The 71,928-nt window shown below is 46.8% G+C and overlaps 1 protein-coding gene across 1 annotated transcript; it reads right to left on the bottom strand.

Annotated features, from left to right (window-relative positions):
* Window positions 1-18,380: 18,380 nt before the first annotated feature.
* Window positions 18,381-64,132, bottom strand: C1QL1 (complement C1q like 1). Its single transcript, XM_081838239.1, has 2 exons — window positions 63,412-64,132; window positions 18,381-19,337 (listed from the first exon to the last, which is right to left on the bottom strand). Exons 1-2 carry the CDS (start codon window positions 64,018-64,020, stop codon window positions 19,158-19,160), a joined length of 789 nt encoding a protein of 262 aa, XP_081694365.1. The 5' UTR covers window positions 64,021-64,132; the 3' UTR covers window positions 18,381-19,157.
* Window positions 64,133-71,928: the final 7,796 nt, after the last annotated feature.

Below are 71,928 nucleotides of genomic sequence, written 5' to 3'. Positions count from 1 at the left end.
AACGACGCCGCTTGCCCAGAGGAGGAGGGCAGAGAGGCGAGGAAAATGCAACATGGCCCAGCCGCTGCAGCAGCATCGGCGGCAGCGGGGCTGTGAGGAGGGGCTGCCTGGCGTGCCCTCCGCGGCCCTGATGCGCGGGGACCACGGCGAGCGCTGAGAGCCGCTGCCTGCCGGACACCTTCAGCCCGGACGCGCGCACAGCTCGTCGGTTCCGCGAGACATGGGGCTCTGCTACAGCCTGCGCCTGAGGCTCTTCGGCGACTCCAGAGGCGGCGAGCGCGCCCCCCCCAGATGTTGCGCCTGGTGCGGCCGGCCCCCCCTGCACCCCCCATGCTACGCCACTGTAGAAACCTACTGGGCAAAGGTGACATTTGCTCCACCCACACTGAGTGTTAGAGAGAGATCGTGTGTATAGATAAGGTTGCTGCTAAGAGCAGATGCAGATACTCAGTGGAGTTCAGCATTTTCGTTTAGACCTCATTTAGCTCTGTATATAGTTGTATATTATAGTTGTAGATAGAATAAAGAAGATATTCTACAGAGCTGCTCTCCGAGTCGTTTATGCTCTGCCGTACTCTGCTATACTCTGCTGTGCGACTCACAACTCTAAGCTGTCAGTCCACAGCACTTTGACCTGTTCCTGTGCAGAAGGTGGTCTCTGGAAGTGCTACCCCAGCTCGCCTAGCCCAGTTGGGGCTGAAATGGATGAGTCCAGTTGGTGGCACTGGCTCAAGGGCGATGCTGACAGCATGTGGGCCTCAGAAAGTTGCTCAGAAAAGAATATGGCCCACAGGCGAAAAATGTGCCCCAACTCGGCTAACGGAGTGCTTTTATTTTCTATACAAAGAGGGGTTTGGACTGGTTGTCTGCCCTACCAGGAATAGATCCCACCCACGCTTGGTGGATCGAAGACACTCGCTGTGGCCCTGCCAACTCTATTAGTGCTAAATTGTGCGTGTGTGAGAGAGTAAGCGAGCGAGAGGGAGAGAGATGAGAAACCCACTCGCTGTGGCACCCGCTTCCTTCGCTAATCAGCCCTTATGCCATCCGAGGCAAAAGTGAGTGGCGCAGGGAGCCGTCGGTGACAGAAGCAGGCGGATGCGGAGGAGGAAAGGAGAAAAACTCGGCGTGCTTTTCCATGAGGGCTCCATCGCAGGCAGACGGTGTCAATTTGACAGGCCTCAGCACTTCGTAAGCGCCGCAGAGAGAGAAAAGGAGTGGACACACAAGGCGAAGTTCCAGCCAGGAGGTGTCCACACAATTGTTGGTCATGCACAAGGGGGAAGAGGGCAGAGAGATTGCTTCCCATTCTCGGGAATGCGGCTGCATATGCACCTTGCATTTAAAGCACTCCCCCAAAGAATCCTGGGTAATGGAGTTTAAGGCAAACCCCCCTCAAGTGTCCCTGTTTAGGGAAGCTTTTAATATTTGATGAATTATTGTATTTTAATGTTTTGCTGGAAGCTGCCCAGAGTGGCTAGGGAAACCCAGCCAGATGGGTGGGGTATAAAATGTTGTTGTTGTTGTTGTTTTCCAGGGACAGTCCCAAGGACTCTGACACTCTCTCTCTCTCTCTCTCTCTCTCTCTCTCTCTCTCTCTCCTTTAAATGCATGGTGTCAGCACAACTTGTATTTAACCCCAGGCACAGCAAGAATTATTCCCAGAATATGTTTCCATTGGAACCTGTGAAGTAATTACAGTGGTACCTCAGGTTACATATGCTTCAGTTTACGTACGCTTCAGGTTACAGACTCCGCTAACCCAGAAAGAGTACCTCAGGTTAAGATCGTTGCTTCAGGATGAGAACAGAAATCGTGCTCCAGCGGTGCGGTGGCAGCAGAAGGCCCCATTAGCTAAAGTGTTGCTTCAGGTTAAGAACAGTTTCAGGTTAAGAACGGACCTCCAGAACAAATTAAGTACTTAACCCGAGGTATCACTGTATATAAAAGAAGGGAATTCTGAACATAGCCTGCCCTGTGCTTTCTACACCCCCCACCCACAACAACTCTTAAACCTCACACATGCCACACACTGCTGGAACATTGAAAGGTTTCTACGAAACTTATTGACCAAAGGTTGAAATGGAAAATTTCTGTGATATGTGAATGCATCCCCAAGCCTTCTGCTTCTTCCTCATTCCTCAGCCCCCTGGGCACTTATTTCTGCTATTCTTCTCAGTGCCACAGCTCCTAGGCCGCTCTTGTGGACTACAATTCCCATCTGCCCCAAGCCCAGCATCTGCACCGTTTGCTGATATTATATTGCTAACACTTCTCACTTGTTGGAATGTTTGTGAACATTCTGCAGCATCAGAGCAGATGGCTAAGCGGTAGCAATGATTTCATTCTCAGAACTAGGTGGAGAGAGGGTAATTGCTTCCTTGCCCTTTAAGCTTTCTGCACCTGGGCCAAGATATGCTTTCTTCCTTGCACATACCCTCATTTCTCTCTCAAACAACCCCGGGATCCAGCTTCATTCAGAGGTTAAAACTGCAGAAAATCTGGCTGGATAAAAGCCAGGAATTAATTGACAGCTTCTCATCAAATTTTTTCAGCTGATGTTGCAATTTTTGCTGCAGTGCTTTTCGTCCTGCCATCCCTGCTAACAAGTCCTACTTTAAAAATGCACTTATCTCTTTCTCGCTCACACACGACTTCATTCCACTGAAGACCAAAGAGTAAAATAAAGAATGGATATGCATTCCTAGGCAGCTTCCACACCTGGGGATTTACTTTGGAATAGCCATGCTTTGGTCACTCACTTTTTACAGGACATCTGCAGTACAACATGAGCAAAAACAAACACACAGAGCCCTCTCATGTATCCTCTGCTCAGCTTCCACTTTTTTTTAGAGCTTAGAAAATATGACTTTTTACAATTCAGTGGAACAGCTGGGCAAGTTCTCTTGGTACAGAGGTATGGCTATTTCATCCGATTAAATGGCTTTAGCCATTTTCTAGATTCTGTTTTCACCATTTGCTTCTCTGTGGTCTGCCTCTTCTCTCCTGGAGAATGGGACACAGGTGGCGCTGTGGTCTAAACCACTGAGCCTCTTGGGCTTGCCGATCGGAAGGTCGGCAGTTTGAATCCATATGACGGGGTGAGCTCCCGTTGCTCTGTCCCAGCTCCTGCCAACCTAGCAGTTGAAAAACACACCAGTGTAAGTAGATAAATAGATACCACTGTGGCGGAAAGGTAAACAGCGTTTCCATGTGCTCTGGTTTCTGTCACGGTGCTCTGTTGCACTAGAAGCGGTTTAGTCATGCTGGCCACATGACCCAGAAAGCTGTCTGTGGACAAACCTCAACCTGAAAGCAAAATGAGCGCCACAACCCCATAGTCGCCTTTGACTGGACTTAACCATCCAGGGGTCCTTTACCTTTGTCGCAGGAAACCCTCCCCCCCAATCATTCAGTTTGTACAAACTTCACACACACACACACACACACACACACACTTACACAACATACGCTACGCTTCTGTTATAAATTCATAGAAAATCAACCATACATCGGATCTGCACTGTTCCACTTTTATTTTACTCCATGAAGGAAGGACTACAAAATGGGAAAGGTTTGATACAGGCCAGCCATAATCCCTTGAGCATACCAGCACATACACAGGAGGCCCTGCCCAGTTGCTATGCCAACCCTGATGTTCCTAGACAGAAGACCATCAAGATCACAAAGAACTTGCATATGGGAGTGGATTCAACACGGACTGGAACAAAGGACAATGGTCACCTCTTCCCTCTGGGGGCAGGAAACTGCAGGCTCCCCTTTGTCACCTGGAAAGTACTCATGGGGAGGGGGGAAAGGAGGGACCAGCCAGGTGACAGGACACTCAGGTTACCACCACAACTCCTCCCTCAACCCCTCCTTTTTGTGATGTAGTTGTGATGTAGTCTTACGGGTTTAGTTTGGGGGATTAGTAACTAATAAAAGTTGGGGTCGTCTTTTGTTCTGGGCTTCCATTTTGCTTCATCTTGTTGCGGGTGGGAGTCCTGTCGCGACAGTATTCAATAAATGCCAAGCCTACAGGCTGCTGTTTCGCTCCAAGTTATCCTGGTTGGTGTCTTTGTTTTTGTCCAAGGGAGCCCTTGGATTTTCCGTTAACACCTTTTCCCTTTTCCCTCCTGGAATTATTTCAAACCTTCGCTTTCCAAAAAAACTTGCCTTAAATCTGTTTCACCTCACCCCCCATTGCAGCAGGGGAAGGGGGGGGGGGAATCATGAGAGTGTGTGTGCAACAAGGCAAATGGACTTAAACTGTTTCCCCACCAACACCATTATCCCAAAGAAAACCTTCCTCCCCAAAATATTTGGGGTTGGGTCAAGAGGGACTGCCCACTTAGCTGCAGAGTGTTCTTAAGTGTGGAGATAAGATTTGCTATTCCATACCCGGCTCAAGGCAGAGCAACCATTGATTGCGTGCTGCTAAATCACCCATGTTTGAAAGCACCCCTGAGCATATGGTGTCATGTGTGAAACTTGTTCCGAATGACAGCAGAGCGCAGGATGGAGGCAATCTCCCTGCCCACCCAGTTCGTGGAGAGGTTGGCTCGCACTCCAGGCTTGATCTGAATAAAATTGTGTTCATTAGCAGTGCTGGCAATGGGCTCCGGGCAACCAAATCAGAGAGTTGAGCTTGCTGGAGTGTATTTGCAGATTCAGGGTGTGGCTCTGGCTCAAGAGACTTAGGTTCAAGGCTTCGGTAGGGCTGCCAATGCAATATACAAGATAATAATAAAATAAATGTGGTTCTCGGACAAGGCATAGCAACAGAGCCCAGGGCAGACGCATACCCTCCAACATTTCTCTGATGGAAATAGGGACGTCCTAAGAAAAAGCGGGACGTTCTGGGATCAACTCAGAAACCAGGACAGCTTCTGTAAAGATGGAAAATAGGGATACTTGGAGGTTCTGCAGATGCGGAGCTGGAGACAGGATGAGCCCCAAGTGACTGCAAACCAGCAAGTTTGTGAAGTGATCTGAATGGTCGCCTCACAATTGTGGGGATGCCATTCTCTAGAAAGGCCGAGCCCAACCACCTTCTAGAACACTTGGATGGATTTTCCTGTCTGTGTTGACTTCAAATACCCGGGCACATTTAAATACTCAGATTTCCATAACATTTGCACATGCTACTTTTCATGTGTGGGACGCGGGTGGTGGTTGGCGCTTGCCGATCGCATGGTCGGCGTTTCGAATCCCCGCGGCAGGGTGAGCTCCCGTCATTCGGTCCCAGCTCCTGCCCACCTAGCAGTTCGAAAGCACCCTTAAGTGCAAGTAGATAAATAGGTACCACTCCAGCGGGAAGGTAAACGGCGTCTCCGTGTGCTGCGCTGGTGCTGGCTCGCCAGAGCAGCTTCGTCACGCTGGCCACGTGACCTGGAAGTGTCTCCGGACAGCGCTGGCCCCCAGCCTCTTAAGTGAGATGGGCGCACAACCCTAGAGTCGGACACGACTGGCCCGTACGGGCAGGGGTACCTTTACCTTTACTTTTCATGTGTAGATGCGAATTTAAAAATAAGTGCTGTAATTTAAATAGAAATGCAGCCCAGCTCACCTCAGTGTGGGGCGACTGCTTCAGATGCTCAGAGTAGATGGGCACCTTCAAAGTCCTTGATCTCCCTTCTTTTGGTCCTTTATTTTTAAACTAGATTTTGGCTTTTAAATAACGGGTTGCTCTCTGCAAAGTCAGCCGCGTGGCTTCCTTATAAGCAGGTGGGGGGAAATAGTAATTTGCATCTAACATGAAATTTTCTGCTTTCCTTATTTAATTCAGTAGTCGTCAGAGCCACCACACACTCTTATGAGAGGGTGGAAATATGCAAACACAAAGGAATATTATACATTAAAGGTAAAGGGTAAAGGGACCCCTGCCCGTTAGGTCCAGTTGCAGACGAGTCTGGGGTTGTGGCGCTCATCTCGCTTTATTGGCCGAGGGAGCCGGCGTACAGCTTCCGGGTCATGTGGCCAGCATGACTAAGCTGCGTCTGGAGAACCAGAGCAGCGCACGGAAACGCCGTTTACCTTCCCGCCGGAGCAGTACCTATTTATCTACTTGCACTTTGACGTGCTTTTGAACTGCTAGGTTGGCAGGAGCAGGGACCGAGCAACGGGAGCTCACCCCGTCATGGGGATTCAAACCGCCAACCTGATCGGCAAGCCCTAGGCTCTGTGGTTTGGACCACAGTGCCACCCACGTTATGCAAACACAAAGGAATATTATACATTACGAGCTGTTATTTTTTTTAAAAAAAAAATCCATTTAATGGTGTGTCTTTGATGTATGGCCAGTAAGTCTAACCCTTGTTAACGCCTGGAGGTTGCTGTAATCCTGATACTTCCCCCCCCCCCGCTCTTGCACCTAGCAACAGTAGAATGACAGGTGGAAATCCAACAGATGCAGTTCCCCCCTGTATTCATCACGGTGGCTTCCTTGGTGCTTCCTGAAGCATCCACTCTTTCCCAGTGGCACTTTTCCAGGTTCTCCATCGTCGCACCCCTGAATCTCTGTGCAAGCCGAGGCCTCGACCTCCTACCCAGAATCCTCTGCTCCTGTCCTCTCTCGCTTTGCCATCCCTGAAGAGTTCTTGAAACCTTGTGTCCAAACACAGCTGGTCCGGTCCCCACTCGGGGAGAGTGGCTGGCAGCTGTGAACAACGCCTGACAGATGGCAAAAGGCAGCCTGTCCGGTCAGTTTAAAATCGGACAGTTGCTCCTGTCAGATGAATTGCTGCCCATTCCCTCGGCCATGTCAGCCAATGTGACTTCACCTCAGAGGAGACTATTTGCAGTCTCTTCCCTTCCCAACAATGCTCTTTTTCCTTTTCCTTTTAGTATATTCGCAGAGGTGTTTCTGAGGGAGCAATAAAATGGAAGGTCTGCAGCCCAAAATATGGCTGGTTCGTTTAAATCGGGGTTGGGGAATCTGTGACCCTCCAAACGGACTCCACCTCACATCAGTCCCAGCTAGCATTGCCAATGGTCAAGCAGGATGGGAAGATGGGAACTGCAGTCCTGTAAACTGTAGGGAGGGCCACAGGTCCTCCGCCTGTGATTTAAATCAATTTGAAATTCAGAAAATCCCAGTTGTGAGGTATTTGCCTCCTCTCACCAGCTTGAAACCTCCTGTGCTCTGCTCCTGCCCCTAGTCAAGAAGGTTTTCACAGACAGACTCTCTCAGGAACATACCATATTTTTTGCTCTATAAGACTCATTTTTTCCCTCCTAAAAAGTAAGGGGAAATGTGTGTGCATCTTATGGAGCAAATGCAGGCTGCACAGCTATCCCAGAAGCCAGAACAGCAAGAGGGATCGCTGCTTTCACTGTGCAGCGATCCCTCTTGCTGTTCTGGCTTCTGAGATTCAATTTTTTTTTTCTTGTTTTCCTCCTCCAAAAACTAGGTGTGTCTTGTGGTCTGGTGCATCTTACAGAGTGAAAAATACCGTATATTTGCACACCTGTAGTTCTGCACAAGTCCAGTCAAGAGAAATTCAGATTCAGCTTCTGCTGTGGTACAACCACCGGACCCCATCATAAGAGACTGGGAATCTGTGGCCCTCCAGACAGGGTCGGACTTTGGTAATATGGCGCCCTAGGTAAGGGCGGAATTTGGCGCCCCCTCTAAATATTTCTTATTTTCACAATAGTTCTTGTTGGTACAGTTGCTTTTTAGTGGATCTTCTCAGTAGGAAATGATGATGAATATGATGATTTTGTGCCCCCCTCAGCTTGGAGCCCTGTGTAGAGGAACAGTCTGCATGGCACAAATTCAGCGCTGCTCCAGGTGTTGTGGGACTTCAACTCCCATCCGTCTCAGTCAGCACGGACAATGGTCAGAACTGTTGGGAGCGGGAGTCTAGCATCATCTCGGAAGCCACAGCTTCCCCACCTCTGAAATACAGTGAAAGAATGTCCTCCTTTCTTGTCAAGATGGAGGCCATCAGTTATGAGCTGCACTTGGAAGGGACCTGAAAACAACATTGCCCCTTTCTGCCCCCTAATAATAATAATAATTATAATTATACCCCACCCATCTGGCTGGTAAGGGTTCTATGCCCTTTATTCAACAGGCAGAAGAAGTCTTGCCCATCTCCAAGCTGACTGGACAATCCTTTTTCTATGTCCTTACAAAATCCTATAAAAAACAATTTAAGCGAGTAGCTATCAACAATCCTGCACCGTTGAGTTCCACAGGTTATTTATATATTTCTGGGTATGAACAGTTGGTCTCGTCTTCAGTTTCTGCCTACCAAATTGTCAGTGGCAGACGACGAGTTCTTCTTCTTGTTATTCTTTAATAATGAAAATGAAATAAATTCATTTCCCCCCTCCTCACTCTGCGATTTATATATTACCGTTGGGAAGGTTAACATTGGTTCCTTCTCCATAAGCAATTTCGCCTGGAATTACTTGACTCCCTTTTTGTGGAGGAGCCCAATGACACTGTCCAGGGGTACGCCTGCTCTAATCGTTGCTTCCCTCTCGCTCTTTTATTCTTTTTAATAGTAAAACGGCACTCTCCGCGATAAAAGAAAATAAAAAAATAATAATAAGAGGAGGCCAGCAATTAGAATCCACTCCCCTAGGCAATGGAAACTGGCTAATTGCTGGATAATGAATGGGCAATTCATCAGTAATGCTGGGACAGGAAGCAATTAGACAAGGCAGAAGCAGCAAGGAGAAAGGCTCTAATTAATGTTGCAGGAGATCTTTGCTGATCCAAACTGCAGAGTAAAGTTTGCAAGAAGGATCTTGACCACTGGGATGACCGGCATTGCTGGATCATAATCAAATTATTTCGTGCCTGTTAGACCCACTCTTTCAATATTGCATCCAATGGATTGCAGAAATGCAATGCCTACACAGCCAAAGTATAGAAGCAACTGTCATTCATCTGATTATTTTCTAGTACGGCAATTTTCCATGGTAAACATTTAGTATGAAGACACCACTACGTAATGATGGCTGACGTTCTTTCCTTTTTTGCCATGTCAGCAGGGCCAGCCCTACCATGAGGTAGAGTGAGACAGCTGCCTCAGACGGCAAATTCTGAGGGGTCAAAACAGCTAGAATTGTTTGCCATGTGGTCTGTCCTGTGACCCTAAGCTAGCTTGCTGCCCTATGTGAGAGAATGTATGTCACAGCAGGGAATGCAGGCCACACCACAGAGTTCATTTTGTGTGACTGGCTATGCTCTCCATGTATACTGGTTTTATACTCATGCCACTGAATTAGAGTTCCTTGAGCTGAAGGAACGCCTTTTAACCAAGCTCCGTCAGTAGTGAAATTCAGACATATGCATGTCATCACTTTTGCCTCTCTTCTGGTACTAATCTGCATGTGTTTCCTCACCTCACTCATTTCCTTGTCACAGAATTGCAGGGTTGTTGTTTTCTGCGTTGCTTCCAGGCCATTGCCATTTTGCAGATGGGATTCAACAGCGAGGGCAGGTTGCACAATTGGACCGGATTTGTCTAGCTCAACAAATACACACAACACACACACAAAAAATAGGACAAAATAGCACAAAATAGGGGGTTGGACTCGATGGCCCTTGTGGTCTCTTCCGACTCTATGATTCTATGAGGGTAGAGAAAATGATGGTAAAATATGCAAGAAAGTGTGATACAACATTTGCTTGATATGACACTGTATATTTCCCTCACAAATTTTGGGCCGACAAATCAGGATGAATAAACAACCTTTGAGTGATGAAGCAGTGACTGTCATGTGTCCGACTCTGTGTCTCTCAGGTGCTGTGGAGCATGTTTCCTATCCCGTCACCAGAGTTGGTGTGAAAGGCAACTGTCAATCCACAGGCCCTACCGTTAGGTAGAGATACCTGAGCATAGCTGTCAACCGTCCCTTATTTGGTGGGAAAGTCCCTTATCCCAGCGACGTGTCCCGCTGCTGTCCCTTACTGATGATGTCCCTTAAATTTCCCGGGTTTCAAAGGAAGCAGCTCCTCTCCCTCCCTGCCTGCCGGCCAGGGAGGAGGGAGGCTCCAACTGCATTGCCCACCTAATAAGGAGTCTAAGAACGACTGGGGGGGTGGAGCTTGCATGCCTTGTGCCGATCAAATTGGCTGCGTTGCCTGGGGACTCGCCTTTGCTCAGCGCTTCCCAGCGGAGAGGTGACGGTGGTTTTCCTTACTGCATCCCCTTTGCCGGGTTGCTGCGCTGTGGGAACCACCGCTTGAGGCATCGTTGGGCTGCTGGCTGGGCTTTCTGCCTTTGGCTCAGAGGGGCTCAGAAGTTGAACATACCTGTGTGCGGAAAATCCCTTATTTTGGCTGCTTATCCCTTATTTTTGAGGCTGCTGGCCCCTTATTTTCAAATCTGTAAGTTGACAGCTATGTACCTGAGGCAACAGGTGCCATGTGATGGGGAGCAATGGGGAGGTATATCGGATGAATATACCACGTAAAGCAGCCTGCTGCCCTTGGGTGCAGCAGATGAAGACCTGAAATAATATTTAGGCCTATTCTGCACAACACATTTAAAGCAGCATCATACCCCCACACCAAATGTGGAAACTGTAGTTTGTTAAGAGTGCTGACAGTTGTTAAGGGACCCCTTTTCCCCTCACAGAGCTACAATTCCCAGAGTGGTTTAATAATCCGTCTTCCCAGGGAACTCTGCAAATTGTAGCTCTGTGAGGGGTAACAGGGGTCTCTTAAAAGCTCTCGGCACCCATAACAAACTACAGTTCCCAGGATTCTTTGGGGCAGGGGGAGAGAAAGGACTGTTCTGCTGGCACAGGCCCTGATGTTTTCTTCACTTCCCTCTCTTTCTCTCCTGTTTCTTCCCACACAAATCTGAAGGGCATATATACATTTCCTGTTTCTAGAAGTGACCAGCCACTCAATATATACTCTCCTTACATTCAGATAAATAACTTGCTGATAAATAGTAGCTGCAGTAACTTACAAGAATCCATCTTTAGTTTAATGAAAGCCTATACTCAAAGGCACTAAAAACACTGGATATTGAAATAAATATCCATTTAGAGCCTCTATAAATTCTCTCTCTTTCTGTTGGTTTTATAAAGATGTGTAGTGACCAGAATGAATAGATTCACATCCTATTCCAATGCATTGTTTATTTTCAACCATTGCGATTCACAGAATTTTAGCACTGAAAGAGATGGTGGATACTGAGAGCATCTTCCAATGCAGGATCTGCCAACTGAACCACACAAAGCCTTTTAGATTTTCAGATTTACCACAGGTATACAAGTGGGAGTTAAACAGTACAAACTGAAAGCATTTGCTGATGACTTAGTGTTGACTTTACAGGAGCCAGAATCCAGCACTAAAAGGGTATTGGAACGGATTCAAGAATTTGGACAGGTAGCAGGTTTTAAGTTGAACAAGATGAAAACTAAGGTTTTAGAGAAAAATTTAACTGTGAATGAGAGAGAAAAGTTTCAGGAGGAGACAGGATTAACATTGGTTAAGAAAGTGAAATATTTAGGGGTAAATATGACTGCCAAAAATGTGAATTTATTTAAGGATAACTATGAAAAATGTTGGACTGAAGTGAAAAAGGATTTAGAAATATGGACAAATTTGAAGTTATCATTGTTAGGCCGAATTGCTGTGATAAAAATGAATGTGCTGCTAAGGATGTTGTTTTTGTTTCAAACATTGCAAATTTTGGATAAGATAGATTGTTTCAAGAAGTGGCAGAAAGATATTTCTAGATTTGTTTGGCAGGGCAAGAAGCCTCGAATAAAATTTAAGATATTAACTGATGCTAAAGAAAGAGGTGGATTTGCCCTGCCAGACCTTAAACTATATTATGAATCAGCTGCTTTTTGCTGGCTGAGAGAATGGCTACTTCTTGAAAACACGGACGTGTTGGATTTAGAAGGTTTTAATAATGTATTTGGTTGGCATGCATATTTGTGGTATGATAAGGTAAAAGCACATAAAGCGTTTAAAAATCACATTGTTAGAAAAGCATTGTTTAATGTTTAGATAAGATATAAGGATTTGTTAGAAAAGAAAACCCCAAGATGGTTGTCACCAATGGAAGCGAAGGCACAGAAAAAACTCAGTATGGAGGCCAAATGGCCGAAATGTTGGGAAATTTTGGAACAAGATGGAGACAGAATAAAATTGCAGAGCTTTGAAAAATTGAAAAATAAAGTGCGAGATTGGCTTCATTATTACCAAATAATGGAGGCATATAATTCAGACAAAAAAGTTGGCTTCCAGGTGGAAAAATCAAAATTGGAAACAGAATTGTTTGATCCAAAAACTAAGCATTTGTCAAGAATGTATAACTTGTTGCTGAGATGGAACACTCAGGATGAAATGATGAAATCAGTTATGATTAAATGGGCACAAGATGTTGGACATAACATAATGATGGCTGACTGGGAACAGTTATGGATCACAGGTATGAAATTTACGGCATGTAATGCCTTAAGAGAAAACTTAATGAAAATGATTTATAGGTGGTACATGACACCAGTCAAGCTTGCAAAAATTTACCATTTGCCCGATAATAAATGTTGGAAATGTAATGAGATTGAAGGTACATTCTTTCACCTTTGGTGGACATGCCCAAGGATTAAGACATTCTGGGAGATGATTTATAATGAAATGAAAAAAGTATTTAAATATACCTTCCTGAAGAAACCAGAGGCCTTTCTCCTGGGCATGGTCGGCCAATTGGTGCCAAAGAAGGATAGAACATTTTTTATGTATGCAACAACAGCAGCAAGAATACTCATCGCAAAATATTGGAAGACACAAGATTTACCCACCCGGGAAGAATGGCAGATGAAGTTGATGGACTACATGGAATTGGCGGAAATGACTGGCAGAATCCGAGACCAGGGAGAAGAGTCGGTGGAAGAAGACTGGAAAAAGTTTAAAGACTGTTTATGGAAATACTGTAAAATTAATGAATGTTAGGAAAATGTTGGAATGAAGTTGTATGGCTTTAGTAGAAATGTTATAAGGAATTAAGGATAAATAGATTAATAGAGTATTAAAGGGAAAATAAGGTTAGAATGTGTTAAGATAATTATAGGATTAAAAATAGAGGAAGATGGAAAGGAATTGCTGGAAAATTAATAGAAGTGGAATACAAAAAGGGAGGTGTGAGGAGGTCGCGGAAATAAGTGAATGAAAGATAAGATATTGAAATTATTTGATGTGTTTTAAACTGTGTTTGTTTTGTTTTGTTAGTTTAATGTTAGTGTTTTGTTAGTGTAATGTAGTGTTGTTGTTTTTTTGTATTGTATTGTATTGTTTTTATTTTTTGTAGTGTTTAAATTGTTGAAAAAGGTAATAAATATTATTTTTTTTTAAAAAATTAGATTTTCAGATTTAACAAACCCATAGTCTCAATGAAAGACTTGACTTCAGTGTTTTTCTTTAAGGATGTTGTTTCTCCATCTCGACGAACAAGGATTATCCAAAACGGGGCCAACAGAACACCTTTCCATCAGGATTTATATGTAATATTGAAGATATTACAGGCATTTGTGGACTTGTGAACACCTTAGCACCATGTTTACTGGGTTTTTTTGTACTTTTGACATTCCATTAGATACGAGTAATTTGTTGTTTATTTAATCATTATGGGTGATACTCATCTTTAGTTATACAAAGTGTGTGCCTGCTGATATTATTTGATTTAAGTTACCTGTTCATTAATGTAAATGGGTCTACTCTGAATATTACTAACTTTGGATAATCAGTGTCCACATTGTACATTTAATGTGATTCCTATTCGTTTCTGTTACTCAGTTTTGTGTTATTGGCCATAATAAGCAGCTCCCAAGTGGTGTGTGGTCTGGTGGGCCACATGTTGTGCAGGATTGGACCAGACCAATGCTCTTCAACCTTGGGTTTCCAAAGTTGCACTATAACTCGGACCATCCGTGGACATTTGCTAACCCAGCTGGGGATGATGGGAGTTGTAGTTCAGCAGCATCTGGGGACCAAAAGTTGAAGAACCCTGGCCTGGAGTTATCATGAGGTACAAGCTTGCTCATTAGAAATAAACCCTGTAGGAAGAAAAAGTGGTGATAAGCACGTAAGTGGAATGGGTCAGAGATACCTCGGAGTGCTTAATTTTCTGGGGCTGGCGAGGGATGAAGGGAGATTTTGGTCTCAAGTCTGTTTGGTAGACGCATCCTCTGCATGCTCTTCCATTTCCTGCTGTGTGTGGAAAGTCTCTTTACATCCTCTGTGGCGAGGAGAAATATAGTTTGCTCATGTCCAGGGGCAGCTTCCATCTTTTCTTCTTATGTAGTGTGGTTTAGCATGAAAAAACATTCTGAGCTGAGCCCCGCTGAGTCACTGCACCAATTACACATTTGTCAGCTGTCAGTTCTACAAAAAAACCCCACCAATCTGGATGTACATTGTGAAGTCTCTCCCCACCGCGAACGCCATCAATGACCTTGTAGAGGCACACTAACAAGAAACATTTGTCAGTAGGGTGGAAAGAGCTGAAAAGGAAACAGAAACTGCTGCAGTTTATCTGTGGTCAGGAAAGGAAATCAGCCAAGCTAATATGATCAGTATTTGTTCACATTAGGGATTTTTTAAGTCCACAAGCAATATACAATCCATGAATTATTTTTTGATGTTCGCTTTACATTGAAATGAATGTAAGTTGAATAGCGGGCGTGGTGAAAAAAGCATAGTATTTGGTGGAAAGTGAACTGCAGTGAGACGGAAGCAGCGCTGGTTGTGATGAATACAGTCCTGAACGGAAATCGCAGCCTAGTTAAATCCTTATTTTTCACAAAATCCTTCCATGCCCTGAACTAGGTAAAGGTAAAGGCACCCCTGACCATTAGGTCCAGTCGTGGCCGACTCTGGGGTTGCGGCGCTCATCTCCCTTTATAGGCCGAGGGAGCCGGCATACAGCTTCCGGGTCATGTGGCCAGCATGACCAAGCTGCTTCTGGCGAACCAGAGCAGCGCACGGAAACGCTGTTTACCTTCCCGCCGGAGCGGTGCCTATTTATCTCCTTGCACTTTGACGTGCTTTCGAACTGCTAAGTTGGCAGGAGCAGGGACTGAGCAACGGGAGCTCACCCTGTCGTGGGGATTCGAACCGCCGACCTTCTGATCGGCAAGCCCTAGGCTCTGTGGTTTAACCCACAGCGCCACCCGCGTCCCTGGATGCCCTGAACTACCTTGCAATAAATCCTACAGAGCAGGTACATTTTAACGTATGGTGAATGTGTGCGGTGTCAGGATTGTGCTCGTTTGTGTCCTTTGTACATGATTGCTTTTGCCATATGAAAATAAATTATTTTTTGAATTTAGCATTAAATCATCATTGCCTTCTTTTTCTAACAGACCACTACTGCACATGACCACGCAGATGCATGCCCTGCTGAGTTTACTCCCAAGTAAAGCTCCACCTGCATTGTTGCTGTTTAGTCGTGTCCGACTCTTCGTGACCCCATGGACCAGAGCACACCAGGCACTCCTGTCTTCCATTGCCTCCTGCAGTTTGGTCAAACTCATGTTAGCAGCTTCAAGACACCTGCATTACTCTATACAGTGGTGCCTCGCAAGACGAAAAGAATCCGTTCCGCGAGTCTCTTCGTCTAGCGGTTTTTTCGTCTTGCGAAGCAAGCCCATTGACGGCTTAGCGGATTAGCGCTATTAGCGGTTTAGCAGCGTTTAGCGGCTTAGCGGCTTAGTGGATAAGCGGCTTAGAAAAAGGGGGGGAAAGGGGGAAAAACCCGCTGGAACTCGCAAGACATTTTCGGCTTGCGAAGCAAGCCCATAGGGAAATTCGTTTTACGAAGCACCTCCAAAACGGAAAACTCTTTCGTCTAGTGAGTTTTCTGTCTTGCGAGGCATTCGTCTTGCGGGGCACCACTGTATATCTATTACAATATGAGAGCACTTTAAACAGCCGCAGCTTCCTGCAAGAATTCTGGGAACTGTAGTTTGTTACAGGTGCCGAGAATTGCTAGGAGATCCCAATTCCCCACAAAGAGATACAGTTCAGAGTTCCCTGGGAAGGAGGGATTGTTAAACTGCTCGGGGAATTGTGGCTCTGTGAGGGGAAAGGGGGTCTCCTAACAACTCTCAACCTCCTCAATAAACTACAGTTCGCAGGGTTTGTTTTTTTTGTGTGTGTGAAGCCGCATCTGTTTAAAGTTATATGATGCTGCTTTAAACATGGAATGTGGATATGGCCCAGTCTGGAGAGTTCCTGCAAGAGCAATTCAACATCTGCTTAGAATCAACAGGGATGTGAAGAATCCGGGTCATGTGGCTAGCATGACTAAAACCCCACAATATTTTATTCAAGTTGGTACTCCTGGTGCCCACTGTTTTGGCAGGGAGCTTGCCATGAGTTGATGTTCAGTCGTTTAGTCGTGTCCGACTCTTTGTGACCCCATGGACCAGAGCATGCCAGGCACTCCTGTCTTCCACTGCCTCCCACAGCTTGGTCAAACTCATGTTAGTACCTTCGAGAACACTGTCCAACCACCTCGCCCTCTGTCCCCTTCTCCTTGTGCCCTCCATCTTTCCCAACATCAGGGTCTTTTCCTGGGAGTCTTCTCTTCTCATGAGGTGGCCAAAGTATTGGAGCCTCAGCTTCAGGATCCGTCCTTCCAGTGAGCACTCAGGGCTGATTTCCTTAAGAATGGATAGATTTGATCTTCTTGCAGTCCATGGGACTCTCAAGAGTCTCCTCCAGCACCATAATTCATAATTGCCATGAGTAGTGAATGTTAAATTGTGCGGGGGGCGCTGTTATTCTGATTATTTTATTATTATGCTGTGTATTCTTATGCTGTATGGGGGTGTTAGAGGAGGAGGAGTGTCTCTGGTAGAAAATATGTCGTGCTCCTTCTGGGGTAGTTTGTCCACCTCTGGACCCCACCCTGAACTCAGCTCTCACCTGTGGCTTCTATAAGCTGACAGCATGCGACAGCGGCCACTCCCCAGGTACAGCTTCGACTGGCTGGCTAAACCAGGTGAGGGAAGCCAATGAGTCTCAAACCTCTGTGAGTTAGGAACTTCCCTGCATGTTCTGGCAGATGGAGCACTTGAGACCAATCGTGGGTCCAGCACTTGAGCACTTGAGACCAATCGTGGGTCAAGAAGATAGTTTCTGCACATGCTGTAGAGGGAATTGAGGGGCAGATGCGGCTTGCCAACCTGGGAAGGTAGCTCACCTAGGAGAAGGAAAACTCTTGATCCTAAACCTCCACTGCCTTGCGGGATATCTTTGGGAGAAGAAGAGGCTTAGGAGTAAATCCTACACAAGTCCGGAGTGGAGTCCCTAAGATGGTTGTATGGCTCCTTGTACGCCTCCTTCCAGAAACTCCTGCAGCCAAGCTGGTGCCCAACATATTGCTCTGCTTTCCTTTGGACCACATCAGACAGGCCAAGATGGGGGTCTTGTTGTCTGGGTGGCCCAGGAACTCCGTACACACTGCCCAGGCCACTTTAGTGGACGTGGGTGGCGCTGTGGTCTAAACCACAGAGCCTAGGGCTTGCCAATCGGAAGGTCGGCGGTTCGAATCCCCATGACGGGGTGAGCTCTTGTTGCTCAGTCCCAGCTCCTGCCAACCTAGCAGTTCAAAAGCACGTCAAGTGCAAGTAGATAAATAGGTACCGCTCCGGCAGGAAGGTAAACGGCGTTTCCGTGCGCTGCTCTGGTTCACCAGAAGCAGCTTAGTCATGCTGGCCACATGACCCGGAAGCTGTCTGTGGACAAATGCCAGCTCCCTTGGCCTATAGAGTGAGATGAGCGCCGCAACCCCAGAGTTGTCCGCGACTGGACCTGATGGTCAGGGGTACCTTTACCTTTACCTTTACCTTTACACATCAGTTTGACTTCAACCCTGGAGGCGCACTCCATTGTCTCTTGAGACAAACGAATGCTAACAATTGATTATTATTCTGTGTATCATGTTTTTATTATTATGCTGCATAATTTATGCTCTTAATGCAGTACACCACCCTGTGATTTTTGGCTAAAGGGTGGTATATAAATCGAATAAATAATATAAGTATGATTTGCACCGGAGCAGGGAGGGCTGTGTGCGATCAGAAGGTGGCTTGGTCAGCGGTTGGCTACTTAGGAGGGGGGCATAGAAGAAGTCCTTTGGCCAGCACTGTTTTGGCCAGTAATGAGTAAGCAGACGTCCCTGTTTGGACAGCGAGTGGATGAGGCATCCAATAGAAGATATGTGCCCCTCTTTTCTGGGAGCAAATGGCGGAGGGCAGGAGGACTGGAGACTGTGACCCATGCTGCAATTTGATTTTGGCGCAAATAGAAAGTTTGGGGAATTAGCCCCAAGGGTGAGCTTGTCGATTTGTTCTACCATCATCCACGTTGTAAGAGATCATGTAAACAATGGTTTGGCTATACTTTGTATTCATGTATACATGGCTCAACAGCTTCTGAAACAATCTGGAATACACCTAAAGGAGGTCCCCACCAGTTCACACCAAGTTTGAAATTAGGGCGATGTCATTGTCAACCTTTCCCCAGTTTGAAATTTAAACATTAATTTTGTCCCCACCCCCAGTCTCAAATTTCTTCCATATTAAAAAAAAAAATGGTTTGTGTGTTTTAAACATCTAGGTGCAGACACGCACAAGACGAAATCTGTCCCAAATATAGTACGTACTCGAATCCAAATCTGAAATGTGGGCATGCAGATCTGAAGATCGGAGTTCGAATCCTGACCTCTGCTTTTTCATCTTGAGTCTCGACAACCCCTATGATTACGGAGAGGAAAATGGCAAGATGATAAGTTCTCCAGACCCTTCCCCCAAGCCCCATCCGAGTCCCTTCGCTTTCTTTCGCCTTCTTTCCCAAAAAATTACGGCGACAACCTTAGAAGGCTTCGCGAATTGTGATGCTCCTGGAAATGCATGGAAGGAAAAATTAGGGGTGGGAACGATGGTTGGCTTGACTCATCTGTTGTTCCTCCGCAGTGCCTCCTGGAGGGGCGGGGAAAGGGGCAACAGGATCCAACCACCGCATCCCTGCGCCTTGACGGCAGGGAGACGGACAGCGTGCGAAGATGTCGGTGGATGTGAGTTTTGCAGCTGACTTTGCAGCTGACACATAGAGAGAAATCCAGGTGGCCGGGAACTAGTATGGCTGCTGCTGCTGCTGCTCGCAGCCCTCAGTCCGAGTAGATGATGAAGCCTGAGAAGGTGCTATATTTGTTGTTGTTCCCTCCGTGGGCTTTGCCTCCGTCCAGCTTGATGAAAACCTCGTCGCCGGCATCCAGGTGAAGGATGACACTGTTGCTGGCGTAGTCGTAGTTCTGATCAGCATCTTGCGCGATGGCGCTGGCCCGCACCTGGGGTGAGAGAGGGCAGTTTGGGGAGAGAGAGAAAGAGAGAGGGGGGGGGGGGAGGGAAAGAACAGATGGGGAAGAAGGAGAAAAAAGAGAGACAGGGGGAAAAGGTCAAAGCGTTGGTGACAGTGATGGGAATGGGAGCTGCACAGAGCCATGCACAGAGAAGGAGGTGGAGAAGGGAAGCGTTGAAGGAGTGCTGCGCCTCCTATTTAATTTCATCTCGCAAAGCCCGTCACTATAATTCCTATGGCAATAGGAGGCAGAGAGCAAAAGGGAAGTCAACTTCTCCACGGCAAACTACTAGCCTGGCGGCTGCTGAGTTACAACTTGGAACCTCCCCTCTCTCTCCAAGCTGGCCTGGTGCTTTTCATGTTGTACACCGCCCTGAGATCTTCCCATAAAGGGTAATATGCAATTAGAATTATGGTGCCTTGGAAACTACAACTAATCCAGAATGCTGGTGATTGAGAGTGGCTGCTGGGACCACATAACACTGGTCCTGAAAGACCTACATTGCTTCCCAGTGCAATTCAGTGTTGGAGCTGACCTTTAAAGCCCTAAATGGCTTCAGCCCTGTACACCTGAATGAGCATCTCCACTCTCAATGTCCAACACCGAGGGTATTCTGGAGGTCCAGCACCGGGGGCCTTCTGGCAGTTCCCTCACTGCGAGACATGAAGCCACAGGCAGCCAGGCAGAGGGCCTTCTCAGTAGTGGCACCCGCCCTGTGGAACACCCTTTTGTCATATGACAAGTAGATGAGTAACTATATAACCTTTAGAAGACATCTGAAGGCAGCCAAGAAGAAGAAGAATTATTTTTACCCTGCCCATCTGACTGGGTTGCCCTGGCCACCCTGGGTAGCTTCCAGCATATATAAAAACATAATAAAACCTTTAAAAGCATCCCTAAAAGCATTCAGATGTTTCCAAAATGTTATATAGGGAACCTTTTTAAGGTGTAATGTTTTATTATGTTTTTATATATGTTGGAAGCCACCCAGAGTGGCTGGGGCAACCCAGTCAGATGGGTGGGGTAATAATAATAATAATAATAATAATAATAATAATAATAGCAACAAGCACTATTTGTTAGCATGACCAAGAAATAAAAGTGAGGCAGGTTCTGTGCGAAGAAAGGACCAGGGCAGGCCTAGCCGCAGATGCTGACATCCTCAGTTGCCTTCTGAGGTACCAACATTAGTCGTGGCTGGTGCCTGTTGGACTGGTGGGATAGAAGACTGGGAGACAAACAGGAGGGGGCGCCAGAGCCATCTGGCGACTGAGTGTGAGTAAGAAGGCAGGCTAAGGTTGGTGCGGCAGTGCCTTGTTTGCCATAATGGAGCAGCCTCTGCTGGGTGTCCAGGCAGATCGGCAGATCAGCAATAACTCATAAGGTGTCTGTGACTTCTTTGTTCAAAGAAACAAAACAGCTCAGGCCTAGTGAGCACAGCAACTCTTCCCACTAGATCCAAGGAGGCACGGGAGGACCGAAGGTCCTCTCGCCTTCCCACCACTCCCTAAGTCTACTTCTCCCTAAGCAATCTAAGACTTCAACATCTTGTCTGTCTCTGCTCCACACTCTTCATACCTCTTCTGGTTCTGGGAGAGCTGTTCACAGCAGGAGGGGGAGACCTCCTGGCTTCTTCAGCAGCCTGCCTCCTCTTGGCCTCCCTCCTCTCCAGCCTCCACTTCTGCCTCTGAGTCTGAACTGCTTTCTGCCCATGTCATGGGAAGGCAGCAACATGAACAAGCCAATTCTTTTGGCTGCCGTGTCTGATCTGAAAGAAGTCCTATTGAATGCAATGGAGCGTCCTCCCAGGTAAGTGGGGTTCATTTATTAAAAGCATTTATATCGCTTCTCAAAACATCTCCCTGGGTATCTCCCAAAGCGAAGTAAAACAGTTAGAACTGTAAATTCAAACCAAAACACAATATGCAATTTAGAACAACATTAAAAGCGTACTTCGGGTTAATGCTGTCCCAAGAAAACACTTTGGTGTACAGACACTGCAGATATAATATGCATGCACTTAAAACTTGTGGAAATATGGAAAGAGTCTGGAGTTTGCTTTTTAGCTTTAATGTTCCAAGAATAGGAGGGGACTGAAGAAGGTGAGATCCAAAGAATAGGAAGGAGCAAAAGGGCCTTAGGAGGAAAAGGCAAGGAGAGCTCAAGGATCGCAGCAAACATTCTGGGCAGCTTCCAACATATATAAAACATTAAACTTTTTTTTTTAAAAAAACACTTCCCTATACAGGATTGCCTTTAGACGGCTCGGGAGGGTCGGATAACTTCATATCCTCCAACAGTTCTCCAACGAAAATGGGGACATCCTAAGGAAAAGCCGAACATTCCAGGATGAAATCAGAAACCGGGACAGCTTCTCTAAATCAGGGATGTCCCTGGAAAAGAGGGACACTTGGAGGGTCTGTGATTGACAGGGAGGGCTACCTCCCATCCTTCCTCATTATAAATCTTCAAGTCTGCCTCCCCTCCTCTCAGTGGTGTCCAACAGAGAAAAAAACGGGAGGGGGGTGACCAAAATAATTCACCACCCTACTGAAACTATTTCGGTGGGAGAGAGATGCTGGACCCAGGGGTGGGAACTGCTGGGGGTGAATACAGTGGTACCTCAGGCTACAGATGTTTCAGGTTACGCATTTTTGGATTGTGCACTGCTCCGAACCCAGAAGTTCCGGAACGGGTTACTTCTGGGTTTCGGCGCTCGCACATGCGCAGAGGCACTAAATCACACTTTGCGCATGCACAGAAGTGGCAAATCGCAACCCACGCATGCGCAGACACGGCACTGCGGGTTGCGAACGCTGCCTGGACCCCATTCGCAACCCGAGGTTCCACTGTATTTTGATTGGCTAAGCAGAGGAGATGGACGGATGCATCTAGAATGCCTCTGTCAGTGGAAAATATATTAATTGTTATGCACTGAAGTTTTCACCTTGGGTCAGCAGGGGGATACTGTAGATAGTTCAGGCCCACATATGCAAATAAGGGATCAAAAGTGACGTTCAGTGATTGGATAGTTACAGAAAATGGTTACTGTTGCGTTCTAGTGGAGCCCTATATAAGCAGGCTAGCTGAACCCTTCAGTTCAGTTCTGTTCTGGCCTGTGAATAAACAATAGCTGTTTGAAGCATCACTGTGTCGTCTGATATGTTCACCCACAACTTAACAATAATAAGGACTGCTGGTGACAGGAGAAAGATTGGATGTGCCTTTGGAAGTTTTGGGGGCCTCACAATCTGGGGTGTGTGTGCTATGCCCCACTTTGTGCAACAGAGGAGTCTCCACTGTGGGGAAGGAGGGAACTGTCAGACAGTGAGGAGCAGAGGCTCATGTGGGGCTTTGGTACTGAGCACTCATATTCCCCCAAATTATTTTTCAGGTGTGCCATTGAACGCTTAGCCGTTGCTAGTCTGGACAATCTGTTAACAGTCACAGATGGAGCTGCTTTTCGGCCACCTGTGCTGGTGTGCACAACTGGCTCAGGAAAAGTGCATTTCTCGCCCCTCCCCGCACCCAAATACAGAGACGCGGCCTTTGAAAACAGGCCTTCACTTTCCACGGTTTGCACCGTAATTAAAATTGAACTTGAAAGCTGGTTAATGGCCTGGGTGGAGTAGAGTGTTAGCTTTTAATTACAACTGGATACATGAAGGGACTCCGGGAGAGGAAGCAAACCAATCCGCACTTTGGGAGGTCCATGGTGGGATTTGTCTGCGGTTAAAGGCAGATGCTCTTTGTGTATAATAATTATTGTAGCAGGAGAGTTATTGGCCACAGGGTCTGCTGCCGCTGCTATTTTATTGTGGAAGATTAACACAGGGGCAAGATCACGGAGGTTAAAAATAACAACACAAATGTCCACTGTTGAGTCATGGGCTCTGTGAAATAGATGTACAAGGCTTATTTTTTTTGTATGGAAGACTGGAAATCTTTATGGCAGTGATTATGCTGCAAGACGCATAACGTGCCTGGAATTTATCGCATCTGTTGGAAACACGGATAATTCTCGGCTTAACCTTTTAGATTTTTAAAAGCGACAAGATTCTAGCCCTCCTGAGTGTGGAGGGATAAACTTTAGAAAGCCAAGCCAACAACTAATGTGCTCAAATTTCCAAATCGCCCACATCAGCCAATTTCCATTTAGCCTTCCGCCTTTTCTCCTTGGCAGGGTTTCTGTGTGTGACAGGTAAGGATTCTCGTGGTGGAAGCCTTCCTCACGAGGATGTAGCAAAAGTCCTACTGAAGCCAAACCACCATCCAAAAGCTGTTGGGTGAGTGTTTTCCTCCTCCTGGTGAACTGGAACGGAGTCCAGTTTTAAAGCAATCGTTTGACTTCCTGGCCAAAAGCGAAGAGACCTGACTGAGAGGAGTTTCCCTGCCAAACTAGGAGGGGGCAGCAAATGTTTGTTTTTCTGAGAGTCCATAAGCCCAACATAGTATCCAAGGAAGTCCTTGCAAGGGGTGAGGTCAGAGCGGCTACTTAAAAAGAGAGAAAATAAATCACCGAAAAAAGAGGGCAAGGAGAATGTAGATTTGCATATAAACCACATAGATTGAACAGTAATAAGTCTCACCTTAGTGATGACTAAGGTGACCTGCTGTGACCTACAGGTGGGACCGACTGGGTGTGCCTGCTCAGTTTGTGGCACAGGTGCTAAAATATGGCCACTCCTCTGCTTCCCCAGAGTTATTTATCTATAAGGTGGACCCGCACCCAAAAACCTTTCAAGAGAGGACTCCCCACCGAGAGCCCCTGTCCGTTGTAAAGTCAAATGCATGGCCTGTTAAGCATAGTGGTTTAATTGACTGAAACGGGGAATGCTTAAATGCATTCATGTGTGTTTCATTCTGGAATGTTCCTCAGTAACTCTTGTGTGATAGGTTAACTTTGGTCACATGGGAGGTCTCTGACTGCGTCCTCCATTTTGTTTTGTGTGTGAGCGACTTGACTGTAATGGTTCCATCTCTATGAACACTGAAGAAGAGACCGTGTTAGACAACTCTCTAAATGCAATAGAGGAAAGGCGTGTTATTGTTTCTGTCTGAATGCACAGACTCTCCCTTGGATAGATTCAAGATGCAAAAAATAAAATAAAAAACCCCCAACCCCAGTATATATTAAGAAAACTCGTTGTAACGATGTGCTTATACCCGGTATATTAATTATAATGCAATTAACCACCCTTTATGAAGCAAAAGGGCGTGAAGAGTTTTCTACACATCTTTGTTTATAGAAACAGTCACTTGAGGTTGCTTCTACTCTGCTGGTTTAGTCTGGCGCAGTCACCCTTCAGTCACTCTTTTTAAATACAGAGTGGGTCCAGAAATTTCACCACCAACCTGTCATATTCCACTGAGTGGGTTCTGCCTGCCAGCGTCCTTAGTGTTGTGCTTCTGCCTTTTTTTAACCTGATTTTATTTGTGGTGATTATTTCAAATTAAAATGCAAAGCCGGTATGGGCTGGCCCAAAAATAAAAGAAAAGGGGTTTTGAGAGTTTCGGGGCTTCTTTGCCTTTAATTAGCAGCTTCCTCCTTGTGTCCTGTTTGATGCATTGCTGACTGAGAGGGTAATTCGAGACCATCTGTTCATTGAGCATTCATCCTGATCCTCTGAAGGAAGATTCCACATTGTTGGCACCGACGTTAGCATTACAACACTGGAATTAGCATTCACACTGATTTGTTTGTGGGGAGGCAAGACAATGTCCAAGCAAGTGTTATCCCACACTTTGCAGTATATTTTCCTTTCACTTGCCTCACCGCTAAGAGTCCGATCTTTGGGAGAAGCGGTTTTGTTGCACAAGAGATCCAGATCTGTTTTAATCGTGCAGCCCAAATCTGTCTGGATGTGACTGAATCCCACATGAAAATGGCGACAGTCTGGAAACACCCAGAGTTTCTTAATTGTATCTTAATCAGGCAGTTCCTATTGCTCGAGGAGGCATTATAATTGTTTCCTTTCGTCATTTTTTCTTGTAATCTTTTTACAATGCAATATTGCTGCTTGACATTTTTCAAAATATGGAGAAAGCTCTTTCATGGCAGGAACAAGAAGTAACTAATTTAGATGTTAATCAGTCATGCAGTTGCTGCTGCTGCAGTGAACAGGAAGTAACAGAAGTTGAAGGAGGAAGCTACTAACTTATTTTACAGAGGACTGTTGGATCTGCTGAATAAATGTTATAGAAGCCCAACTCTGGGGACTGCTATTGCTGAACAATATATTGCTCTGTTATGAACCATACAGAACTACTTACTCTAATCCCAATTCCAGCTCATTGTGGAGATGGAATGAGTAAAAGGCCCCAATGTAGAAGCAATTGTGAATTTCTAGGGTGAGAATTGTAGTTGCTCCAAAGGAATAATCGCATGTGGTCTAAACAGGGGTCAGAGGTCTAGAATGATGGAGCCTTTGCTGGTGTGCATGCTTCTTAATTGAAAACAAAGTGCGCAAGTTCTTCCCTACACACTGAGCAATTGGGGGCTGGGACCCGAAGAGCAGTGGCTTTAGCGCAAGGGTGAACGCTTTGCAGAAGTAGAGATAATGGTGGATTTTCCGCCTCCTTAAATTGTCTGCAATTTGCTGAGCTGGTACAAGTATGCCTCAGCACAGTGAGAGGTCCTTGCCGACCATATGCCTCTTTGCCATATGATTAGGACTGCATCAGCCACAACGTCCTTCCCACCCGCCCCCTTTTACTGCTTCAGCTGAAGATCCTTTCTTTCGACATTTATCTAGCCTGTGTTTTCCTCCTTCTTGCCACAAACCAAGCTGCCCTCTCTGTCTGTCTGTCTGTCTGTCTGTCTGTCTGTCTCTCTCTCTCTCTCTCTCTCTGTGTGTGTGTGTGTGTGTGTAGAGTCACAAACCTTTAAAAGAACAAACTGAGCTTGCAAACACTGTTTTACTCAGGGGTCAGCAACCTTTTTCAGCCATGGACTGGTCCACTGTCCCTCAGACCATGTGATAGGCTGGACTATATTTTGAAAAAATAATAATGAACGAATTCCTATGCCCCACAAATAACCCAGAGATGCATTTTAAATAAAAGGACACATTCTACTCATGTAAAAACACGCTGATTCCCAGACCATCTGCTGGCTGGATTGAGAAAGCGATTGGGCCGCATCCGGCCCCTGGGCCTTAGGTTGCCTACCTCTGGTTTTACTGATCCCTGCTGCTGTGCAACTTGACCTGGGACGTAGGTGGTGCTGTGGTCTAAACACTGAGCCTCTTGGGCTTGCTGATCAGAAGGTCGGCGGTTCGAGCTCGCATTGCTCTGTCCTAGCTCCTGCCAACCTAGCAGTTCAAAAGCACACCAGTGCAAGTAGATAAATAGGTACTGCTGCGGCGGGAAGGTAAATGGCGTTTCTGTGCGCTCTGGCACTCGTCATGGTCCTCCATGCACCGGTAGCGGTTTAGTCATGCTGGCCACATGACCCGGAAAACTGTCTATGAACAAACAGACAATTTCTGTTCTCATCCTGAAGCAAAGTTCTTAACCCAAGGTACTATTTCTGGGTTAGCAGAGTCTGTAACCTGAAGCGTATGTAACCCGAGGTACCACTGTAAACACTTTTAAGACCCTATGCACACTTTCCCCTAATATATGCATTTTTGTAAAAACTGGTTGGTTGGGGAACTGTATCATATGACTCAGATAAGGTGAATTTTGAAGGACGGCTGTGTTTCGGTTCACAGATTGTTTCGAAAAGTGTGGATTCGATCCATTCAGCTTTAAATGCCTACTGGATTAAGTTTTTGTTCTATCCTGCCTTGTAATGCAAGGGACGCAGGTGGCACTGTGGTCTAAACCACAGAGCCTATGGCTTGCCAATCAGAAGGTCGGCGGTTCGAATCCCCCAGCGAAAGCAGAGGCGGGAGGAAAAGAATTGGGGGGAACGAAGAAAGCAGCTCTGGCCCCATGGAGAACGTTTGGGCTAGCACTGCATCAGCATTCAGGGATCTCGGAACAAGGATTCTTAACCCAGCCTGTTTGGATAGCCTGTTTTGCAAAGAACAGAAGCAGTAAAGGTCCCCAACCGAACGAAGATTTAGCTGGTGTTCTATTTTTGTTTTAGGGACGCGGGTGGCACTGTGGGTTAAACCACAGAGCCTAGGACTTGCCGATCAGAAGGTCGGCGGTTCGAATCCCCACGACAGGGTGAGCTCCCGTTGCTCAGTCCCTGCTCCTGCCAACCTAGCAGTTCAAAAGCACGTCGAAGTGCAAGTAGATAAATAGGTACCGCTCCGGCGGGAAGGTAAACGGCGCTTCCGTGCGCTGCTCTGGTTCGCCAGAAGCAGCTTAGTCATGCTGGCCACATGACCCAGAAGCTGTACGCTGGCTCCCTCGGTCAATAAAGCGAGATGAGTGCCACAACCCCAGAGTCGGTCACAACTGGACCTAATGGTCAGGGGTGCCTTTACCTTTACCTTGTAATGCACAGCTCTGCCCAGAACTAAACTGTCACACTAGAGGCAGCGTTGAGGCTGCGCTTGGTCCTCTCTCCTGCTCATGTGTTTCTTCAGAAGGCGACTGTGACCAGAAAGTGGTTTGCTCTTCGTCTGAAGAGAGCGGTCACACCTGGACTGGATTCTGCTGCCGCCACCGCCACTTCGTTATACCAAACCTACATGTGCCACATCCTCTGCTAGCTGCTGCCATGTCCCCACGCCTTCTGGGTGTAACGCCAGAGCACGTCTGCTTATGCGTCAAAAGCACATCTCTCCCTTCTACATGCCTCTCTCCCGCTCTGGCCTCCTGGTGGGTGTGAGACAGCGAGAAAGAAAGTGTCTTTGCCACTCAGGAGCTGAGGCCCACGTGATCAATTTATGTCTCAAGAGCTCTCTTAATTAGAGCTTTGTGTTTCCTGTTGAGCTGGACTTATTGGATGGAAAGATACTTGGAAACCTAAGGCAAGAGGACTTCATTATCAGCACTAGCTGACAAAACAATCTCTTTCCCACACACTCGTTTTTCACTGCCGTCTCCCCCTCTCTGCCACGTTGCACAGTGGGTAGGAATCTGGGCTCGAGCCCCAGTTGGACTGGAGGTGACTTCCTGGTCATGCTCCTGAGATGCAGCTCAACAAAGGAGCATGTTTCTTGCAAGCAGAAGGTTCATGTTCAGCCTCCCTTCCACACCCACATCTCCATTTAAAGCAGGGATGGGCAATTTGCCACCCTCCAGGTTCTGAACTGCAACTCCCATCAGCTCTGGTGGTCAGGAATTGTCAGGGACCGAGTGGACGAGGAGGAGTGGTGGGAGGCACCAGCTGGGGACACCCCCCCCAAAGGAATCCCCAGAGGAGGAAGAATCTGACCTGAAGGAGTGTTTCCACCCCCATTGTTCTGCCCGGACACTGAGGTCCAGCGCCGAGGGCCTTCTGGCTGTTCCCTCGTTGCGAGAAGCCAAATTACAGGGAACCAGGCAGAGGGCCTTCTCGGTAGTGGCACCCGCCCTGTGGAACGCCCTCCCACCAGATGTCAAAGAGAAAAACAACTGCCATACTTTTAGAAGACATCTGAAGGCAGCCCTGTTTAGGGAAGCTTTTAATGTTTAACAGACCACTGTATTTTAATACCATGGTACCTCGGGTTACATACACTTCAGGTTACATGTGCTTCAGGTTACAGACTCTGCTAACCCAGAAATAGTACCTCAGGTTAAGAACTTTGCTTCAGGATGAGAACAGAAATCGTGCTCCGGTGGCGCTGCAATAGCAGGAGGCCCCATTAGCTAAAGTGGTGCTTCAGGTTAAGAACAGTTTCAGGTTAAGAACGGACCTCCAGAACGAATTAAGTACTTAACCCGAGGTACCACTCTACTTTGTTGGAAGCCACCCAGAGTGGCTGGGGAAACCCAGCAAGATGGGCGGGTTTTTAATAAATTATTATTATTATTATTATTATTATTATTATTATTATTACCCGGGGATTGGTGGTGGGACACTGAGGAGAGGTCAGAGGGAGAAGACTGGAAGGTGTTGGATGCTGAAGGAGCAACAGGGTTTAGTGATCAGGAAGAGACGGTGACAGAGAGCAGTTCAAGCTCCAAGGCTGAAGCAGAGGAAGGGGGTCAAGAGGCTACTGAAGAATCCAGGGAGTCTCCTTCTCCTGCTGTGACAAGCTTCCCTCCCTGCTTGTCTCCAAGAATGCACAGGATAATGATGGCAGAACAGAGGCCAGAGGTCCACAGATGCAGTTTGAGACTGCTTGGGAAACAACCAGGAGAGGAAGAGCCTTAGGAAGTGTAGAAGGCAGGGGACCTTCAGTCATGGCAACTGCTCCACAGGGCAAGGCCTACTAGGAAGTGTTGCTGAGTTGTATGCCATTTCCTTGAACAAAGAGTAAACTTCACTATCTCTGCCTCTTGGTGCTGACCTGCATCTGACTCCAATGATGAGAGCAACAGTCTGGCCACATTCACATGCCCTCTAACCCTGATTGTAAGAATTTCGTGGGTGTGGGGAAGGCCTATCCTCTGAAAGACTGAGTAGGCTAGATGGACTCTGTATTTAACCCAGCTTCTCATATTCGTATGTAAGCTTACTGCGTGGCTTTCAGAAAGATACTCCACCTAACCTACCCAACAGGATAGTTGTGGGGATAAACCCCCCTGAAAAAACATTCCAAGCTGATTGGATACAAATTTGAATAATAATATATGAAATATGAGAAGCCACATCAGTATTGTCATTCTGCCGGCTCCTCTTTAGGCAAGCAGTCCCCAGAACTGATCTTTTGATTCAAAGGTTTTAACTGTTTTAATTGTACTTTTTAACTGTTTGGTCGTATATTTTAATTAAGGATGCTTTAATGCACTGCTGGGTTTGTATTTTAATTATGGATTGATTTTATAGATGTAAACCCCTTGGAAACCATTTTGGAACAGAAGCGGTATATAAATTAATCTTATTAACTGGGCATCAGCCACCACTGCAGCGGATTCATCCACCCACCAGTCTCCCTGTGTGCGAAACTACACAGTCTGCTGCAAGCCAAGAATGGGTGGACTATGATATGGTGGCTGCAAAAGAAAGTAGTTGGACATCTCAGATGGGTGAGCTATGTGGCTTACATTGAAGGAGAAGTCCAGGGGGGTTGGGGGTTGAGGGGATTACAAAACAAAGAAGGAGAATCAGAGGGCCCCTCCAGAAGTCCTTTTTATTGTGCATTCATGATTACTTGTGCACATGATACTGGAATTCTGGAGTACCTACAAAAGCTTCAAGACGGACATACCACTTCATTTAAGGTACATGTCCCCTAACCTATGGGACCGTCTCTCCTGGTATGCCCCGCGGAGGACCTTAAGGTCCACAAATGACAACATTTTGGAGGTCCCAAGTCGCAAGGTGGTTAGATTGATCTCAACTAGGGCCAGGGCCTTTTCAGTACTGGCCCCGATTTGGTGGAACGCTCTGTCACAAGAGACCAGGGCCCTGCAGGACTTGACATCTTTCCGCAGGGCCTGCAAGACAGAGCTGTTCTGCCTGGCCTTTGGTTTGGACTCAGTGTGACCCTTATGTTTCCCTCCCCTTATGGTTTTGATCTATGGGCTACTTTTAAAATGAGGCTGCATTTTAAATTGCATTTTAACCTGTATTTTAAATTGGTTCCGTTCCCCCCCCCCCATTACATTTTTACTGTAATTTTACTGGTGTTAGCCGCCCTGAGCCCAGCTCTGGCCGGGGAGGGCGGGGTATAAATTAAATTAACAACAACAACAACTACCTGCTAAGATCCTGTCATTTTTTAAAATCTCCAGTGTTCTGGTTCATTATTATTATTATTATTTTCCTGCTACCGTTGCACAGCACAGCACAAAAGTGTCCCTCCAGGAGTGTAGCAACCTTGGAGAAGCATCGCAGAACAACTAATAACTGGGAATTGTGTGTGGATATTCCAGAATAAATCCACCATTATTTGGCGTACCTGTTGAAATAAAACAAAAATAAGGTAAAAGTAAAGGTAAAGGGACCCCTGACCATTAGGTCCAGTTGTGACCGACTCTGGGGTTGCGGTGCTCATCTCGTTTTACTGGCCGAGGGAGCCGGCGTTTGTCCACAGACAGCTTCCGGGTCATGTGGCCAGCATGACTAAGCCGCTTCTGGCGAACTAGAGCAGCGCACAGATATGCCGTTTACCTTCCTGCCGGAGTGGTACCTATTTATCTACTTGCACTTTGACATGCTTTCAAACTGCTAGGTTGGCAGGAGCAGGAACAGAGGTTGGCAGGAGCTCACCCTGTTGTGGGGATTCGAACCGCCGACCTTCTGATCGGCAAGTCCTAGGCTCTGTGGTTTAACCCACAGTGCCACCCGCGTCCCTAAAACAAAAATACAGTGGTGCATTGCAAGACGAAATTAATCCGTTCCGCGAGTCTCTTTGTCTTGCGGGTTTTTCGTCTTGCGAAGCACGGCTATTAGCGGCTTAGCGGCTATTAACGGCTTAGTGGCTTAGTGGCTATTAACGGCTTAGCGGCTTTAAGAAAAAGGAAACAAACTCGCAAGAACTCGCAAGACGTTTTGTCTTGCGAAGCAAGCCCATAGGGAAATTTGTCTTGTAGAACGACTCAAAAAACGGAAAACTCTTTCGTCTAGCGAGTTTTTCGTCTTGCGAGGCATTCGTCTTGCGGGGCACCACTGTAGAACACCAGCTAAATCTTCGTTCGGCTGGGGACCTTTACTGTTTCTGTTCTTTGCAAAACAGGCTATCCAAACAGGCTGGGTTAAGAATCCTTGTTCCGAGATCCCTGAATGCTGATGCAGTGCTAGCCCAAACGTTCTCCACGGGGCCAGAGCTGCTTTCTTCGTTCCCCCCAATTCTTTTCCTCCCGCCTCTGCTTTCTGCAACGCGCTCGCTAGTTAAACGCCAGTGGCAGCAAAAGGCAGTTCGGCGCTGTCACCGAGGCCATTTATCTCCACTCGTTAAGAAGCTGCCTTGTCACAGCACATGAGCCCGTTATGACATAATCCTCTAACTAGTGAAGATAAATTGCTGCTCCAGAACTGGCCTCTTGGTGCTGCTGTTTCTTCCAAGGTGGGCGCATCGGGGAAATGGGTTTGAGCTCCGGTTGCGGGGTTTCTCGCGAGGCAGATTGGGGTCAGAGCTCCCGGAACAGATAGTCTGGGGGGCGATGGCAGGCACGCAGCTGGATTCATGCTCAATTTCCAAAGAACAGAGGCAGTGCAGGAGCTAACAAGGAGGGTGCAAGCTATGAGGCTCCACATGTGAGAAAGCTGCACAATTCACTTTGCGCATGCTCAGGGGCTGTCTTTTATTATTAGTGTTACAAGGCAGAGAGGGGCGTTTTCAGAGCAAGTTGCTGGGCTGAATCCTCCTAGCTCACACGAAGCTATGGAAAACCCCAAGTTTCAAGTCGTCTTATTGAAGTCAGCATCAGAGACGCTGTAGGAATTTGATTTTTGCACCTTCCCATACAAAAGGACCTGATCTGCCCCCTTGGACCATTGTGCAGAATAGAACTTAGTTATCCATCAAATTTGCCCACCCTTGGTGGCTGCAATGAGTTTTCTTGTCCTCAAGGGGGGCCAGGGGGGCAGCTGCCCCCCCTAAATCAATAAAATTCCATAAAATTCCATAGCAAACTGAGGTGCTGCCTCCCTAACAAAAGGCCTGCTCCCCCTAAAAAAAATCCTGGCTACGCCCACGGTCCTCATGACTATGAATTAGAGTGCTAACACTATTTTTGTGTGGGATTGACTCACTAAGCAGCAAATTCAGGTTGTAAAATTACAGTTTATTTTTATACTGTTTCACAACTATAAAGGTAAAGGGACCCCTGACCATTAGATCCAGTTGCTGACGACTCCTGGGTTGCCAAGGGAGCCGGCATACAGCTTCCGGGTCATGTGGTCAGCATGACTAAGCCGCTTCTGGCGAACCAGAGCAGTGCACGGAAACGCCGTTTACCTTCCCGCCGGAGCGGCACCTATTTATCTACTTGCACTTTGTGCTTTCGAACTGCTAGGTTGGCAGGAGCAGGGACCGAGCAACGGGAGCTCACCCCGTCGCAGGGAATCAAACCGCCGACTTTCTGATCAGCAAGCCCTAGGCTCTGTGGCTTAACCCACAGTGCTACCTGAATCCCTTCACAATTATAAGCTTGCACAAAACCCCCACTCTCCCCAAAGACTGGCCTTTTTGCTGTAAGGAAAGTGACAGGAAACCACACTGAAAAGTGTGGGATAACCCTGTGAGGCAATGTAATCTAATCTCCCTGCAAACAAACCAGCTCATTAAATAGCTGGTGTCATCTAACTTCCCTGCAATCAAATCTGGAAACAGATTCTCTGGAAGTGTCCTTAGCGGGCAGAAATTTCACTAAAGGAATCATAATAGTGTTTACAAATAACTACAGTGGTACCTCAGGTTAAGTACTTAATTTGTTCTGGAGGTCTGTTCTTAACCTGAAACTGTTCTTAAGCTGAAGCACCACTTTAGCTAATGGGGCCTCCTGCTGCCGCCGCACCGCTAGAGTACGATTTCTGTTCTTATCCTGAAGCAAAGTTCTTAACCCGAGGTACTACTTCTGGGTTAGCAGAGTCTGTAACCTGAAGCGTATGTAACCTGAGGTACCACTGTAATGAATTTCTCTCCCCTGATGCTTCATAGAGCTAAAAAAAAGGAAACCCAGAGTGACACATGCACTGAACGACTGACAAAATTTCTATGGTTGCAGAGTGACACCCTTCTGCACTGAAAACTGTATTTACTTTCTTTGGAGCGGTGAGAAAACACTTCCATGTTTTAAAATCACAAGTGCCAACAGAGATTGTGATCTGATGCTGTGCAGCTAGAATCTTATTCTGTGGGTTTCTTGAGGGCTTGGAAACCCAGCCTTCTGAAGGTGACATCCCCCGCAGACAGGGGAAGAGGCAAGCGGTTTGGAACTGAGTTTTGAATTTAGAGGGGAGACAGCTAAGCATTCAGCCGGAGACAGCAAAATCTGAATGCATCTCTGCGAGGAGCTGCATGAGCTGCAGCCTAGGAATCTGATGTGGCGTAATGAGTCTGCGATGCCTCATGAAAGAGCATATCTATCTCATGCTTGCACATTTGTAAATAAATATAAATGTGATGGCCTGGGATTCGGACTCGGAGGCTGAACCTGAGGAATCCCAGCCTGCACAGAAGTCCCCGCCTCCAGAACCAGCTGAGCCGGGGCTGGGGCATGAGCCTGAAGGGTCCTCACCTGTGCTGGATCCTCAGGTGCAGGCACCAGCTGAGTCTGCTCTGGCTCCTGAGGTGATGGAGGACCCACTGCCTGCTGGTGTTCCACTCTCAGCCCCGTCAGAGGAAGCTGAGGTTGCCTCTGGGTCCGGTCGGTATCCCTCCAGCCTCTTCTGAGCTGCAGAGGCTCAGGGCAGAGAGGCGGAGGGAACTAAGTTCCTGCAGGAGGAGTGCTCGCCTCCAGGCCACGAGAGACGAGTCACCAGAGGATCGGGGCCGCCCTATGCCTCGGGGCAGATAAAAACCAGCCAGTCCCAGTCCCAGGTTGTGGGAGCAACAGTGTTGGTAGCCTGTTCCTGCCTGCACCCTGTCTTGCTCTTCTGCCAGAGTTCCTGACCTCACCCGACTCCCTGCCTTGGACCCCGCTTCAGCTTTGACGGACAGCCTCCATACCGCATCCTCGACCTCGGACTGGACTCGGACTTCGCCGCACGGTTAACCCTCGGGACCAGCACAGTAAAAACCGCAAGAGCATCCTGAGCAGGGCTGGCCCAAGACATTATGGCAGCTGGAGGCCAACCCCCCAAAATTGGGGTTGCGGCGCTCATCTCGCTTTCAGGCCAAGGGAGCCAGCATTTGTCCACAGACTGCTTTTCGGGTCATGTGGCCAGCACATAGCTGTCAAGCTTCCCTTTTTTTTTTGCAGGAAATTCCCCTATTCCAGCGTTGTTTCCCGCTGCTATCCTGGATTGTTAGATATCGCGTAGACTGTCCCCGGGACAGGTGAGGCTGCTGATCCCTTATTTTTGAGGCTGCTGATCCCTTATTTTCAAATCTGAAAGTTGACAGCTATGGAGGACTGAACTGCTTCTGGCACAATGGGACACCGTGACGGAAACTAGAGCGCACAGAAATGCAGTTTACCTTCCCGCCAGAGTGGTACCTATTTATCTACTTGCACTGGCATGCTTTTGAACTGCTAGGCTGGCAGGAGTTGGGACAGAGCAACGGGAGCTCACTCCATCGCGGGGATTCGAACCTCCAAGCTTGCGATGCATTCTTTGGAGGCCAGATTTGCTGCCCCTGTGGATCCTGCCATCTGAGGCTATCACCTCCCCTTGCCTTATGGGTGTGCTAGCCCTGGCCCCAACCCTCCAGTGTGGCGTGGTGGTTAAGAGCGGCAGACTTGTAATCTGGTGGGGTTTGCGTCTCTGCTCCTTCACATGCAGCTGCTGGGTGACCTTGGGTTAGTCATGCTTCTCTGAAGTCTCTCAGCCCCACTCACCTAACAGAGTGTTTGTTGTGGGGAAGGAAGGGAAAGGAGAATGTTAGCCACTTTGAGACACCTTCGGGTAGTAGCGGGATATCAAATCTAAGCTCTTCTTCTCCAGCACTCTCTCATTCAAAGACAACCCAACCCTTATGGCACTTTTTGCTGCGCTGGGAAGCGGGATGGGCGTGAGTAACAGAGCCGTGCTGTGACAAAGTTCCAGAGCAGGATGAGTAACAATGCTATATGCTCTTGTGTGGGCAAGGCTCCACATCCAGCCTCAACAACATCCCAGCGTTGGTTTGAAAGGTGTTCATAAAGAAAAAAGATTAGTTTTCCTCTCCCGCTTTCACACTGCATACTGAACAGCTGTATCAAATTAATCCCGGCTGTGTACACACCATGCAATTAAAGCACACACCCGCTCCCCCCAGAATCCTGGGAACTGTAGTTTCTCGAGGGTGCGGGGAGTTGTAGTTTTGCGTGCAGGAAGTGATCTGCACTGTGCATGCAGCCCATAAATACAGACCATAAAGGGCACAGGACTGAACAAAATGTAGGAACATAGGAAGCTGTCTTAGGCTGAGCCAGAAAGTTGGTCCATTCAGTTCAATTCTGGCTACACTGACTGGCAGGCTCCTTAGGAGTTCAGGCAGGGGACATACCCAGCCCGTACCTGGTGACTGAATCTGAGACCTTCTGCATGCAAAGCAGGTGGTCTAGCAGTGAGCCAAGCCCCTTTCCCAAATTCCCACCCAACATTTGTCAACCGGCTTTCCGTGCATCTGAGGAAATGGGCTGTGGATCACGAGAGCTCATAGAATAATAGAACTGTATAAAGTTGGAAGGGACCACGAGGGTCATCGAGTCCAACCCCCTGCAATGCAAGAATTTTTTGCCCAACGTGGGGCTCAAACCCACAACCCTGGGATTAAGGGTCCCATGCTCTACCAACTGAGCTATCCCAGCTGGACGTTGCAAATAAATTTGCCTGCCTGGCCGCAAGATTCTTTGTTGTTTGAACTGGATTTTGCAATGTCAAGCATAGTGCGTACTTCCGATTAGCAGAGTGCAAGGTTAAGGAAACACACTCTCGATATCTTAAAGACTAACAAATGCACATGGCAACATAAGCTGTCATGGGAGCATATGTAGTTTGAGGGGGTTTGTTCAGGCAAAAACAACCCCCTGGCCTGCTATTTATTAGTGAGTTCAGAAATTTCCTGATGAAATCATTTCCCCCCTCCCTCCTTTTACAACAGAGAAGCAAGGAATCTGCACCTTGTACAACAGCGTACCAGACAAGTAATAATCTGGGAACAGGGCTGCTCACCTAGAAATACTAAAGCATTATCTGTCTTACTGTCACCGCCCCTCCTTGTGTGGCCGCAGCTCCTGCCTGGTTCCTCGGGAGAGAGAGATTTCTTTCTGGTGGTGGCGAATTGCTATCAAGCGAGCACAATAGACCCCAAATGATATTGATAGTCAGAGGGTCAGAGCCTAACTCTGGGAACAGGGAAACCTGGGAATCGCAACTCTGTGAGGGTCTCCTAAGAACTCTCAGCACCCTTAACAAAAAACACACCCCAGGGTTTGTTTGTTTTTGGTGGAAACCACAATTCTTTAAAGTGCTACAGTGCTGCAGATGGGGTCAAGTTGTCCACCTTTGTTGTTGTTTAGTCGTTTAGTCGTGTCCGACTCTTTGTGACCCCATGGACCAGAGCATGCCAGGCACTCCTGTCTTCCACTGCCTCCCGCAGTTTGGTCAAACTCATGCTGGTAGCTTCGAGAACACTGTCCAACCATCTTGTCCTCTGTCGTCCCCTTCTCCTTGTGCCCTCCATCTTTCCCAACATCAGGGTCTTTTCCAGGGAGTCTTCTCTTCTCATGAGGTGGCCAAAGTATTGGAGCCTCAGCTTCAGGATCTGTCCTTCCAGTGAGCACTCAGGGCTGATTTCCTTCAGAATGGAGAGGTTTGATCTTCTTGCATATCTGAGTCTCCTTGAGCACCATAATTCAAAAGCATCAATTCTTCGGCGATCAGCCTTCTTTATGGTCCAGCTCTCACTTCCATACATCACTACTGGGAAAATCATAGCTTTAACTATACAGACCTTTGTCCACCTAACCGGTAAAAATTATCCCGCATGATTTATGTTGCATTTGTGATGTTCATTCGTGTTATTGTTATTTATGGTTTGTAAGCCGCTTTGGGGTTCAGTTGCAATGGAAAGCGGCATGAAAATATAATGAATCAAATCAAGTCCATATTGCGTCCAATAGCTTCCTATGTTCCTGTGTTAAGCAGAATTTTAAGCTTCTGGGCAACTGCCAGAAATAGAGGCTGCTAATCATTTTTGCAAACAGAGTTTTGTAAACAGAAGCTGGGTAACTCTACATTACCCAGGGGGGCTTTTTCCAAAGGTGCCTTCTAAACATGCCATCGCTGTGCTGTTATTATTCACCTGTTTGAGGGTGGCCCTCCCAGCCTCTTTCCAAAAGGCAAAACTCTGTTGCACTGGGAAACTGTGTTATCCCTTTATAAACACTACAGGTGTAACCTGATTTCCCTTTCCCTGTGGCACCCTGGGAAATGTAGTTTTTTGTGTGGGAGGATGCTAGAATCTCTACCAGGGAATTTTCAGCGCTCTCAACGAACAGCAGTTCCCAGAACCTTCTGGGAGGAAACTTTTGACGGTTAAAATGGCATTAAATCAATAGAATATTTGCATTTGCGTTTTCTGCATAGACATTGTTTTGTCACTGGGGACAATGATGTAAAGGGTGCTCTATTTCGGTACACAACTCCATGGTTTTTTGGTGGATGGGTCTTGTTTGAACACCGTTAATTGGGAGTGATTCACAGAGGGCTTGGCTGGAGACTTTGAGCAGTCTATGTCTTTCCCTGTAATTCCCTGTATTAGCTTGTCTTGCTTTGCCCTTCTGGCGGAATGTGCTATTCAGAAATCTCTCTTCATTGCTTCTGGTGGCTCTCCGCTATCTGGGACCTGTAGTTGGGGTGCAACTGGAACTGGTAGGTAAGGATAGTTCTGGATCTTTTACTGTCCCTTGAGGCTCAGGTGGCTATGGTTGTGTGGAGTGCCTTCCATCGGCTTCGGCTAGGGGCCCAGCTGTGCCCCTATCGGGATAGGGACCGCCTAACTTCTGTTGGAATTCATCGTGCGAAAGGCTGGGCTGGATGAATCCCAAGCAGGAATTAAGATTGCAGGAAGAAATATCAACAACCTCAGATATGCAGATGACACAACATTGATGGCAGAAAGTGAGGAGGAATTAAAGAACCTTTTATTGAGGGTGAAAGAGGAAAGAGCAAAATATGGTCTGAAGCTCAAGATAAAAAAAAGAAAAAGATCATGGCCACTGGGCCCATCACCTCCTGGCAAATAGAAGGGGAAGAAATGGAGGCAGTGAGAGATTTTACTTTCTGATCACTGCAGATGGTGACAGCAGTCACGAAATTAAAAGACGCCTGCTTCTTGGGAGAAAAGCAATGACAAACCTAGACAACATCTTAAAAAGTAGAGACATCATCTTGCCAACAAAGGTTCATATAGTTAAAGCTATGGTTTTCCCAGTAGTGATGTATGGAAGTGAGAGCTGGACCATAAAGAAGGCTGATCGCCGAAGAATTGATGCTTTTGAATTATGGTGCTGGAGGCGACTCTGGAGAGTCCCATGGACTGCAAGAAGATCAAACCTATCCATTCTGAAGGAAATCAGCCCTGAGTGCTCACTGGAAGGACAGATCCTGAAGCTGAGACTCCAATACTTTGGCCACCTCATGAGAAGAAACCGTTTTTGAACGGTTCCAGGAGTCAAATGGACTCCTGGAATGCATTCTGTTCGAGAACCAAGGTACGACTGTATGTTGGAAGCCGCCCAGAGTGGCTGGGGCAACCCAGCCAGATAGGTGGGGTATGAATAAGAATAAGTATGGAATAGGGTGTCCCTGTTTTCATTGGAGACATGCTGGAGGGCATGGTTTAGCATTTGAACTCAGATCTCCCAGCCCTAACTGCCAGCTTTCTACCCACCGCATTCAACTTGACCACCACAAACTGGCTTCCTTGTTCCTGCAAGGCAGACCCCACCCCCCACCCCCATTTGGGGTCGTTGACAATGCAATAGATCCAGAGAAGGATTACAGTCACCGAAAGGCGAGTTATTTTCCCCTGGAGACCAAAGTAGCTCTGATCACTGGTAGATAGCAATTACATGGTACATTGGTGCTCCCGAACTGCCACGGCTGATTTACGGTCATAACGATCTTGCGTCTCTCATCCACGGTGACCGGGGACAGGCAGTTTCACTGATCGGGAAAGAAGGCTGGGCGGCTTTTCCCAAAGCCATCGCAAGTCGCAATTTGGGAGTGTGGCTCAGGGAAATGCTACTCCCACAAACACAGCTTCCCACACCCACGACGCTTGAGGATGCCCCCCTAACAATCCATAAATGAGAAGGTGAAGCGCTTTCTTTCCAGGCACAATTGTTACAACAGCCCTGAAAGGTAGGCCATGTTTGGAGGCACGAGAAAAAGAGTAGCTTGGCTGAAGGCCACCCAACTGAGTCCATTGCTAAGGTGAGGACCACATCATACAGCCCACTTTTAGGTTACTGGTGGATATTACCCCAAACACCAGCCTTTCCCAGGGCAGATGCTAAACACGTATCATGCAAAATCCCAAGTTTAGTTTCCCCAACCCCTGGTGCCACCGCACTCCAAAAGGTACCAAAATATACATGACAGTAAAGAACTCCAATAAGGGACGCGGGTGGCGCTGTGGGTTAAACCACAGAGCTTAGGACTTGCCGATCGGAAGGTTGGCGGTGCAAATCCCTGCGACGGGGTGAGCTCCTGTTGCTCGGTCCCTGCTCCTGCCAACCTAGCAGTTTGAAAGCACGTCAAAGTGCAAGTAGATAAATAGATACCGCCCCGGTGGGAAGGTAAACGGTGTTTCCGTGCGCTGCTCTGGTTCGCCACAAGCGGCTTAGTCATGCTGGCCACATGACCCGGAAGCTGTACGCTGGCTCCCTCGGCCAATAAAGTGAGATGAGCGCCGCAACCCCAGAGTCGGCCATGACTGGAGCTAATGGTCAGGGGTACCTTTACCTTTACCTTTAAAGAACTCCAATGCATCCAAAACATATTTATGGTGCTGATAAATGCCAAAGTTGCAGGCTCGATCCCCATATGGGACAACTAACTTAACCTGGGGAGAAAACAGCAAAGAACTGAAGAAGAGAGCACAGGAGAGGTTATATTTTCTGAGAATCCTCTGGAAAAACAATCTCTCAAAGGACCTGTTGATGGCATTTTATCATTGTACTGTTGAGAGGGTATTAACTTATGGTCTCTGTGTGTGGTTTGGGAGCTGCATGGTCAGGGGAAAAACAATGCTGTCCAGGGTTGTAAAGACTGCAGAGAGAATAATTGGGTGTGCTCTTCCCACCTTGGATCAAATCTATGGTTCCAGGTGCCATAAGAAAGCTGCAGAGATAGTGCAGGATAGTGCACACCCCGGAAATGATCTCTTTCAGCTTCTGCCTTCTGGAAGAAGGTACAGTGGTACCTCGCAAGACGAAATTAATTCGTTCTGCGAGTTTGTTCGTCTTGCGATTTTTTTCGTCTTGCGAAGCACGGACTTTGGAAAAGCTTCAAAAATCACCAAAGTCTTCAAAAACCTCAAAAAAGGCTACCACACCGCGTGCTATGACTTGCTCCTCGAAGTCAAGTCGCAACTGCAACCCCTGAATGCACGGTTTTAAGAAAAAGGAAACAAACTTGCAAGACGTTTTCGTCTTGCGAAGCAAGCCCATAGGGAAATTTGTCTTGCGAAGCAACTCAAAAAATGAAAAACTCTTTCGTCTTGCGAGTTTTTCGTCTTACGAGGCATTCGTCTTGCGAGGTACCACTGTACAGGGTTATAAAGACTAGGACTAGCCGCCTGAGAAACAGTTTTTATCCAAATGTGATTTTGGTTTTAAACACAGTGTAAGGAGTCTCTATGGGAGTATATTGTATTTAATTATGGGGTATCAGAGCTTTTAGGGGGCTAACCAGGTTGAGTTGCTGGGATAGCAGGCTTGTTGGTTTTTGAATGTCTTATGTAGATGTTTTTCAATGTTGTTGTTCTGTATGGGACAATGACAATCAAGATTATCGTAACTGCTTATTCCAGCATGGCAGGGGGTTGGACCAGAAGATCATCAAGGTCCCTTCCAACTCGATGATTCTACAATCAATGTTTTCTTGCTATGAAGGTAAGCTGGTGGTTTGAGCTCTGACTGGTGGACCACTGAGGTCAGGAGGTCCCTACCTCGATGCTATTTCTCTCCAGCATTTTTTTTCCCCAATAGATTTTTACTGAGATTTTAAAGGTTACAAAAAGAAAAAATAAAGAACATATTTAAACAGAAAAAAATAAAAAATAAGAATACAGAACAATACAAAAACAAAAGAGAGAAAAACACACGAAAAAAACAATAATACAGATAATTTTTTAAAAAACCAAATCAATCCTTTACATAACTTTCTTTCCTTTGCTTATTTCCTTGACCTCCTCACACCTCCCTTTTTTGTATTCTAATTCAATTAGATATTTCACCAAATCTTTTCCATCTTTATTTTTATCCTAATAATTTATCTTAATATACTATAATTTTGCATTCTGTTCTTTCACCAATTAACAATCCATTTTTACTTAATCCTTTATATCATTTCTGCTAAAACCACATTACTTCATCCCAACATCCTTCTAACATTCCTTAATTTTACAATGTTTCTGTAGATAAACTTTAAATTTCTTCCAATCTTCTTCCACCGACTCTTCTCCTTGGTCTTGGAATCTGCCAGACTATTTCTCTATTTCTCTCCAGCATTGAAGACTGACAGTACAGGTTCATCGCTCAATATCGTGGAGTTGTGCCCAGTCCAATAAAATGTCTTTGCGATGTGGATATACACCAAGGTCTGGCCAATCACATATTTGGGGATGGAGCACACAGCAAGCTGACCTCCAACACCTGCTGTGGAGGGAAGTGAGGGGTAGGTGGGGCTTGCCAACCTGTGAAAGTCGCCCGTCTAGGAGAAGGAAAACTCTGATCCTAAACCTCTGCAGCCTTGTGGATTATGTATGCCTCCTTCCGGCAACTCCTGCAGCTAAGCTGGTGCCAAACATCTTGCTCTGCTTTCCTTTGGACCACCTTAGTGAGGCTGAACCACAGAGCCTAGGACTTGCCGATCAGAAGGTTGGCGGTTCAAATCCCCGCGATGGGGTGAGCTACCGTTGCTTGGTCCCTGCTCGTGCCCACCTAGCAGTTTGAAAGCACATCAAAGTGCAAGCAGATAAATAGGTACCGCTCCGGCGGGAAGGTAAACGGCGTTTCCATGCGCTGCCCTGGTTCGCCAGAAGCGGCTTAGTCATGCTGGCCACATGATCCTGAAGCTGTACGCCAGCTCCCTTGGCCAGTAAAGCGAGATGAGCACCGCAACCCCAGAGTCAGCCACAACTGGACCTAATGGTCAGGGGTCCCTTTACCCTTTACCTAGCGAGGCTGAGAGGGGGGTCTTGTCATCAAGGCAGCCCAAGACCTCCATACATACCGCCCTGCCTTGCATGCAGTGGTTTGACTTCACCCCCATAGGCACACTCCATTGTCTCTCGACCACAATGGATGCCAGCAACAAATCAAGTGCAGTTCTGATCACCTCCTCATTCATACAAGGAGGAATTTTTAACTCTCTGGTCCCTGCAAGTAAATCTGCCCCCTGCTGACTGTTTCAAGTCAAGACGGGCAAGTGCTAGCCCAGAAATGGAATCAAGAAGAAATTCCAACGAAAGAAGAATGGCAGACGAAATTAATGGACTATGCAGAATTGGACAAAATGACAGGAAGGATTCGAAACCTGCAGGACCAGAGATTTACGGAAGATTGGAAGAAGTATATGAATTATTTGAAGAGCAACTGTAATCAACAAATTACGCTAGTAGGACTACAAGAAGTTTTGTAAGGAGAAATATACGAAGTGTTACAAAGTAGAAAAAGATAGAGAGATTGGTTATGAGTTTGAAATGTAACAGGGAAAATAAGAAATGCATACTGAGAGATTAGATTGGAAAATTTTCAGACAGGACTGAAAGTCAAAAAAACTGAATAAGATGTAAAAGTACTGTATGTTTAATTATTGTTGAAAATGGTATGTTAAAAAACTAATAAAAATTTATATATATATGGGCAAGTGCTGAGCATAGTTGTGTTCTCTCGGGGGCACTGTGGCCCAGTCTCTGGCAAGGAGGCTACCCACAGGCCGGCAACTCCCAAGCACTGCCCGCTCAAGTGTTTGGGGAGCAAGATTTGGGAAGATGATGCCCGGCCAACTCCAAGCCCCGACCTAGGATGAACTTGCCCTGTGTTTGCTCTGCATACCTTTAAATAGCAAGCAAGCTTTATCGGCAAACTGGTTTCAGCCTGGAGTGTGAATTGGGAATCCTGCGGTGTGTGTTGCAGAGGGAAGGACAGGGTGGGAGGCATATTTCAAAATGCTGGGAACTATAAATAAACCCGAGACATTGAAAAAAAATCCATCAGCTACTTGTCTTTCTTCAAACATGTTTAGGGTCAGGTTTGTACAGCGAGGAAGGAAGTGACGGCAGCAGACTGACCCAGGGTTCATGAATTCAGGGACGGGGAGGCTGCAAAACAATACCCCCTTGCAGTTGCACCATTCAGACAAGAAGAGTGTTCCCTTGAGTGTGAAACTAGGGCTGCCACTCCTGTCGGTCCCCAAGCACTGCTCCTGTGGTTTTAACAGGGACCCCAGGCAGAAATACAGCAGGTGCAGTTTTCCCTTTTCGTTGCCCCTCTCCACGGCAGGGAGAGCTGCCCCCGTTGCATTTCTGCATTCAGTTCATGAGGTAAAGGCACAGGGAGAAGAAGATGGTTGAGTTTTGTGCAGTGCAAAAAAAAGGGGAGAGCACAACTCTAAGTCCAAGCGTCTGGAGGGTAGAAGGCTGCTCAGAATCTGCCAATGAGACTCTGATTGCAGCGCAAGGAGGACAGCAAGTGACAGTTAACAAGGTAAAGGGTAAAGGTAAAGGGACCCCTGACCGTTAGGTACAGTCGCGGACGACTCTGGGGTTGTGGCGCTCATCTTGCTAGTGTGATGCTCAGAGCCAGTGTGGTTAAGAGCGGTAGATTCGTAATCTGGGAAACCGGGTTCGCGTCTCCGCTCCTCCACATGCAGCTGCTGGGTGACCTTGGGCCAGTCACACTTCTCTGAAGTCTCTCAGCCCCACTCACCTCACAGAGTGTTTGTTGTGGGGGAGGAAGGGAAAGGAGAATGTTAGCCGCTTTGAGACTCCTTAAAGGAAGTGAAAGGTGGGATATCAAATCCAAACTCTTATTATTATTATTGGCCGAGGGAGCCAGTGTACAGCTTCCAGATCATGTGGCCAGCACGACTAAGCCGCTTCTGGTGAAACAGAGCGCTCACGGAAACACCATTTACCTTCCCGCCGGAGCGGTACCTATTTATCTACTTCCACTTTGACGTGCTTTCGAACTGCTAGGTTGGCAGGAGCTGGGACCGAGCAACGGGAACTCACCCCGTCGCGGGGATTCGAACCGCCAACCTTCTGATCGGCAAGTCCTAGGCTCTGTGGTTTAACCCACAGCACCACTCACGTCCCTATAGTTAACAAAGGGGTTGCCAAATGAGCAGAAGAAAATTGGACCTTGCTGTCTCTGGGGTATTTCACAGCAGCTTCATCTGCAGAAATCAGATGGCTAGTTGATAACAACAGCAACAGCAGCAGCAGCAGCAGCAGCAACAACAACAACAACAAGACCCCACATAGTGAAATGTCAAACATTAAAAACTTCCTCAAACAGGGCTGCCTTCAGATGTCTTCTACAAGTTGTATAGTTCTTTATATCCTTGACATCTGATGGGAGGGTGTTCCACATGGTGGGTGCCACTGCCGAGAAGGCCCTCTGCCTGGTTCCCTGGTGAGACAGTGCACGGGTAGGTAGGGTCTCAACCTGCGTACTGGATGGAGCTGGCAGGCAGCTGCCCAGGACACAAAATTGACCTGTGCCTCTATGGACAGCTGAGTCCAAAATGACTCCCAGGCTACGCACCTGGTCCTTCAGGGGCACAGTTACCCCATTCAAGACCTGGGTTCCCCACACCTGCCTGCCCTCTGTCCCCCAGAAACAATACTTCTGCCTTGTTGGGATTCAATCTCAATCCATATATAAAACCATATATTCTAAATACACCACAGTCTCTGCTGTCCTTCATTCCAAGGAAACGAAACCCTGAGGAAAGCACAGGCATCCCGATGTCTCTTGCCACTCAGAGACTGAAGTAGCACCTAATTAACAATGGAGGAGACCAGAAACCAACAACAAAAATAAGGTAACACGAATCCTACATTATTATTTTTTTAAAAAATAGAATAATAAGCTCCCAAATACCGCAAAAATAAAACCTCCTCATCTTACAAAGGGAAATAACCTAAAGGGATAAAAGTCCTCAATATATCCAGAGCATGTTCAGAGATTTCGGATTCAAGGATTTCACTTGCTCGTGCCTGCACATCAAACTGTTGTTCACGGCGGAGGAGCCCGGGGCTAGTGAGGAAGTTGGCAATCCTTGAACCCAGCCCTTTGCCCAAAATGTTGGCTTCCCCCCCAGAGAGCTAGAGCCGCGCAGAGCCAGCTAGCATCTCCTCACTGGCCAGTTGCCAGGAGACTGTGAAACCTTGGGGGAAATGAATTCGCGGGTGTTGTCGCCAGAAGCATGAAGGCGCGCATGAAAATTCTCCCTTTGATGCAACTCCTGTGGGACAGTCATCTTGCACTTTTAATAGTTGCACAGAAGGGCGTTGAGCATTTCTGAGCATGGAGCTGAACATGGCGGGTCCTCCCCCCCCCCCCATCCTGAATTATACGAGGCTGCTTTGAAATAACTGCTTTGGAGATATATATATTTGTAGCCAGTTAGGTACGAGCTGATTCCCTTTGCAAGGAAAACACCCTCTGAAATGTGGTGCCCTTGGGATTCTATTTTTAAAAACAGACATGCTGTCTCCTTCAGGGACCAGAACTCTGAGCATGCTCAGAAACCCCCGGCCAGCGGCTCCGATCAACTTTTAAAATAATAATGAAAAAATTGCCAAGTCTCTTGTGGAGAAAGGGAACGGAAGGTGCCGCTGAGGGAGGTTTGTGTGTTTGCGTGGCGCTGGGAGTAGCGTGGTATTATTAGAATGTAGGTTTCAGCAAAGATCATTTTTATTTAACCATAGGGCACAGCAGTGCTAACAATAACGAAATGTTGCGAAATGGCAGATCATACTTTAATTTCAGTTCTAAGCCTGGGAGCGGCATTGCAAACTACCAACAAAGCCGACTCTTAAAGGTGCAGGAGCCCAGAAACAACAACAACAACCCATCAGGCTCTTCCTTAGATAAAGAGCGTCTCCAGAGATCCCTTTTATTTTGCAGCCCTGATGATTTGTGCTCATGATAGTGTCAGGCAGACCCTGCTTGCCAGACTTGTTTTTGCACCTGCAAACGTTTCAGGGCAGACCTATTGCTTCATGCCCTGTAGCTTTCTGCGGAAATCCTGTACATAATTTTGCTTATTGCAAATCATAGAATTGTAGAGTTGGAAGGGACCATGAGGGCCATCTAGCCAGTGCAGGAATCTTTTGTCAAACTTGGGCCTCAAACCCATGAACCTGAGCTTAAGAGTCTTGTGTTGTTCTACATGTTCTGTTTTATCTGTATTTTTTGTTACGCTATAGTCAGGGCTGGCCCAGCCATGAGGCAAGGTGAAGCAAACACCTCAGGAGGCAGAATCCACAGGGGCAGCAGATCCTGACGTCAATATTTATACAGGGCCAGCCCAACCAACAGGCAAGGTGAGGCGACTGCCTCAGGCGGCAGAATCCACCGGGGCAGTACAGTATATCCCTATGTCAAGCTTTCTTTCCCCTCTTTTTCCTGAAGTACACCTCCCCTCCCCCTTTCTTCCCTGGAAAGCAGGGCTGGCACTTTTTTTTGTTTTTTAAAATAACTTTTTTATTCAAAATTAAAGCAAAACATATTATCCAGAAACATATCATCCTTATTTCCCCCCATTTTCTTCCCTCCCCCTCCCTCCCCCCACAGAACCCCACCCCACCCCCAACTTCCCTCAGTTCCAGTCTTTGATTTCTCTCAGAATGCTGTTTTCTGCATGTTACAAAGTTGTATACTATTTAGCTGATTATTATCAATAAAAAGCTTGTGAATGTTAATTCAAAGCCAGCCAGTTCGCTTTGTTGCGTCTTCAAATACTTTGTAAAGGGTTCCCATTCATCTTTAAAGTCACAGTTATCCTTGTCCCGTAGCTTGTATGTCAGTTTTGCCAGTTCTGCATAGTCCATCAATTTTTCTTGAAATGATTCTTTTGTTGGGGTTAGGGTTAAAAGAGTGCTAACTAAAGGGCTGGCACTGTTTTAGGGTCTGCCTCAGGTGCCAAAATGTGTTAGGCTGGCACTGGCTACAATGCAAGAGTGTCCCTCGGGATGACAATAACAGACCCTCCAAGTGTCCCTGTTTTCCAGGGACAGTCCTGGATTTACAGAAGCCGTCCCAGTGTCTGATTCGATCCCAGAATATTCCACTTTTCCTTAGGACATTTCTATTTCCATCAGAGAAATGTTGGAGGGTATGGAGTTATGCGACCCCTGAGCCAAGGAGATAAGATACAACCTTCAGAAGACGTCTGAAGGTAGCCCTATATAGGGATGTTTTTTTAAAAAAAAGTTTAATGCTTTATTATCTTTTAATATTATGCTGTTTTTAAGTCACATTTTAATCAATGTTTTATATTTGCTGTTAGCCGCCCTGAGCCCAGTTTTTAAACTGGGAAGGATAAATAAAAAATTATTATTTATTATAATATATGTTGGGAGTTGCTCAGAGTTGCTGGGGCAACCCAGTCAAATGGGTGGGGTATAAATAATAAAGTTGTTGTTGTTGTTGTTGTTGTTGTTGTTGTTGTTGTTGTTGAATAGGACATACCTATTTTCCTCGGAGGATTGTTGGAGGGTATGCAATAATGCAATACTGGGATTGCAATACTGATGAAGCAGGATCGTTTGAGATCTAGTCTAAATCCACCACAAACGCCCTACTACTTCTTCAATGACATGATGGAGAATATACCTGCCCCCCCAAAAAAAACACCCCAATAGTCTGGAGGTGCCCAAAGGTGCCAACACTATTGTTCAGTTAAGGTGGCTGACTACTAAAAGAGCTGGGGGATTTTGTCCCTTTAATAGCTGTATCAAAGAGGGACTTTGTATGATACACCTTCGTATGAATAGCTGAAATGGCCCCTGCTGAATTTCCCTCTTCCTCATGACTATTAAGGGGGCAGGGACCCTGTTCTCTTTGGCAGCTGCCCCCCGCCTATTCTAATCGGCCCCCCTCACTCCTCTCCAGCTAACGGTCCTGTGGCTTTGTAGCAATTCCACCAAATTGGCCCTCCAGTCTCTACGTTCTCCCACCTCCAGGTAATGAATGATTCCAAGGAACCTTAATTGGCTAAATTTGATAGCGACGGACGTCAGGTTTCAGCTCTAATTGACCACAAAACCATAGGCCCAGAACGGAGCCAGCGCATTTGTGCTGCCCTGTGCCAGGCCCCCTGGGGGCAAACCAGAGTCATTTGCCACCCTCCCTTGGGCACACGGAGAACTTGGCTCTGCTGCCCATGGAAAGATTTTCTGTACATCCAGCTCTGTAAGATTTCTGTAAGCTTCATCAAGGCCTGGAACACTGGGGGGAGAGAGTACAACAGAACATGCACAGAGTGTTTTCCTGTCACTGTTGTAGCCTCAGATCAATCTAGCATCTTTATATAGCTTCTGGTGAATGCTGAAGACACAGATCTTTACTCTGGCTTTTGACACGGGGTGTATTTTTGGTGGCACTGTGGGTTAAACCACAGAGCCTAGGGCTTGCCAATCAGAAGGTTGGTGGTTCGAATATCTGCGATGGGGTGAGCTCCCATTCCTCGGTCCCTGCTCCTGCCAACCTAGCAGTTGGAAAGCATGTCAAAGTGCAAGTAGATAAATAGGTACCGCTCCGGCAGGAAGGTAAACGGTGTTTCTGTACGCTGCTCTGGTTCGCCAGAAGCGGCTTAGTCCTGCTGGCCACATGACCTAGAAGCTGTACGCCGGCTCCCTCGGCCAATAAAGCGAGATGAGCCCCACAACCCCAGAGTCGTCTGTGACTGGACCTAGTGGTCAGGAATCCCTTTACCTTTACATCATTTTTAGCTGTTTTTAATACTGTGTATTAATGTTTTAACCTGGCCTGGGGCCTATGGGTGAAGAACAGGCAAAGAAATGGCTCAGGACCACAATACCTCAAGGTCCACCTCTCTCCATATGTACCTACCTGGACCTTGAGATCATCTCATGAGTCCCTTCTTCGTAAGCCCCCTCCACAAGAAGTCCAGAGGGTGGCAACACGAGAACGGGGCCTTTTCTGCAGTGGCTCCCCATTTATGGAATGCTCTCCCCAGGGAAGCTTGCCTAGCACCTTCATTATACACCTTTAGGTAAAAATGTTCCTCTTCCAACTAGGCTGACTGACATCTGATACCCTTTTTTAAATGTGCTGTTGGAAGGGGGTTATGGGTTTGTTTTTATTTCGATTATATATTTTGTGTTTCTTTCTCGTACTTTATTTCCCCCCCCCAAATTTTTTTTATTGGTTTTCACACTTATCACATAAAAAAGATACAAAAGAAAAGAAAAACATTACAATACATAAAAACAAAGGAAAACACATAAAAAAGAATTATTACTTCCAAATCCTAATTTCATTACATTGATAACTGACTTCCTCAAATCCCCTCTAACTGAATTTCATTATCTCACCTGTTTAGCAGTTCTCCAAATTCGTATTTCTAATAATATTAACTTCTTTCTTTCTTGTACTTTAAAAGTTGTGAACCACCCTGAGATCTAAATACAGTGGACGCTCGGGTTGCGAACGTGATCTGTGCGGGAGGCATGTTCACAACCTGCAGCATTTGCAACCCACAGCACCGCATCTGCGCATGTGCAGGTCACAATTTGGCGCTTCTGCACATGCGTAAAGCGCAATTTAGTGTTTTTGCGCATGCGTGAGCGCCGAAACCCAGCAGTAACCTGTCCAGGTACTTTTGGGTTTGGCGTGGTACACAACCCGAAAACGCGCAACCCGAAAACGCGCAACATCAGTAACCCGAGGTATGACTGTAATCATAATAATGATAGCAACGCCAACTGCCATCTCTGGAGTTACCAACTTTTTTAAAATCAGCCCCATCTCTTGTGCAGCAAGCATCGGCCAATGGTCAGTGTTAAGTTGTGGGTGAACATATCAGACGACACAGCGATTCTTCAAACAGCTCTTGTTTATTCACAGGCCAGGCCAGGACAGAACTGAACTGGAGCATTCAGTCAGCCTGCTTATATAGAGCTCCAGTACAATGTAACTGTAACAATTTTCTAAAACTATCCAATCACTGAACGTCACTTTTGATCCCTTATTTGCATAACTATCTACAGTATCCCCCTGCTAGCCCAGGGTGAGAACTTCAGTACATAACACCCAGCCTTAACTCTATGCCAGGTTTGGAGAACCTTTGGCTATCCGTAGTTGGCTGAGCTACAACTCCCATCAGCTCTGGCCATGCTTGCTGGGGCTGATGGGAGTTGTAGTTCTGCCACATCTGGAGTCCCAAAGGCCCCCCCCACACCTGTTTTATGCCATGAAAAATGTCCCGTCTCAATTCAAGCAGATCAAAGTGGTTGCTAATAGCTCAGGAGCTGCCAAGGGACCTTTTTTTTAAAAAAAAAACCTCTGATCTGTGGGTAATAGCTATTCCACACTCATCAGGTTTCCACATTAGATAGTTTGGCTTTCTATCTAGGCAGCCGTCATTTTTCCTTGCTCTCTCGGCTTTCCAGGTTCATCAGGCTGACTCCTTCTGATCTGTGCACTCTGCAACACGGTTAAAGCTCCTTTCTATCCTGTTCCAAGTGACACGGCTCACACAACCAAGGGGAACGATACAAAATGCGCGAAAATGATTATTTCATCGGGGCGAAACATGACAGTATAATTGCTCTCGAATCAGCTTCAGCCCAGATCAGTTTTGTAGTTTCTGTGTGTTTACCGGCTTCGGTGGATGAAATAATTAGACCCAACTGCTGCAATTGAGAAGCAATCTATATAGTCGGTGCGGCAAGGTAGGAATCACATAGGACAACTTTCTCCTTTGGATTGCTTCATCCACAGAAAACTACCGTGACAGGTCTATCCTGAACACTTAGGGTTGTTGTTTTTCTATATGCAGGAAAGTGCGTTTATGTATGTGTTGTATTCAGACATCTGCAGAATGAACTAGTACAATCCCAAGAGGGCTGTATTTTCTTGGTGTTGAGATCTGACTGTCTGAAGCATCTGCTCACTTATGCAGAGAAGTTGGTCCAATAATAGTAAGAGATTTTGTTCTGTGGGTCCCAGGCAGCAAACCCTTTTATATGAAACCTACTTTTATGATGAACTGAGTTCTGAAAACATTCTTATTGCCCTCCCGTAGATAGAGACTGCAATGGGCACTAAAACGTCTTTAAAAACACACACAACCTATTCACTGCTTCTTTGCCATCAAAATACCTTTTGTTTTCAACAGCTTGAGCTTAAAACCAAAGGAATTATTGTATGATGTCTTGGGGGTAGCAGGTTGGGACAACAAGAGGCAGGGTTGCCAACTGATGGGGAGGAAATGCCTGGGCGTGATTTTGCAGCATGGATATCAGTATTATCACCTGCCGATTTCTAGACATATCTGCTGCTGCTGCTGAAGATACACCTACAGAGACAAATTCAGAAGTTGGCAATCCTTAACAGAGGAGGCAAAGTCATCAGAGCTTAAGCCGTATCTAGGCTTTGTAAAATGTGAATGCTTGTTGAAATGTATAGATACTTTTTAGCCAAGGAAGCTAGTTAAATGGTTCAGGAAATGACCAGGAAATCCTAGGTTCAGTGGTGTGATTGCTAACTGACCAAAAAGAATTAGTTTAGGGTGTTCTTATGCCTTTAACAGGACGCTGGTGGCACTGTGGGTTAAACCACAGAGCCTAGGACTTGCCGATCAGAAGGTCGGTGGTTCGAAGCCTCGCAACGGGGTGAGCTCCCATTGCTCGGTCCCTGCTCCTGCCAACCTAGCAGTTCGAAAGCACGTCAAAGTGCAAGTAGATAAATAGGTACCGCTCCGGCAGGAAGGTAAACGGCGTTTCCGTGCGCTGCTCTGCTTCGCCAGAAGCGGCTTAGTCATGCTGGCCACATGGCCTGGAAGCTGTACATCAGCTCCCTCGGCCAATAAAGCGAGATGAGCACCGCAACCCCAGAATCGGCCACGACTGGACCTAATGGTCAGGGGTCCCTTTACCTTTTCCTTTATGCCTTTAACAGGAGTTTGGGTGGCAGCCAAAAGCTGGGATTTTTATGTATATATAAAGCATGACACCTGCTGATGTCCAAGCCGTAAGTTCCTGTTAGAGGCAGAGCCATAAACTAAACCAGTCATATACTATCTTTGAGTCCCACCTCCCCAGATGAAAAGCACTTGGCCTACCTTACTAGGTTGTTGTAAGCATTCCTGTGACGTCAGTAGTTTTAAGCACACTGAGCAACAACAGGAGGAAATGCTACGCAGATGACTATTTATTTTGCACCCACAAGAACCCACAAGAACTCGCCTTCCTACCATTCCTAGCTACGCATCTTGTTCATGAGGCTGCTGCCGAGAAGGGTTGCCAGATTTTGAACCAGGTCCTGCACCTATGTCTTTCGAAAGCAGCTTGATCTGTTTGTATTACCAGGTGACTATGCTACTATGCTAATTCTTGATGCCGAAGAATGGATGCGTTTGAATTATGGTGCTGGAGGAGAATCTTGAGAGTCCCATGGACTGCAAGAAGATCAAACCTCTCCATTCTGAAGGAAATCCTTATAAAAGGATCCTTATAAAAGGATGTCACATAGAGGAGGGAGAAAGGTTGTTTTCTGCTGCTCCAGAGAAGTGGACACGGAGCAATGGTTCCAAACTACAAGAAAAAAGCTTCCACCTAAACATTAGGAAGAACTTCCTGACAGTAAGAGCTGTTCGACAGTGGAATTTGCTGCCAAGGAGTGTGGTGGAGTCTCCTTCTTTGGAGGTCTTTAAGCAGAGGCTTGACAACCATATGTCAGGAGTGCTCTGATGGTGTTTCCTGCTTGGCAGGGGGTTGGACTCGATGGCCCTTGTGGTCTCCTCCAACTCTATGATTCTATGATTCTATTATAAAAATCAGCCCTGAGTGCTCACTGGAAGGACAGATCTTGAAGCTGAGGCTCCAATACTTTGGCTACCTCATGAGAAGAGAAGACTCCCTGGAACAGACCCTGATGTTGGGAAAGATGGAGGGCACAAGGAGAAGGGGACGACAGAGGACGAGATGGTTGGACAGTGTTCTCGAAGCTACCAGCATGAGTTTGACCAAACTGCGGGAGGCAGCGGAAGACAGAAGTGCCTGGCATGTTCTGGTCCATGGGATCACAAAGAGTCGGACACGACTAAACGACTAAACAACAACATGCTGATCTCTGTACCAGCAAAAAGCCTAGGTTTCCGAGTTCTGCACATCAAGCAGCTTTTAAGGGTGCAAGAGTAAGCCAGACTGGGTCACTTTTTTCCAGTTAGCTGGCAACCCTGTTGCCAAGATGATAAGGAGATGAAGGAATGTCTCCTGCCCTTGTCTCCTGGAACGGTTCCTGTTTGCATCCCAAGCACCAGGGATCTGCTTGGGAAAATACACTGTCATCTGAGCAGTTAGCCGAAAGCTGTTTAGCTCTCCTGACCTAAGAAACCCCAGGCAGAGACCTGGGAGGCGGAAGGGAAGGTTTCTATAGCAAATGATTCTTCTGCCCTATAGGCAATGACTGCTGGGTTTTCCTTTTGTCTTCTGGGGTGCAGAACTGAGCCTTCCAAATGCAAATAGACGAGGGGGAAATTGAGAAGAGAGGGAGGAGAAAAATACATTTGCTGATTGGGAAGTTATTAAATATTTAAAGTCACAGAGCCCGCCGGCCTTTTAGACTTTCCATATCTACAAAATGACTCACACACACATATATATAGACAGACAGAGAGAGAGAAAGATCCTTAACTACCCTCCCCATGTCTCTCTCTAGTGCTTGACACTGAGAAAAAAATCAGGTGTGACATTCAAGGTGTGACAGAGCATCCCCATTAAAAGTTGAGAATCTGTGCTTTAAAAATCACATGCTGTTTTCTTTCCTTGACTATTTCTCTCTCTCTTTTTCCTCCAAGAGAAGGGGGTGGGTTTCGGTGAGACTGTGCATTGTGGAGAAAAAGGTAATAAGAGAAGACTATTCTCAAAGAGCATCTTTTGCAACACAGCATCAACAGGTATTGCAGCATCTCCCAAGGTGAGGCTGATGATAAAACAGGTAGGAGAGTATGGAGAAAGACTCTGCCCCTTCTGCCCCCCCCAAAGGAAAACTCCCCTTTCCTCATCTTTTTGTTCTTATTTCCCTGTTATATATCTGATTATGACCTTCACTTCTCCAGTTCTGCCACCCTCAACCATCCAAGGTCTCTTCCCTCCCTAATTGACAGCATTATTATTATTATTATTATTATTATTATTCGTATTCTGCCCTATACCCGCAAGTCTCGGGGCGGTTCACAAGTTAAAATCACAATATAAAAACGTAAAATACATAATAAAAACAAAAACAAAAACAGCCCCATAATCCCCCTCTCTTTTCTGTTTTATATCTGGAACGTCTAGACATACCTTTGATTACTTTAAAAGGGCATTCGACACATTCATGGAGGAGAAAGCTATCAATGGCTGCTAACTATGGTGACAGTATACAGTGGTACCTCAGGTTAAGAACTTAACTCATTCTGGAGGTCCGTTCTTAACCTGAAACTGTTCTTAACCTGAGATACCACTTTAGCTAATGGGGCCTCCTGCTGCTGCCACGCCGCCGGAGCACGATTTCTGTTCTCATCCTGAAGCAAAGTTCTTAAGCCGAGGTACTATTTCTGGGTTAGTGGAGTCTGTAACCTGAAGCGTATGTAACCTGAAGCGTATGTAACCAGAGGTACCACTGTACTATTATATAACATATGGGGGACAAATAGCAGGGGCGGACGTTGGTCATATGGCACTCTGACAAAGGACAAAATTTAGGCAAATTTAGACTTTACAGAAAGCCGCCCGCCTGTATCTTAGCTATTATGTAATATTTCCCTTCAAAATATGGTAGGCCAGTCCTTCTGAGTATGTGGGAAGGGACTTTATGCTACAATTCCAAGAGCTTCCTGGGAGAAAGGACTGACTGTCGGGCCGGCCCTCCCATGAGGCAGACTGAATCGGTTGCCTTGGAGGGCGGAATCCCATGAGACATCAACCCCTCAACAGGGTTGCGCAACTGTGGCTTTTGGCGAGATCTCGTGAGATCTCTCCTGAAGCCACTGCCGCCTGACCATGGTATTCTAAAGCATGGGTAGACAAACTAAAGCCTGGGGGCCGGATCCGGCCCAATCGCCTTCTAAATCCGGCCCACGGACGGTCCGGGAATCAGCATGTTTTTACATGAGTAGAATGTGTCCTTTTATTTAAAGTGCATCTCTGGGTTATTTGTGGGGCACAGGAATTCGTTCACTTTTCCCCCAAAAATATAGTCCGGCCCCCCACAAGGTCTGAGGGACAGTGGACTGGCCCCCTGCTGAAAAAGTTTGCTGACCCCTGGGAGTATTCGTTCTCACACTGAGTAGTTCTCAGAGTGGCCTAACCGATGCCCATGGGAAATGAGACGCCAGTACGCAAGAGAGCTTTGCTCACCTGTGATTCCCAGAATCCTCTGCTACACAGGAGCCTGCAGCCGACCCTCACTATCCCTGACCACTGAATACCTTGCTGGCTGGAGCTCATGGGAAATGTCCGACAACATCTAGGGGGCCACAGGTGCCCCCCCCCCCAGATCTGGCACCACGGCTCTATAGCTGACACACAGGGTTTGCTTGGAGGCTGAGGCAACGTCTAAGGGATTCTGTAAACTTGAAAACCACTGCCTTATCTTACCTCCTGACTTTTCCCTTAAGGTAAAGGGTAAAGGGACCCCTGACCATTAGGTCCAGTCGTGGCCAACTCTGGGGTTGCAGCGCTCATCTCGCTTTATTGGCTGAGGGAGCCGGCGTACAGTCATGTGGCCAGCATGACTAAGCCGCTTCTGGCGAACCAGAGTAGCACGCGGAAACACTGTTTACCTTCCCGCCGGAGCAGTACCTATTTATCTACTTGCACTTTGACGTGCTTTCGAACTGCTAGGTTGGCAGGAGTAGGGACCGAGCAACGGGAACTCACCCCATTGCAGGGATTCCCCACAGGCTTGAACCTCTGGCTCCTCTTACTGCTGAAGTTTTGGAAGCTGTCTTTTGTGACTGAAGCAAAGGATATCAAGCACACCTCCGGCCGGAAAAAAAATTCAGGATAACACATCATGCACATGTATGGCTGTGCGCACCCCATACATATTCAGTTGCTGTTTCGTTAACAGGGTTTTAGGGATTGCAATTGTTTCGTTGATGATTTGCTAGTTATTTTATATCAGCTGTGCTGTGTTGGTGATGTTCTATTATATGCTTTGCTACGTTCATGTCACTTATTGGTTGTAAGCTGCTTCAAGATCCCTCTGAGTGAAAAGCAGCACAGAAATACAAGGAATCAAATCTGAATGTCAGGTCATGGGTTCGAGCCCCACGTTGGGCAAAAGATTCCTGCATTGCAGGGGGCGGGATTAGATGACCCCCAGAGTCACTTCGAACTCTACAATTCTACGAAATCCACTCTAATCACCCTTCGCAAACTACAGTTCCCGAGATTCTTCAGAGAAAGCCACATGCATTAAATACGGCGCATACACAGCCTTCGTATTTAAGGCACCCCAAGGCTCTTTGCTGCTTAGTGCTGCGACATACCAGCGCAGCTGCCCTTCTGGAAACAGATCAGCAATGGATAGTTCAAAGGCCCCTTGAAACAAGACAGAACATCTCAGAGAACACCCTAGCGGAAAATCTCTTAAAAGTCTGCATGGCTGCCTTTTAACAAGACCCCACTGGGCAGGGAGCAGCCAAGATGGAGCCTTCTCTTCTCCCTGCTTTGTCACCTTGACATAAGAAGGATACACAGTGGTACCACGGGTTACGAACTTAGCACATACATTGGTACCTCAGGTTAAGAACTTAACTCATTCTGGAGGTCCGTTCTTAACCTGAAACTGTTCTTAACCTGAGGCACCGCTTTAGCTAATGGGGCCTCCCTCTGCTGCTGCGCGATTTCTGTTCTCATCCTGAAGCAAAGTTCTTAACCCGAGGTACTATTTCTGGGTTAGCGGAGTCTGTAACCTGAAGCGTCTGTAAACCGAGGTACCACTGTATTGAATAGCACTGTATGGAGAACCATGACATCCGGGGGTTGGGCTAAATAATAATAATAATAGTAATAATAATAATAATAATAATATATTATTTATACACCACCCATCTGGCTGGGCTACCCCAGCCACAAAATATTAAAATACCGTAATATATCAAACATTACTCTAGGGGTCCCTTTACAATTCTATTATTCTATTCAGTGGCCTGAAAGGAAGCCAGACACACTCGTCTGGTACTGCCATTGGGTTGCCAGTAGCAACCCACAAGTTTTAGGACGGCCTGGGACAGCTCCTTCAATAGATAGAGCATGAGGCTTGGTCATCTCAGGGCTGTGGGTTCAAAAGATCATTGGACTACAGGCAGTTGAACTGGATGACTCTCAGAGTGGTTCCTTCCAACTATGCGATTCATGGCCACCTGTATTCACGAAATTCATATCCAAGGTTGAGAAGGGTAGAGCTTCTAAATCTCAGCCTTGACACCTTTTGCTTCGGACCTGCAGAAACTTTTTAAAGCCAAGATCTGGACCTGTCTAGGCAGAGGAGCAGCCGGATGACAGCATAAGAAGGCCTGGGAGTCAAATGTCCTATTTCAATGCAGACGCCCGAGTCCACCAGCAGGGCCAGAGGGACAATAGTCCTCTCCTGCGCTTGTTCCCCAGCAACTGGTATTTACAGGTATTTAGGTTCCAGGTTCAATTCCTGACATCTCCTGGTAACATCTGGAAAGACACTGCCAATCAGTGCGGCCCTTACTGAGCTTGGTGGACCAATGATTTGACTCTGTGTAAGGCACCCTTTTAATGAGGGTGAAAGAGGAGAGCGCAAAATATGGTTTGAAGCTCAACAGCCAAAAAACAGATGATCATGGCCACTGGTCCCATCACCTCCTGGCAAATAGAAGGGGAAGAAATGGAGGCAGTGAGAGATTTTACTTTCTTGGGCTCCATGATTACTGCAGATGGTGACAGTAGCCATGAAATTAAAAGACGCCTGCTTCTTGGGAGAAAAGCAATGACAAATCTAGACAGCATCTTAAAAAGCAGAGACATCATCTTGCCGACAAAGGTCCGTATAGTTAAAGCTATGGTTTTCCCAGTAGTGATGTATGGAAGTGAGAGCTGGATCTTAAGAAGGCTGATCGCCGAAGAATTGATGCTTTTGAATTATGGTGCTGGAGGAGACTCTTGAGAGTCCCGTGGACTGCAAGAAGATCAAACCTCTCCATTCTGAAGGAAATCAGCCCTGAGTGCTCACTGGAAGGGCAGATCCTGAAGCTGAGGCTCCAATACTTTGGCCACCTCATGAGAAGAGAAGACTCCCTGGAAAAAACCCTGATGTTGGGAAAGATGGAGGGCACAAGGAGAAGGGGACGACAGAGGATGAGATGGTTGGACAGTGTTGTCAAAGCTACCAGCATGAGTTTGACCAAACTGCGGGAGGCAGTGGAAGACAGGAGTGCCTGGCGTGCTCTGGTCCATGAGGTCACGAAGAGTCAGACACGACTAAACAACTAAACAACAACAAAGGCAGTCGTCTCTATGTTCCTGTGACAACAGCCTCTCCCATTTGTGTGACACTGTGTGTGTGTTTGGGTTGTGATTACTCAGCAGCATGAGAACTGCACTTGACACATGTTCAGAGGCACTGTATCGTTCGCTTAGTCCAGGGCTGAGCATTGACGTTATTGAAGGTTTGAGATCCGAGACTGGGCAAGGTGTCTTTCTTTCCTAGTGCGTGCCTTAATATAAAACGTCGCTGTGTGTATATACTTAAGTTTGGTTCTACATTACATACTCCTCTTGTGGGAGAGGAAAGAACTCGCAAACCATTTTAGGCAATTTGGCACATTTGTCTAAGTGGAATACCAGCATCATTTTGGGAGGCCAAAGCAGCAAGCATTATGCACTGACTGAATATTAGACCCCCGCCCTTTCTGAATATCACACCTTGCGTGTTTTAACTCTGATTTAATTTTTTTCTGGAAACTATCAAATTTTCAAGCTGTATATATAAGACTATCGCTAACATCTGGCTGAAGAAACTCCTCCTGATCTGTCCCCCCTGTGGAAACTTGAAAAGACGAATAAATAGCAGCAAAGTTATTTATCCAAATATGGATAAATATGGATATATTTGTGTGTGCCGCACATAGCTGCCTCAAAAGCAGCTGCTACTTATCCCTATTTTATTCTTATTTATCCAAATAAATAAATATGGACAAATAAGAAATAGGGATAAGTAGCAGCTGCTTTTAAGGCAGCTATGCGTGGCACGCACAAATATATACTCAAGATCGTATTACAGATTAGTTACCTTTCGTAGCTCACAATCAAGATGGCAAAAGGGGAATTTTCTCCACCTTTTCAATGCATGCCTATGTGCGAAGTGGCGTCTCAAACTCCAACTAGCAATTGTGAGCACACAACTAAGGTCTGTGGCCCTTTCTTCTGGATTAATTTGGGGGTTTTAAAATTTTATTTTCTGAGTACGAAGGTGGGCTTTTGCGTATGTGATGGCATCCCTGTTTTTTGGGGTTGTTTTTTTTTGTTAAGCACTGCTGAGTGATTACTGAGGGGAGGAGGCATATGAACAAAAAGAGACAGAGATGGATCTGTAACTGGATGCAACATGAAAAGCAGTTTCTGCGGAGGCCGGGCTTAATTATGAAATTCAATTAGAAAGCGTCAAGAATCCTTCCCTGCTCTCCCTCTGGCAGGATTAACTAGTGCTATCACAAAAGGGATGGTTTGATTAAGAAGGAGCTGATGAGGGAGGCGGGGGTGGGGCGGGGCCAGCCCAATCTGCATTTTACTTTCCATCATCTTAAGTCAAAGTTAAGTGTATGCATATATTAAAAATAAAATAAAATTAAAAAATCTGCACAGCCCAGACTCCCTTCAAAATATCCTAGGAAGTAGGGGAAGACTTCCAAATATCCCCAAAGGATTCTCTCTCTTTAAAATAAAATTAATCACAAGGGACACATATCAACTGATTCCTGAGCTTTATGTCCCAAGCTACATTCATCTTCCTCTTTTAAAATTAAAGAGACATACGTATCAAATATTAAGAACGAAATGCAGTGAGTTCGCAGGGTCAGTAAGGGAGGAAATTCTTTCTAAGGGATTTCTTCTTTGCTCAGTGAAATTGACTGAAGCTGCAACCCAAGGGTGGGGGGTAGTGTCTCTTTGATCTCTGTGGGATTTCTGCCTGAGTAGGAATGCACAGGATCCCGCTATGATCCAGTGCACACTTGCCTGGGGGTTAAGATCCAGATGAGCCTTACTTCTGAGCAAGCATCAGTTCTGCCTCCCAGGAAGCTTGAGGAAGAGCCAGGGTCCTATAGGAGAGTTGAAGGGTTCTTGACAATGACCTCTTTCCTTTCCTTTTCCATCCCTCTTATTTGCAGATTATTGGGGGAGTTTGCATAAGAGGAATCTTCCTTAAAGGAAGAATTTCCAGAGGGCAGGAGTCCTTAGTCGGTCGCAGGACAGCCAAGAAAGAGTCTTGTGGCAGCTGAAGGACTTAACAAATTATACAGTGGCATAAGATTTCCCGATCTAGAGTTTGCAGACTTTTCAGATGAGTTTTTTTTTTTGGGGGGGGGGGGGACGACATAAGGAAGGAAACCGAGCCACAAACTGCTGCTTAAATATTGAGGGATGAAAATTATCTATATCTGTGCATTAGAGGTTGGGGTGGGGGGGAGTGGCAAGATGCTCTGGGGTACCATTCTTCCCTGAGAAGAGGAGCTGGGAAGCGTTTGGAGAGGGTGGGTAAGGATGTGTATCACGGACCACCCCTCCTTAACTTAATCGGAGTGCGGTGGCATTTTGGAAAAAGCACCCCCTCCCCACCATGAAAGTGCAGTTATCTCAGAAGGTCTGTAAGCCTATAGGAAACATCCCCTCCACAGCTGGGACTGCTAGTGAACAAATAACACAATCCTATGCATCTACTCAAGAGTACGTCACATGAGACTCTTAATCTTAGGGTTGTGGGTTCGAGTCCTGCATTGCAGGGGGTTGACCCTCAGGGTCCCTGCCACCACACTGCAGGTCTATGATTCTATAACTCCCGTGTGTGTGTGTGTGTGTGTGTGTGTGTATAGATAGCTAGATATTAGACTTCTACAAAACATTGAAATGGATATGGACAACACACTATTCCAAACTCTGGGGAAAGTGGACTGCTCCTTTCCTCATCACATATGCACATCTGGATAAGTTAAGGGTACCTTGTAGGTTTCCAAGCATACAAAGGGTTATCTTAGCAAGTAAAGGGCAAACGAAAAGAACCATTTATAAAATAAAATAAAATAAAATAAAATAAAATAAAATAAAATAAAATAAAATAAAATAAAATAAAATAAAATAAAATAAAATAAAATAAAATAAAATAAAATAAAATAAAATAAAATAAAATAAAATAAAATAAAATAAAATAAAAGTGTAACTGAATTAACTTATTGGTCTCGATCCACTCAGCTCTTTATTGAAACACTTCCATGTCCCTGATTATTTATATTATCTGATCAGCTGAATACCTGAAGAATGACGGAATCGAGTTACAAGAAAGGAGATTCAGACTTAGCACGGGGAAGAACTTTCTGACACCGTTCAACAGTGCGCCAGACTCCCAACAAGAGGTGAACCCTCCTTTACTTGGAGGTTTCATAGATGCTATAGTTGGCACCCCTGCATTGTAGGGGGTTGGGCTGGATGACCCAACTCTACAATCCTAGCATAAAGTTTTGGGAAGGGGATCGAAAGATTCTGAGCCATCTTCCGACGCAGAACTGAGCCACGGTTGGTGCTGATATTTGGGGGGCTTTTGAGTAGACAGTCCAATTTCCTTCCTACAAGCATAATCTGCGGAGGGGCGTCTTCTTGCACTAAAACACTGCGTAATGTGGGAGCGCATGATTCTTCCCTCCACCCCCATCAGGACCCCGAAGAGAGACCCCCCCCCCAGCCCTCTTCCCTACCTGTCCGTTCTTGCACAGGTCCGCCCACATGCTGGTGCCGTCGCCTCCGCGCATCAGGACGTGGTAGGTGAAGAAATAGGTGCCGGGGATGTTGCACGTGAACTTGCCCGTGGTGGCCTCGTAGTTGTTGCCCAGGTTGGTCACCACGTCGTCGAATTTAAGGATCTCGTAGCCCTCGTGCGGGTTCTTGAGGCCTGCGTAAAAAGCCACGCGGGGCACCGTGGTGTAGGTGGCCGTGCTGATGGCCCCGTTGCCCAGGCCCGGCCCGGGCAAGCCAGGGGGGCCCGGTTTCCCGGGGTCCCCTTTCTCCCCCGGGGGCCCCATGGCCCCCGGTGGGCCCGGTTCTCCCGGAGGCCCCGGCGGCCCGGGTTTCCCCGGCCTCCCGGGCTTGCCTTGCGGCCCTTGCACCAGCGTGGAGGGCGCGGGGAGCCCGGCGTGGCCGCTGCTGGCGAGGGTCTCTCCCGCCTCGGTCCGGATGGCGCTGGCGCTGGTGGTCTTGGCCAGGTAGGGGTCGCAGACCATGCGGCACGTGCCCAGCATCTCGTAGTGCCCGTCGATGCCCACCGAGTTGACCAGCACCGGGATGAGGACCACCAAGATCAGGATCATCACCACCCCGATGGCCGCGGCCACCAAAGTTTTGCGCCCGAGGCTCAGCCGCTGCAGGGGCTGGACGCGCTGCCTCCCCGGGGTAGAAATGGTGACGGGTGGGCCGGGCGACCTGGCGAGGAGAAATAAAGGGTGATAATTTGGGGGAACCGAAACAAAACCACCACAGACGAGGTGGAAGGAGGGGCGAGGAAGCAGCAGCAGAAGAAGAAGAGGCAAGAAGAAGAAACTTGAAAAGAAGCAGAGGATCCCCCTTTAGGTGGAGAGGAGGAAAGAAGAGCGCGCGAGCGCGCGTAAAAAACCGAGGCAGTCCTTGTTCCCGGTCTTCTTAAATATCACCCTTAAGACGGGATGCTCTGGGGTGGCCTTTTTATGCTCCACATGGAAAAGGGTTTTTCTTCTTTTCGGGGGAAGAGGAGAAAGAGAGAGAGAAAGAAAGAAAATCCCCGAGGGAAGAAAACAGCAGAACAGAAAGGAGAGGAAAAAAAGAGAGAGATGTCTTTTTTTTCCAGCCCCTCTCTCTCTCTGCTCAGTACATCTTAGTAAGATGCTATCATTGATTTGTCTCTCTCTCTCTCTCTCTTCTCTCCCCGCTTCCCTCCCCTCCTCACTCCATCCTCCTCCACCCCCTTGGAGGGGGGAGGAGAGAAAGCGAACGCGAGATGATAGGGCTGAAAGGGAGACGCAAGAGGCATTTGGGGGAAGAGTTTGCGCCCCACCCCACATCCTCCCCACCTTTAAGGCCGAGGAAGGGACGCTGGAGCGGGGAAAGTTGGGACAGGAGTCCCTGCGCAGGAGGTCGCCTCCCTTGTTGTTGTTATATTTGATTCTGGTGGTTGCTATGTTCAGCACCCACTTGAAGTCGAGGGGAGTGTATCTCCAAGGGCTAGAGGGACTTTGGTGATGTTGCTTCGTCAGCAGCTGTTGCCTGGAGAGAGACGCACCAAAATAAGGAGGGAGAGCCCAAAGTATTGACGCGAGTGGGATATCTTGCGAGCCTTTCCAGTGTTTGGGCATTTTTTTTAAGACCCGAAAGGTTGGGATGGGGGTGTTGGTTGGTGGAAAGAGCCTTTCCCGATCCCAAATTTCAGGGAAGGTCACCTTCGTCTAGGAAGGAGTAGTTTCGATGGGTTCTTGCGGAAAGGCTGCGGCTGGATCAAAGCGAGGGTAACCTTCACAAGCCCACAGACGATATTCCCAAGGTTTGCTTATCAGAGCGCCTCAAAATGTTTGTGTATGAATACGTGTGGATTCACGATACACACACATCGTTGCCCCGAGGAAGAAAGTTAAACCCTACTGCATACACACAATACCTTTAAAGCACACAAATCACATACTTGACCAAGAATCCTGGAATCTGTCGTTTACCTCCTAGAGCTACAGTTCACATGCACACATTTTTCAAAGGATTTTCTTTTTTTAATTTTACCGTGCTCAAGGCAGCCTGGACACCCCATTTCACTTTCCCTTGACACCTTCACCCTAATCACACAGGTTGTTGCAGCCCAGGAGAAGGCATTTTGCACATGCTTAGGTGCTCTTGGGCAGGGACGCGGGTGGCGCTGTGGGTTAAACCACAGAGCCTAGGACTTGCCGATCAGAAGGTCAGTGGTTCAAATCCCCGCGACGGGGTGAGTTCCCATTGCTCGGTCCCTGCTCCTGCCAACCTAGCAGTTTGAAAGTACGTCAAAGTGCAAGTAGATTAAAAGGTTCCGCTCTGGCAGGCAGGTAAACGGCGTTTCCGTGCGCTGCTCTGGTTTGCCAGAAGCGGCTTAGTCATGCTGGCCACATGACCCAGAAGCTGTACGCCGGCTTCCTCAGCCAATAAAGCAAGATGAACACCGCAACCCCAGAGTCGGTCACGACTGGACCTAATGGTCAGGGGTCCCTTTACCTTTACCTTTATGTGCCCTTGATGTTATTTGAAAGTTCACAGGGCTGAGCCTTTCTGCCCAAATATATTTTGGGAAATACGGCATGACCTTCCCCACCCCCACCCCACCCCCCAAAAGGAAAGGCATGGACAAGATGTGGATAATCCACACTTTTGAGGTCTTTTCATAGGCCGAGGCTCTGGAGCAGGCACAGGCAAACTCCGGCCCTCCAGGTGTTTGGGACTACAATTCCCATCATCCTTAGCTAACAGGACCAGGGGTCAGGGATGATGGGATTTGTAGCCCCAAACATCTGGAGGGCCAGAGTTTGGTTATGCCTGCAGTCTGGAGCAAGGATGGAGAAGCTGTGGTCATCCAGATGGGGTTGGACTCTAATTCCCATCAGCCTTTGCTAGAGTGGCCAAAGGATGATGGAAGTCAAAGTCCAGCAACGTCTTGAGGGCCACAGTTTCCCTAAAGTGCAGGGAGCTCAGTTCCATAGAATAAAAGGACATCTGCTGAGACTTTAACACAAGAAATAATTGTTGTTGTTGAAGAAGAAGAAGAAGAGTTTGGATTTGATATCCCGCTTTATCCCTCCCCTTCAGGAGTCTCAAAGCGGCTAACATTCTCCTTTCCCTTCCTCTCCCACAACAAACACTCTGTGAGGTGAGTGGGGCTGAGAGACTTCAGAGAAGTGTGACTAGCCCAAGGTCACCCAGCAGCTGCATGTGGAGGAGCGGAGACACGAACCCGGTTCCCCAGATTATGAGTCTCCCGCTCTTAACCACTACACCACACTGGTGTTTACCTCTGTCACCTTTGTTTTCCAGGTTGGAACATCCGTGGTTATTGTATTGTATGAACCCACAGATAGGGAAAGGCAGATAATACTCATTTTTTCAAGGTGCTGAGGCATAATATCTTCTTACTTTCCAAGGCATTGATTAGTTATTTGAGTAGGTTCAGGGCAACCTATGGGAGTCCATGCCACTGGATGCTTGGGTAGCTGTTTGCTTAGAAGTCGTCTTCTTCTTCTTCTTCTTCTTCTTCTTCTTCTTCTTCTTCTTCTTCTTCTTTTTAAAGGAGCTGACAAGATTATGAAGGATAAGATAGTCCATGACTGCTCTTAGCCTCAACAGCTAAAAAGAGAACCTCTGTGTTCAGAAACGGATCTGTGATGGTCAGGGAATTTGGACAGTCAAGAGATAACATCCTGCTTCTGAGTTTCCCAGGGACGTCTGCCTTTCTTGAAGACAGTGTGCTGCAGCAGCTGGAACTTTTGCCTGATCAAGCAAGACCATTCTTAAATATATTTGGGAGACAGGGAACAGCTATGGAAAGGTTACTTTTTCCCTTACAGAAGGCCTCTATATTTTAATAGTGAGATAAATATATTCTTGGATTGCAGAGGGTTGGACTAGATGACCCACAAGGTCCCTTCCAACTCTACAATTCTATGATATACCAACTATCTTAGACCCTGTGATCAGCAGGTGAAGCCTTGTTGGTGCTGCCACAGCTGGGAGCTGCCCCAGGACAGGGGCTTTTCGGTAGTGGCTCCCTGATTGCGAAATGCCCTCCCTAGTAGGGCGTGCCTGTCTCCATCCTTATTTACTTTCATGAGGGATCTGATAACCATTCTTGTTTACCCAAGCATTTGGTGGCTGAAGAATACCACTCCTCGCAACCTCCAGATCGTTTAACGGAAGTATGTTTTCAATTATCATTGGTTTTAGAATGCTTTAATCTGTTTTATAATGTTTTTTGCGTTCAGACTGGATATCTGTTTGGCACCCTAGACTCCATGGGGAGGAAGAGCAGGATAGAAAGTCAATAAAATACAGTGGTACTTCTGGTTATGTACTTAATTTGTTCCAGAGGTCCGTTCTTAACCTGAAACTGTTCTTAACCTGAAGCACCACTTTAGTTAATGGGGCCACCGCATGATTTCTGTTCTCATCTTGAAGCAAAGTTCTTAACCCAAGGTATTATTTCTGGGTTAGCGGAGTCTGGAACCTGAAGCGTATGTAACCTGAAGCGCATGTAACCCGAGGTACCACTGTACACAAAAATAGTTCACTAAGGCGCCTTTTCAAAAAGAACAGTGCATGGCTAAAATTAGGTAGGTAGCCGTGTCAGTCTGACGCTGTAAAAAAAATTTAAAACACTGCCCCAGTAGCACCTTAGAGACCAACTAAGTTTGTTCTGGGTATAAGCTTGTTTTAGGGGTTTGGAGGAGGCAGGCAGAGATGCAGTTTGATCACACCTACACCTAGGAAAAAAAAAAATCTGTGCCCTGGGCTGCCCTTCTTGAGGGAAAGAGAGAGAGAGACTTCAACATATTTCTGCCATCCCAAGAAAAACGATCCTGTTATGTCTACTACCGCAACAGCCAAGCTATCATCTCTCATCTCTTGCTTTCTTTTGTTTATTTCCTGAGACTTGGTCTGTCAGCTCACAACTACTCTTCACCCCTCCAAGGCTTCTCCCCACTCCTTCTCTTGTTTCCTTTGCCGGCTGCAGGAGAGCAGTTTGAATTACTCGAAGAGATGGCTTGGAAGGGAGAAGAAGGGAGCGAGACTGGGTCTGGCAATGCAGGGGTTAAATCTCTCTTTCTCTGTGCACACAGATAGAGAGATCCTTACAATGGTCTCTTCTTCTTCTTCTTCTTCTTCTTCCCCCTCCTCATAAACCCTCCCCCATTTTTATTTTCATTTTGGGTCATGATGCTCCAGTTTTTTGGGATGGTTATTTCCCTCCCCCCCTAACTTTCAGAAAGTGTCTAGATCTGCAGAATCCGGTGCACATCTCTCAATCAATTTGTCAGAAATGTTGCTGCAATCAAAGTGGTCCCGTGAGAGCATTTTTTATTCTTTGCAGGACATTTGCTCAGAAGCAGGTCCCACCAATTTTAATGGGACCTCTTCTCAAATAAGGCTGCCATCGCAATCCACTCCTCCTCTACCTGCCTTATCGCAAGAGGGCTATTTTAGAAGACGGATGCCTCTCCAATGGCAAGTCCAGCCCAGCCCCACTAGCTGCAGATCCTTCCCTTTTTCCTAACCTGGGCCACTTCCACATAGCAGTTGATTGGGGATCCTGTTCTGCTGACGTAGGATTTTATTTTTTTGCTGCGTTCACACGGCTTCAAGATATTAGCACATACATTGGTACCTTGGGTTAAGTACTTAATTCGTTCCGGAGGTCCGTTCTTAACCTGAAACTGTTCTTAACCTGAAGCACCACTTTAGCTAATGGGGCCTCCTGCTGCCGCCGGGCCGCTGGAGCACAATTTCTGTTCTCATCCTGAGGTAAAGTTCTTAACCCAAGGTACTATTTCTGGGTTAGCGGAGTCTGTAACCTGAAGTGCATGTAACCTGAAGGGTCTGTAACCTGAGGTACCACTGTATTTCCAAATCACTCCAGATTCACTATTTCCATGCTTGCTTATTGGATTTTCCAAGGAAACGGTGAATCCAGAATAAACGGGAAGATAAAATGAGGCGGAAATTTTGACGTAGACGGTGTCATCGTCGAGTGGATGCTTTGCAAAACATGCAGCGCTGCACCCCAAGCGGCTCTGGTAGGGTTGGGCGAAATCGTCCATTTCGGTGTCTCGCCTTCCCATCTTAAATTCAGTTCCCCACATTTCCACACCAGTCTGCATTTTTTTTTTTTATGTCTTTGTGAAAATGTACCTGCATTTCATTGCAAATTTTCCTAATAGTGATTTTTTTGACTAGTGCAGACTTTGTTTTTTACTAATGCAGACATATTATTATTGTTGTAGTAGTAATAATAATAAATACCGTATTTTTTGCTCTATAAGACTCACTTTTTCTCTCCTAAAAAGTAAGGGGAAATGTGTGTGCATCTTATAGAGTGGATGCAGGCTGCACAGCTATCCCAGAAGCCAGAACAGCAAGAGGGATTCCTGCTTTCACTGCACAGCGATCCCTCTTGCTGTTCTGGCTTCTGAGATTCAGAATGGTTTTTTTTCTTGTTTTCCTCCTCCAAAAACTAGGTGTGTCTTGTGGCCTGGTGCGTCTTATAGAGCGAAAAATACAGTAACTAATTTCCCAGCCTGCTGTAGTGCTTAGACTAAGACCCTGAAGACCAGAGTTCAAATCTCCACTCAGCCATGAAGCTCACTTGGGGCAGTCACCACCTCTTAGCCTGACCTACCTCACAGGGCTGGCTGGGTGAAATCGAGAAGGGGGAGAACCACGATCTCCTTGCAGGAGAGGTGGTATAGAAATGTTGTAATGATATTAATAATAAATGTATATATTTCTGTGGGATGTGATACATAAGTAGCAGTCAAGTACAACTGTTATGTACTGAGTTGAAGAGGATCCAAAATGCAGCAGTCTGATTGGTCCTAGAACAATAGGATTCAAAATGCAGCAGTCTGATTGGTCCTAGAACAACAGGGTCCAAAATGCAGCAGTCTGATTGGTCCTAGAACAACAGGGTCCAAAATGCAGCAGTCTGATTGGTCTTAGAACAATGCAGCAGTATGATTGGTCCGCAGGAGCCACCCAATCCAGCTCCAGGTGGAAGTGAATCCACAACCTGATTGGCCTACAGGAGAATCCCGGAATTAGCCAATCACGTGCAGCCCACTGTGTAAATAATGTATATAAATCAGATATTGTGGGGGAACTTCCATTCCTCCTCACCACTATGAGCTGAATAAAGAGCATGAAATCCACTCTCGACTCCCTGTATATTTCAACAACATTCCTTGTTTTCCTAGAGTGGACGTGTGGAGGAATGTTTGGTCCAGCCAGTCAAAAACTTCCTGTTTCCTCCTGGCTGGGACATACTTCCTTTGCATGTGATCAGATGTGGGCGTGACCTTACCTGTCTGGATAACAAAAGGACAAGGCACGCAACACTCTCTCTATCTTTTGACTTCTTCCGTTGCTTTTAGCTAGAGATGCTTTTGGGTTTCCAGCCAACAGAGGACACTGGGCTTATCCCCATATGGGTTAGTTCCACATGTATATACTTTGTAACTAAGTCTGCCTTTCAGGGATCCATCTGTGAACTGAAGGTGAGTAAACTACTTTTATATACTTGACACAAGATGGTGGCGTGTTTATTCTTTTAAGAGGGATATAAGGGAACTTACCAGGAACCTAACAGTGAGAGGCTTACGCAGGAGCAGGGACCGAGCAATGGGAACTCACCCCGTTGCGGGGATTTGAACCGCCGACCTTCTGATCAGCAAGCCCTAGGCTCAGTGGTTTAGACCACAGTGCCACCCCCAAACAAGGATAGGAAACAAAACAAAATGTAAAGATGCAAGTTTAATTTTGCAAACCACCAGACGGGAGGGAGGGAAGCCGTTAGGCTCAGTTGAGCCAAAGAGATAAAATAAGAGGATATGGTATTACCTAACGTGATTATATGTAAAACCAATAAAAATCATTTTGAAAAGAAAAGAAAAGAAAGACCGCCAGCACTTTGAAAGGACTCAGAAACCAAACTGGAAGCTAATGTGTTTGTTTCAAAACATAGCAGCCAACTCCTAGGGGCTAAGGTCGCTTTGTGCCCCCCCCCAATAAAATATTTGAGGGGGCTGCCTCCCCCCCAAGTTGATGGGCATTGCCATTCAAATGGTTTGCATGTGCATATCTTGTGATCGATCAGAGAGCATACAATAAATAAAACTCCTTGTATTTCAGTACCATTATTACTGGGAGTACCATTATTACTGGTGACTGGGAGTGGCCGCTGATACCATATAACACCGGTCTTGAAAGACCTACATTGGCTCCCAATACGTTTCCGAGCACAATTCAAAGTGTTGGTGCTGACCTTGAAAGCCCTAAACGGCTTCGGCCCAGTATACCTGAAGGAGCATCTCCACCCCCATCGCTCTACCCGGACACTGAGGTCCAGCGCCGAGGGCCTTCTGGCGGTTCCCTCATTGCGAGAAGCCAAGTTACAGGGAACCAGGCAGAGGGCCTTCTCGGTAGTGGCACCCACCCTGTGGAACGCCCTCCCACCAGATGTCAAA

Source organism: Podarcis erhardii (genome assembly GCF_964252035.2).
Source record: "Podarcis erhardii genome assembly, chromosome: 13".
In the NCBI taxonomy this organism is placed as follows: Eukaryota; Metazoa; Chordata; class Lepidosauria; order Squamata; family Lacertidae; genus Podarcis; species Podarcis erhardii.
This window is presented reverse-complemented; position numbering and strand designations above follow the sequence as displayed.

Coding starts and splice junctions, on each gene's coding strand:
- C1QL1 (XM_081838239.1), bottom strand. CDS start 64,020: ATGATCCTGATCTTGGTGGTCCTCATCCCGGTGCTGGTCAACTCGGTG. Junction 19,338..63,411: donor ACCTGTGCAAGAACGGACAG/GTAGGGAAGAGG, acceptor CTCTCACCCCAG/GTGCGGGCCAGCGCCATCGC.